The following is a 70,774-nucleotide window of genomic DNA, read 5'->3' as shown; positions in this document are numbered from 1 at the left end:
TTAGATAAAACAAAAATATAAAAGGGTTTTCAACAAAGATGTGCATTGTGCTACAATTTTAAATAGAAAAAATTAAAACATGGTTAATTTTCAATATGAGTTTAGTCCAGTTGCCTAAAACAGTTCCACTAAAACCAGAACTTGTTCCTCATGTTCAAAGAGGCATTATCATAACTAAAGTTTATTAGACTGCCAAAATATCTTGGCCCAAGAGATCAGACTGAGTCTTTATGTTTTTAGAATTTGGTTTTGTAAATATTTAGAACAATAACATCACCCTTCCCTTTTTTATTATTGACATTAACCATCTACTGCTGTGTATTCCTTCTGTTATGAAGCGCATGTCCAGATACATGGCTTTTGGTTGACTCATTCTGAGCATTACAACCTGGTGGAGTCCACAGAGCTGGGACACAAGTACACCTGGGGCAGTCACGCTCTGTCATCCTCTAGCTATTTTACCTTCGACGGGCTACTTGCTCTCACTGTGAAATGAGGCACTAAGAATTCTTATTTCAGAGAGATGTTGTGAAGAATTATTGAGACATGCCAATGATGCTCAGTAATTGTTCTTCTAACTTTCAATTATTACCAACTACTGCTCCTGTTTAGCTGTTTCATTTTACAGGTGAGAAAACTGAGATCTAGAAAAGTTAATAGGCTGATCCAAGGTCATAGGCTGTTGAGTTTAAAGCCTGGTTTACAACTGTTTATTCTAATTACAGTTACTTTGCTCTACAGCATGTTGACAGACTAGCTGAATTCACCATTCCATCAATTGTTTAATCAAACTAATGAATTAAGACATATAATTAACTCATGGATAATTTTCATTCAAATCAAAAACACTCAGCCCCATAATTTAGAACAATGCCTTAATGCTTCTCCACAGCCAGAAATACTCCACTGTTGAGTCTTGTGCAGAGAGATGTTCTTTACTCTATAGAAACATGAGAAGGTAAAAATCTCACTGACCCCCCACTCTACACTCAGAAACCCTTCTTGCCCTGCAGTGAGAAAAGGGTTTCCAGGTAATCATTTGGGAAAATTCACAAGACTCACCTTGCTGTTTTTTTAAAGCATCACAGATTTATACTGCATTTTGCCCAATGTCAGAGAACAATTATTTCATGTATTTCTTTTTGAAACACCTTTAGAGTTTGTTTTTGCATAAAGGAAAGAGGGGGTAATCCAGTTCATTACTTTGTTGTGGATAAAAAGGAAAGTGACTGTTTTATTTTTATTCTGATTATTTTTTAATTATTTTATTAGCATACCATTAGGTAATTTTAGTTGGAAACTTTCTACCGGGTATATTAAAATATTGGATGGTTTTTTCCAGTGCAAGCATTTCATACACTAGGGTTTTAACATTCGGTCATGATCAAGAGGGTGGTTCATACTTTCCCTTTGCGCACATGAGTTCCCTCTGAGCTTGAACCACCAACTCTAAATATACCTGACTCTAGAAAGCAACTAAGAGTAGTTTAGTTTTTTATCGACTTTAGAAGTGCAGTTTAAATAAATTTTTGATGTTCTAAGCTGATTCATCATATTCAGCAACAATTAATTACATTTTGTGTTTTCAAGTTTCCCTTTGTTAATATGTGCCAGGCTCTGTTATAATTAAATATATTTATAAAGTTTTACATCTGATCATTTTCTGTAGATGATTATACAAAGTGTTCCATGCCGGAGCCCGCCGGCAGAGTTGAACGGTCCTGAGGAAGGGGTGAGGATGGAGAAAAGACAGACACAAAAAAGATGGGATCGGGAGGGCTGCAGCTAGTGACGGCTGCAGCCCCGAGTTTAGTTTCCAAGCTCAATTTATACCGGCGCTGTTGATTTTGCTGAATAGCACCCCTCCCCGCATTCCTTCCCCTTGCCTGATACAAAGTAATTCCTTTAAGGCGGTAAGAATGTTCTGGAGTAAACATCCTGCCTCCTGCAGGAGCTCAGACCTTGGTAGCGATCTTAGTCTCGGCTTCTATGGGAACTTTTTGGGGAGAATTGAGTCCTTGGCTTGGTATGTGGCTTGACTGTCCCTTAACCCTTCAGGCCAGGGCCACCTTCCTAATAAGCCTTCCTAAAATTTATGGCCGCAAGCTAAATTAGTATCGCCTTGGTGCCTCAAGGTCTGGGTCAGGGAACAGGGGAGCACATCTGCAGCTCACCCAGGCAGCTCCTTCGGGCCTGGGGCCACAGCGCCTCCCCACATCTCCCCCCTATTTATTACTTTGAGACACCGGTTTCTATTGCCTGCAGGCGCAGCATGTGGAGATCACAGCGAATCTCTTTAATTCCTTTTATACCCAATTTTAGGAAGAGGGGTAAACATAACATTATTGTAAGCATTAAGAAAGCCAAGCAAGCCGGTCCTATAGCTAAATGTGTAGCGCTTCCCATGGCTGGCACTATGCTAAGGATTTTGTTAATGATGTTCTCTGCTGTTCTCCCTGAGTCTTCATCTCGCTGCGGAGCATTACGAATATCTACGATCTCCTTGCGTAAACTCTGGGTATCTAAGGACACATTGCTGTCATGCCAAACCCCTAGGAGATGGCGTTGGATTTTTTCCCAGGGGTGCTCAGTTTTGTTATATTCCTTCTGGGTGACACAGATCCGTTTATATCTAGCATGGCGGGTAAAGGAAGTTCTCATTTTTAATGCCTGCACCTCATCCCCTAGATAATTAACTACATCACATAAGGCGTTAATTCTGTCACTTACCTTGATAGCAGTGGCCTCCTGAGTTCCTAGGCCGTGCTCACGGGTTTAGACAGCTGACTGACCCACGGGCCGTCTGCGCCTCTGTCGTGAGGGCCGCGGCCGCGCTGGCAGCCGTGGCCATGAGGGAGGCGAGGGCGGCGATGCCCGCTGTCAGGAGACCGACCAACCGGCGCCTCCGTGGCGCTGAACATGCTCTGCCTCTCCCCACAGCTGGAGCCCCGCGTCATGACACCACGGCCTGACGCACTGACAGGCGACATCATCAAGGCGGGCTGCTGCACCACTAAGACCTGAGTCCCCGAGGCCACCCCCCTTACGCAGTTGGCAAGAGTACAGCTGTTGCAGGTCCCATTATAGCCCCAGTCACTTTTGGTAATGTTTACAGTGCCGACGACAAGCCCCCAAGGGTGTGGCGCGCAGGCCTGAGCCCATTGATTCCACTCAGCTGAGAGGCCGCCAACCTGGATGTGGCCTCGTTCGTCATGTGTGATGGAAATATTAGGTCCCATGGCTGCAGCCAACCTCCACAGCTGTGTTTGTGGCCTTCCCCAGGGACTGTCCAAAGGCCCTCAACAGTCCACCGATGAGTGGATCCAGGCTCAGTCAGGTTGGCCCTGTAGGGGCTCCAGTCCTGCAAGGTCTCACTGACCCCGGGTATGCTCCACGCCGTGGCCTTGACCTTCCTGCAGGCAGCCCATACAGGCCCCCGGTATGGTTCCTAGTGTCCGGCTCACACAGAGGGACATCGGGCTCCCCCACTGTCCTGTTTTGGAGCCCCGTTTTTTGTAGTCCCATGAGGGTTACTCTCTACCGGGTGTAATTTCCTGCTCTTATCCTGTAGGTGGAGTTATTAATAGTCACATCAAGGTACCACTGAGGCGTCCATGTCTGGTGGGTGGTTGTGTCAAGGGTGACACACCCTGTGGCCTCAGTGATGGCAGAGAGACAAATGGGCAGCTCTCCAGTAGTCCCTGCAAACCTGAAATTGGACTGACGGAAGGCAGCTATGTGGCCGCTGCTGAGCCCCCCAAGCCCCCATGTGTAGTTGGTATAAACAGGAACGGGCCGAGGGCCCCATTCCGCAGCGTGGAGCATCGGGGGATCAGGCACATAAGCCCAGTATAATATACTTTGGCCCGTGCCGCAGGAGCTTGGCTCATCAAGAGCGCTACCATGGCCAAGATGGTCGTGGCAGGGGGCGTCCCTCCTTGCCCAGGAACCATGTCCTCATAAGATGGTTTTTAACCCTATCCTACCCCCATTCAGAGTGATTATATTATTTCTTAGTAACACAAATCCATCGAAACTGAGCATGACATAGCAGTGACATTCTAACCTTCACACTTTGAATTTGATCTCCTATAAGTAACACAGCTTCTTCCAAGGCATTCAACTTATCCTCTAATTTCTTATCAATTCTTTCTGGAGTTCCCAAAGCATTAGATACATTTTTTGCTAACCCACTACTGAAACTCGCTGTATGTATTTCTTGAGGAAGAGCAATAACAGCAATAACAGCAGGAGCGATAATAGAAACTAAAGCAGCAATACCGGCTGTCAACAGTCCCAAGAACCTTTTAGGTCTCTCCAACAGTTCATTAACTCTTGCAACACTTCACGTCCTTCATTAGCATACCAGCGTCCTTGCATCTTAACCAGAAGCATTACAAACGGAGGTTGGTGCGATACCAACAAATCTAAGTCCGCGTCTCGCTGCACCCCCTCGGTCAGTCGCCTGGTTCCCCGCGAACCGCACCAGCCTCTCCGGGAGCCACCGTGCCGCCTCGGCATCCTGTGGGAAAACACAAACATGCCCTCGCCCCCAAGTGAGCACTGGATGGGGACCCGGCCACTGCCCCGGGAGCGGATCTTCCCACCACACCAGGGCGTAGGTAGACCGAGACTTGGCCTGCCAAAAGCGCTGTGCTGCAGAGGCCCTGGCGGTCCAGAGTTAAAAAATTAAGGATAAATAAAGTGTGGTTAAGGTAGTTCACTGGACTCAGGGGGTACAGCTCCCCCCTTTTTATTTTTTGCACCTGCACCTTGAGCGTCCCGTGGGCTCGTTCTACTATTCCCTGTCCCTGGGGACTGTAAGGTGTGCCCGTGATATGCTTGATCTGTAATTGCTGGCAGAATGTCTGGAACTTTTGGCTGCTGTGTCCTGTACCATTGTCAGTGTTGATGGACTCTGGAAGGCCCATGGTGGCAAAGCATCGGACGCAGTGGCAAGAACGTGTTTAGCAGCTTCTGCGGCCTGAGCAGTTGCAACCATAAACCCTGAATAAGTGTCTACTGTTACGTGGGCGTATTTAAGCCTTCCAAAGCATGGGATATGGGTGACGCGCATTTGCCAGAGGCGATTTGCCATCAGCCCACGCGGGTTAACCCCATGGTGGGGAACAAGTAAGGCGGTCGGGCACTGCTGACATTGTGTTAGTCTGTCGGGCCGCTTCCCTGGTGATCTTAAATTGCTGCCTGAGACCGTTGCTGCTTTGATGGTGTAGTTTATGGGATTGCTGAGCAAGCTGTTCCTGGGTAACCATGACTTGACGCGTGGCAGCCTCAGCTAGCTCACTGCCCAGAGGTAAGGGCCAGGTAAGTTAGTATGGGCCCGAACGTGGCCAAAGAAACAAGGGTGTTGGCGACCACGAGTAACCTGCTGTATAGTTCTGAATAAGGTTTGTACCTCACTATTTTGGGTCCCTATAAAGGGAACGGTCTCAATCTGCAGTGTGGCTCTATAAATGTACTGACTGTCTGTATATATATTGAGGGCTTGAGTTTGGCATTCCTGCAGCACGGCCTCCGGCTTTCAATTCCACTACTGGCGCTGATGTGGAGCCCGTTGCCCAACTGACTGTGGTTCCGTTGACATAATAAGCGGTGGTCCCATTGGAGGACCCATCAGTATAAACAGTCAGCGCATGCGGGATAGGGGCAGTAACTACCCGTTTCGGGAACACAAATTCATGTAGTGCCGCAAATTGAAGTAGCTTATCAGATGGCACATGATTGTCAACTTGTCCAGAATAGCCAGCTAACGCCTCCCCCCAGGCATCACTGTTCTGCAATAACCAATCTACTTGCTGCTTCGTAAAAGGGACAAAGATGGTTGGGGTTCCTTGCCTGTTACCTTCCTGGATTCCAACCTGATCATTTGCATTAAGGTAGCTACGGTGTCATGGTTGGGCATGAGAACCCGGGCTGGAGACACAGGCAGGTGCAGCCGCAACAAAGGAGCCTTCTGATAAACGACCGCATAGGGGTGTGCCGGGTGGGCAAGATGGAAGCCTCCCAGGTGGCATGATAGTCGAAATAAGGGGTCTTCCGTTGACCAAGAGCTTCCTCGACCTTGGCCAACGCAGCCCTCCCCTCAGGGGTCAAGTGCCGCTCAGATGTAGGGTCGGCATTCCCCTTGAGGATGTCAAATCAGGGCTTAAGCTCTCCTGTTGTAATTTTTAAATGCGGCCTGGTCCAGTTGATGTCCCCAAGCAGTTTCTGGAAGTCCTTGAGTGTTTTAAGGTTGTCCTTCCGTAACTCCAGCTTTTGGGGACTAAAGTAATGAGGCTCTAGATGGTAGCCCAAATATTCATAAGGTGCCTGCTTTTGCACTTTCTTGGGGGCGATTACAAGGCCCTTAGCAGTCAACTCCTGTTGCAACTCAGCATAAGCCGCATGCAAGACCCCTTCCTGGGTATGGGCAATAAGAATGTCATCCATGTGATGAACCATATAGACCTCAGGGTATTTCTCTCTGGTCTCAGCTAACACACTAGCAACACATTTCTGGCAAAGGGTAGGACTGTTAGCCATGCCCTGGGGAAGCACGAGCCAATGGTATCTTTTCATGGGCTCTTTGAAGTTGACTGAGGGCACACTGAATGCAAATCTTTTGCAGTCGGCTGGATCTAAAGGGATAGTATAAAAACAGTCTTTGAGATCTAAAGTGATCTTGCAGGTATTCTTTGGAATGGCCATGGGTGAGGGCAATCCAGGCTGTAGAGCCCCCATAAGCTCCATGGTCTCATTGACTAGCCTTAAATCTTGTAACAACCTCCATTTCCCTGATTTCTTCCTAATAACAAAAATGGGTGAGTCCAAGGGGAGGTTGAGGGGGCAATGTGCCCCCTCTCCAGCTGTTCCTGCACCAGCTGCTCTGCGGCCTTTATTTTTTTCTTCTGTTAGGGGCCATTGATCAACCCACACAGGCTCCTCAGACTTCCAAGTGATGGGATCTGTGTGGATTGCAGGACGACCAACGACCCCCGCTAAAAATACCCTAACCCTGCTCTGTCAGGCCTCTTAGAAGCCGCTATTGGACGTTTGATCCCTTGGTTACGTTTTCCCAGCCCCTGAGAGGGCAGGAGCCCCTGATCAAGCATCTGCTGAGTAACTATGGCGTCAGGGCTAAAAAGATAAACCCCCATTTGAGCCAGCACATCTCATCCCCATAGGTTAGTGGGAATGGTAGGGAGCACACAAGGTTGGAACGTTCCTGGTGCCCTTCATCATCCGTCCAAGTCAACAGGTCCGTGCTTTGCTCTGGGCTGCGGGCCTGTCCTATGCTTGCAGCTGAGTGATAGCTTCCTGAGTAGGCCATTCAGGAGGCCACTGTTCCCTAGAAATCACAGAAACATCAGCCCCTGTGTCTAGGAGCCCTTTGAATTTTTGGCCTTGTATACTTAATATCAACTCAGGCCGCTCTAGTCCAATTTCTTGAAGCCAGTGAATATCTGAGGATCCGAAGCCTCGGCTTCCTCTCTGCCTCCGGGACTTGGTTCGCCCCTGTACTACTCGGGGGAGTAATATCAGCTGGGCTAGCGGCTGCCCTGACTGTACTGCTGAAATGGTGGAGGGGGAGTGAGCCATGACCTTAATCTCTCCTGTATAATCCTCGTCAATGACTCCAGGGGCTACTAATAGCCCTTTCATGGTGCTACTGCTGCGACCCAGCAAGAGTCCCACCGTCCCTGGGGTGGCAGGGGCCCATACACCCCAGTGGGCAGGGCCTGCATCCCCATTTCAGTGTCAATACTGTGTAGGCGGTGGAACAGAGGTCCAATCCGGCGCTGCCTGGGGTGGCTCGGTAGAGCCGTTGAATGGATTGGTGTCCCGGAGGGTCCCTTTGGGGAGGAAATTCTGGAGTGCCCCATAACATTGTTGCAGGGCCTGGGGCTGGCCCCTCCTCCCGTTTCCCGGCAGGGGGCGTCCTTGGGCATCTTTCTTGGACCTACATTCATTAACCCAGTGACCCCCCCTCTTACACCGAGGGCATAGTCCTGGCTCCCATTTACTTCCTTTCCCCACCCCTTCCCGGAGTTCGCGGCGTGCTTTAAGGGCAGTCACGCATTAGATGTCCCAGCTGTCCCCAGCTAAAACAGCTGCGAGGGGGACTGGATGTTCTTTTCTTTCTGCCCTCCCGCTGCTGTTGGAACAGGATTTCTTTCAAGGGTTTTCCTTGCAGGGCAGCAGCCAGGGTGGCCCCTTGGATATAAGAAGGCCCTATATCTGAGCAAAGCCTGATGTAATCAGAAAGGTTCCCTTTCTTTCTCCAGGGTCTTAGCGCGGCCTGGCAAGCCGAGTTAGCATTCTCATAGGCCAGCTGCTTGACCACAATCATTGCAGCTTCACCGTCCCCAAACATTTTTCCTGCTGTCTGGAGCAACTTTGTGACAAAATCTTGGAACGGCTCATCTGGACCTTGCCGCACCTTAGAGAGATCCTCAGTCTTTCTGTCTGTAGCGGGGAGCTTTTTCCAGGCCTCAGTGGCTGCATCGTTAATCTGGGCAGACGCCCCTTGGTCGTAGTTTAACTGATTTTGAGTGTCCCAGTACTGGCCTTCCCCCACCAGCATCTCATATGTAATGGGAATCCCTTGAGCCCTGTTCATCTCTGCAATGGTCTGGCACTGCTCGTAAAACTCTGACTTCCACAATGCATAATCTTCTCCGCTAAGGCAAGTCTTACAGATGCTTTTCCAATCGTTGGGAGGCAGAGCGTCTGCCACCATCGCTTCAATCAGAGCCTCGGTGCATGAGGCGCTGGGGCCATATTGAGCACAAGCCTCTTTCAGTTCCTTCAGCTGCTGAAACAAGACGGGCTGGTGGACTCGCACCACCTGACCATTTTGCATTTGTTCAAAAATGGGGAATCCCTGGGGAAAGCCCTGTAAGTCCTCAGCCGCAGAGGCTGCTTGGCTTATGGTCAACTGGAGGGGGGAGAGACCTTGGCCCCCTGGCAGCCTACTGGCCGAGGGAGAGCAACCTGCAAAGGCCGAAGGCCCCCTCCCCCAAGAGCGCCACCAGAGGTGGGTCTCGCGGCTCAGGACAAAGACCTGCCACTGCGGCCGGGGCAGGACTGGCCTGCGGCACGGCGGGCCGCAAAGGCACGCTCTGCGCCTCTTGTAGACAGCTATGCAGTTTTTGCATCCATTCTTGTAGCCCTTGCATTAGCTGCTCTAGATGTCCCAGCCGCCCTCCAGACCCTTCCTCCTTGGGCTTTCCCTCCATTACCAGGAGCCATTCGTCCTCCTCGCGGCATCGAGCCGCGGCGTCCTCTGAGTCTGCCTTGTCCCGCGGACGGAGCTCGTCGCCGTCCTCACTGCCCCCATCAACCCGCGCTAAGGCCTCTAAGGCCGGGGACAAGGATTCTCCGGCAGAGGCTTCTCTCTGTCCTCCGGAGCCGCAGCCCCGGGACCGCCGTCCTCTGTGGCCGTCTCCCACCGCTTGCCCTCTGGGTCATGATCTAGACAGTCCCCAGTCAGGGCCCAGAGGGAAAGTGTTTCTACCGGCACCTCCGAGGGCCCATGGGGCGAACAGTGCGTCTGCAGCTGTTTTCCAACCCGCTGCCACGTTTCCCTGTTAACTGTGCCCTTTCGGGAACCAGGGGCAGCTCTCCTCTACAAAGCTCAGAAGCTTCAATATCTGTGCACTAGTGACCTTAGTTCCCCTGGCTTTAAGCATGCTTTTCAACACCTGAACCAACAGTTCTATACTATTTCCCTGTCCCATGATTTATTACTCCCGACAGTAAATCGTCGCGCACCAACCTCTTACTTTTGTTCTGGGACCCGTCCGTCCTCGACGTCCTTCACCGGTTCCTTACTCTCAGGTCCTGTTCGGGCGCCACTTGCCGGAGCCCGTCTGCAGAGTCGAGGGGTCCTGAGGAAGGGGTGAGGATGGAGAAGAGACAGACACAAAAAGATGGGATCGGGAGGACTGCAGCTCCTGACTGCCGCAGCCCCGAGTTTATTTTCCCAGCTCAATTTACACAGACACTGTTGATTTTGCTGAATAGCGCCCCGCCCCGCATTCCTTCCCCTGGCCCCATTCAGAGTAGTTCCTTCAAGGCCCTGTGAACGCTCTTTAAACACCCTGCCTCCTGCAGGAGCTCAGACCTTGGTAACTGTCTGTATCTCGGCTTCTAATGGGAACTTTGGGGAGGATTGAGTCCTTGGCTGGTTTGTGCCTTGACTGCCCTTTGATCCTTCAGGCCCAGACCAGCTTCCTGATAAGCCTTTCTGGAATTTCTGGCCGCAGGCTAAATTAGTATCGCCTTGGTGCCTCAAGGTCTGGGTCCGGGAGCAGGAGAGCAGCTCTGCAGCTCAGCCAGGCAGCTCCTCCGTGCCTGGGGCACAGCGGCTCCCCACAACTTAGATTCTCCCTTAAAGATTCGGAGCTGCCTTGACCTAATGCTGGACACGCTGAACACTGTGGGACAGATGAAAGGACCGCACTCATTTCAGCTTAAAATTATGGGCACAGAGGGGTGGGGCAAGTCCCAGCTGACAGATGCCAATGGGGGACATTTTAAGAGGAAGAAATTATGACAAGACAGGAGTGACCGCAAACTGGGGACCATGCAGAAAGGAGTACGGTATTCCAAACTGCTACTATTTTTTTAAAAACTTCCAGCTCTTCATTACATTACAGAATTCAACACACGTTTTGTAATTAGTGAACGGTTCAACAACAAATTAGGAAAAAATTTTAGGATAAATTCTATGCAGTTTTACAAAACATATTTGCATTTAAATATTCCATTCAAACCAATCCCTTGAGATTCCCTATAAATACAAAGGAACTAAAATCAGATGATAGTTCAGGCAGGGGAAGCTGGGAACGAATAACTAATATAAATTTGGGGTCAGGCTACACGGTGCAGTGAGTGTCCTGCTCCAGGAGCCGGCGGGGACCCCAGTGGACGGGTTGAGCGCGGGAATATCTGGGCCCCCCGGGCCCCCAACACTGATTCCACAGCCGGGGCTCCGTCCCTCCTTCCTCAGCTCCTGGGCCCTGGCAGGTCACCCTTTCAACCCGCGGGGCCGCTCTCCCCGCAAACATGACTCCCCTGCAGGCGGTGAAGCCGCCCTCACGCACTCACCTGCTCACCGTCCCCCTCGCAGGGAGCTGTCCCCAAGGTGGGGGAAGGTCGCCCCCAGGGAGCTCCGGGAGGTGGTCCTGCCCGAGGTCCCACAGGCGGGTGGGCCGCAGCCTCGCGGGAAGGGAAGTGGGCGGCCTCTGAGGGGGGGCTGAGGGCGGGTGCGAGCCCTGGGGGTGGGGGAGGGAGGCGGGCAGGCGGGGTTGTGCCCAGGTGACCGAGACTAAGTCCCATGGCACCAAATTGAGCGTTTGGAGATTTATTTACCCACCGTCGGCTCCGAGGCTCCTGCCCTAAACAAACCCGCAGCCCCAGCAGTGTTTGCGGGAGGATATACAGGCAGAAAAACAAACTCCTCTCTGTCTGGGAAGGGGAGCAGCTGGGTCGGGGCGGGCGGGGAGCTGGCGGGGCCGCGGCGGGAGCTGAGCCCCGGCTCATTGACTCTCCAGTCGGCGTCCTCGGGGGGCCGCTCCTCTGCGCAGGGAGGGGGGAGGGCAGCGCTTCTGCGGGAGGGTCCGCTGCTCCGGCTCAGCCTCAAGTGGCGGCTGCAGGGTGGAGGATGGGGCGCTGTGCTTCAGGCGGCTGGGCCCGGGTCCGAGCCCCCCCCCCCCTCCGCCCGGAGGAAGAGCCGCCCTCACCCGGAGAGGAGAAATCCCGCAACTTCTTGAGAAATGCCCCCCCCCCCCCACGCCGCCGGGAAAGAAAACCTTCGGGGATTTGCCCCCCGCCCGGAAATTCTGTTTGGGGGGCCTCCTGGGCTGGAGGCTGACTTGTGGGGAAGGGGGACTTCCGTTCCTCCAGCGGGTGCGGCCCGGGCCAGGCGGGGCTGGGGCGGGGGCGCTGCGTCCCCTCTAGCCCTGTCTCCGCGCAGCAGGGAGGGTGAAGGAGGGAAAGACACTCACCTTCCTGCAAACGGGAATTTAAAAAGCTGGGGCAGCAATACTCATATCTGACAAATAGACTTCAACATGAAGGCCACAGCAAGGGAAAATAAGGTCCCTACACACTAAAGGAACGGATCCAACAAGGGGCATAACCCTGTAAGCACGTGTGCGCCCCAGACAGGAGCACCTCAATATGAAAAGAGCTTCTGCAGACGTTAATGGAGACATCGGCAGCAATGCAGCCATGGGAGGGACTCAACATCCCGCCCACCTCACTAGGGAGATCTCCCGGACAAAAATCAGCAAGGGAACAGGGACTCTAAGTGACACACTAGGTTAGATGCATTTAATCAACATTTACAGAACATTCCACCCCAAAGCCGCAGAAGAAACACTCTTCTCAAGGGCACACAGGACATTCTCAAAGATGGACACATGTTAGGATACAAAACAAGTCTCCACAAGTCCAAGAAGATTTAAATCACCTCAAGCACCTTCTTGAATACAGTGCCAGTGGGAATGCAGACTGGTGCGGCCACGGTGGAAAACAGTGTGCAGTTTCCTCAGAAAATTAAACATGGAACTGCCAATTAACCCAGCGAGCCCACTTCTAGGAATATATCCTAAGAAACCCAAACACCCTGTATCCATAGCAGCACAATTTACAACAGGTAAGATCTGGAAACAGCCCAAGTGCCCATCAGTAGATGAATACATTAAAAAACTGTAGCACATTTTCACCATGGAATACTACACAGCTATAAAAAAGGATCTCTCACCTTTTGAGTCAGCCTGGAGTGACCTGGAGAGTATTATGCTAAGTGAAATAAGCCAGTCAGAGACAGACAAGTACCACATGATCTCACTCAGATATGAATCTAATGAACAAAACAAACCAATGAACAAAATAGATCCTGAGTAGCACAGAACAGACTGACAAACCTCAGAGGGAAGGTGGAGGTGAGGGGTGGGGAGCGATTAACCTAAGAGTTTATATGCATATAAGCATAACCTGTGGGCACAGACAATAGTGTGGTGAGGGTTTGGAAAGGGGGGATGGTGCTAGGTAGAGGGGGTCAATGGGGGCAAAGGGACATCTGTAATACTTTCAAAAATAAAGATAAATTTAAAAATAACAACAAAAAAACCACACCACAGAACCTAAAAGTATATCCCAAACACAAAAAGAACTACAAAGAAATCTTAAATTGAATCCAGTTACTTTAGTGTTAGTAAAACAATATTTGCATTGTTATTTTGAAAAGATTTGATATACATATATTGTATGTTAAAGCAAATAAGTAATTATGTTGATGTTATTAGGATCTCAGGTTTGCAGGGTAAAAATATACAAATATACAATTATTTTTCCCCCAAACATTTTTATAATTTATATATTTTTCAAGATGTTAAGCAAAGATTTTATAATCTTCCATTGATTTGAAAACATCAGTATGAATTCATGATATATTTTTCCCTTTCTATGAAAATGTTTCCTAGTCTGTCCACTAAAAAGACCTGAAAGAAATGATGCCTAGTGGCAATGGGCTTTCCTACTCACTATCACCTAGATGGTGGTCTCTAAACACTATTTCTCAATAAAAGTAGCTAGACTTCCTTGCCCAGGTCTAAAACAGGACACTTACAAAATACCCCTTAAGTATCTTGTCATGCCAGAAAGAAAGGACCTATCAGAATACTAGGGCCGAAAAAAAAGATCATTATCCACAGGGGTTCCCACTCCCTAAAGATGGGACAATTTAAACATGACTACAGTGGATTGAATCACATATAACCCATGTGTTATAAATCTATACAATTCCGTGAGTTCATAAAGATGCTTAACAAAAAGTAAAACTATAAACATTTGGACGTAGCTCTTCTGAAAACTGGTGATGAAAGGGAAAGTATCAGGCACTAATTCTGATTTCCTCATAAAATCTGTACTTCAGAGTAATAATTGGATGAGAAGGGAAAAGTCTTTATAGAAGAATTCCAGCTAATCAGAGCTAAAGCAATAATAAAAATGTAAAACTCATCATGTTTCAAGCCTTAATAAGATAATGCATCCAAGCAATGAATCAAGGGATGCCAAAACCCTTCCATGAAAGGTGGATCAGGTTCATTCTGTCAATCTTTTGATTTTTGTGTATGTTTAAATGTTTCCATAATAAGTGTTTCCATCTTTAGGCTCCTTGTCCCTAGTATAGCACCTGGCATGTAAGAGTCAACTATTTTTTTTTTTTTATTGTGACTCAGTTCAGTCAGACCTTATCTGTGTTCCTCAAACAGCTCCCCATTTTTAGGAAATCTTTTGTTTCTGTCTAAACCTGTGCTGCTCACACTTCAATGTGCCTGAGGGTCGTGGAGTGGGACTGGAGGTTCTGCGTTTCTAATAAGCTCCAGATGGTGATGCGTTTCCTTGGCTGTGGACCGTGCTTTGGGTCTCAAGGATCTGAACCAGTGATGTAGTTAGTGGACAGGATGTGATCTCATATCCAACTACAGGAATAAGAAATAGAAATACATTATAGCTGTTTACTCATTCCACCCATTTTAGGGCACAGCATTGAAAAAAAATCTACCACATTGAGCACGTTGACCCGGCCCCTCAACCGCCACTGTTGGACGGGGCTGTGGGAGCCCCTGGCTGCCATCGGGCTGCGTCTGGGATGATGCCGCAGCCGGTCATGGCCCGGGGACGGCCACATGCTGCGGGAAACAGTGCGCGGGAAAGGCGGCAGAGAGCTAGGGCCAGACAGTATGTATTTGTTGGCTTTGTTGGCCACAGGGTCTGTTGGAACATGAGAGTAGACAATATGTAAACAAAAGGAAGGGGTTGTGTTCCAATAGAGCTTTATTCACTGCAATTCAAATTTCATATAATTTTCACATATCACACAATATTATTCTTCCTTTGATCTTCTACCAACATCTTAAAAATACAAAAAATGTTCTTAGTTCACAGGCTGTACAGAAACAGCAGGTTAGATTTCAGCCATAGTTTGCCAACCACTGGCTTAAAAGATGGAAAGACAACTATTCTTATTTTTGGGTTGTTGCTTTCTTACTGCTACTATATATTTTTTCAACCCACTCAAAAAGTGCATATTCTTAAAAAGTAGACCCCCAGCTCATGCTTTCTCAGAGCGCAGGGATCTTCTCAGGGGTGTTTTTAATCTCTCTCTGAGGGTGAATTCCAATACAAATCGGTATCTTCACACCAACATCTTTCAGCAACATTACCAGGTCTTAGCTCCCACAGAGAAGGTCATTACAACCAGCTACTGCAGTTCATGCTAAGGTATTCATTGGAGTGTTACTTAGAATAAATTTAAAAAACCAAACAAACAGTTAAATAGAAATTATGGAATTATGTGATTCTATCAGGTCACCACTAAGTGGAAAAATACTGGTAGAAGGATAGAATTTACAATGTGATCACGTTTTACGCATTTATGAAACAAGTGTGATTTGTAATATTTAACATCAATCTAAATACACTCACAGAGTTACTGAAAGATTAGAAATATATTTAACCCCGAGGTACCAAAGGAGTTTTAGAATAGACTCTATTTTTATAAGGTATCCTAAATGTCAGGCTACAGTTTGAAGCTGTGTATCATGTTCTTCAATATTAGAGTTCTGCTCAATCTAAGTTTTGGGTACAGCAAAAAGTTGAATTGTGGCTCAGTTATGTTCCACTGAGTTGCAAGAGAGCTTTAGCATATCAAGGATAAAGGGCTTCCACTCTTAAGGACAATCAGATCACGAATGGAATGAACCTTCTGTTGATAAACATAAATCCCAGGTATATAATCTACATCCTAAAGTCAAATTCATTCACAGAAAACCACTTGTACATATAATGTAAGCTGCTGCTGTAATGAAAAGCAAGCACTTCTCAAAGTCCATAAACTTTAATTCACCACTTTCTAATACCTTTCCTATTATACACCAAACATTATATAATGTTTCTATCATATATCCTTCCCTATTAATAAGTGGGTCCTTCTGGGCTTTCTTGGACCTTTCTTTCTGCAGAAAGAATTAGACTTTGCTCTAGGCTCTGAAATGGGACAGAATGGTCTATCAATTGAATGATCTCAATGTCCATTCTGAACTCAGAGACACTCCCTATCCCAAAATTGTGTAGAACCATATTTCCCAATGTAGCCTCCCTGAGTTTCTGCAGTGAGATCAAATAACAATGTCAAGATATAAAAATTAAATATTCCAAATTAAATTTTATAAAATATTTTCCAAATTATGTAAATATGTAGTGATGTTCCAAAATTAAAATAACTTCTCTCATTAATTTCCTAGTGACATAATTAAAGGATTATAATCTTAAAAAATTAAAATCCAAAATCTTTCTGTTGAAGTCCAAAAGGGCGAAAGTGTAAAAAAGTCCTGATGTCCTTGCGCATTACTAATCCAAAGAAATTAAAGTCCCGAATCCCACCTTAAAGGCCGGGGTCATTCTTTGCAGCGCCCCCTCCTGCCCGACTTCAGGGAGAGGAGCCCCGGGTCTGCGTTCCTTCGGCAGCTGGGCCTTTCCGGGGAGGCGAGCGCAGGACAGCGAAACCCTGTGTGTCCACCGCGGAGCGGCTCGGGAGCCCCCCTCGCGGGGACTCAAAGCACAAAAAATTTACACAGCAATTGTTTCCCACGCCTACACATTTTAGAAAACAAAGCAGTCCCCAACTTCCATTCCAGTTATCACACATACAGTCCTGGTCCAAAACCCAGAACTTAGTATTGTCAAAGACCATGCTAGAAACTCAGAAGGACCTAAACAAGGAATAATGGCTCCAACTTCACCCACATGCTGACCAGCCCGGGATGCTTGCTGGGCCCATGGTCATGGGAGACAAGTGCTGTCCCTCCACCCAGCAGGACAGTGTCAGTCAGTCTAGTAAGAAATGAGGAACGCCACACGCGACAAAGTGGGGAACTTTGCCATCACGCTGAGTGAAAGGTGCCAACCACAAGAGGCTACACAATGACTGATCCCGTTTCTAGGCAATGTCAAGAACGGGCAAATCCATAGGGAAAAATAAAAGCGGATTTGTCGTGACCAGTAGACCGGGGAGGGGAGAGTTGGGACTCAGGGCTTATATGAGCAGGGTTTCTTTTTGGTGTGATGGAAATACTCTGGAATTAGGGAGTGGTGATGGTTTGACAACATGGCTGATGGACTAAGAATCACTGACTTGTACACTTTCAAACAGTGAATGTTACGTTACATCCCAGTTTTTAAAAAGCAATTGGGAGAAACCCCCCATAGCGGTTCAGTCTGACCCCGTGGGATTCACTGTGCAGCCAAGATGTAACAGGGGCTGTAATTCACTCGCACACCCGGTTGTCATTTAAGAAATTCCTGCCTTTGTCTTTAGAGTGCGCGGTGGCCGCAGGCCCGGGGGCCTCACTGAGAGTCTCCCCGCAGCCTTTCCAGTCTCAGCTTTGACTTCGCGCTGCGGGCCCGCGTCCCGGCGCCTTCACGCTGCAGGGCGCTGGGCTCACCTCGGGACGCGGTCTCCACGCTGTCCCCGAGCCGGTGCTGGCCCCGGGCCACAGCGCCGCTCCGTTTGCTGTGACTGCCTCAGCAGGGAGCCTCGTCCCCAGGGAAGGCTGTCCCGCCCGCGGGTCCCCACGGCCGTCCCAGCTGGAGAACTGCAGCCAGTTCTGGGAGGAAATGGCCCTGCGAAGTGGCCCCGGCGGCCTCCGTGTCATCCCCGCCGCAGGGGTGTCCCCGGGCCCAGGCCTGGTGCCCGCGCTGCCCCGTTTCCTCCGCCCGCGGCTCCAGCGGGACGTCCCAGGGGCCCGCTCAGGGGCCTCTGCCCTTCCCTCCAGCGGCGCCGCGCCCTCTGCCGGCCTGAGCACTTTCTTCTTCCTTCCCATTGATCTTTGCTTGAGGCGTTTTCCTAATATATTCCTTTGGATTTTATTTTATGCAGTTTTCCACAGTGAGATGTGTGGGAACAGCAAGCTCTGCGCCTACCAAAAGCACCTGCTATTGAAACAGATTTTATCCACAACTAAATTTCCCGGATTAGATACCCCCCAGGAGAGATCATCCCATCAGACCACCATCTGTAAGAAAATCAATAACCCAGTCAATACACTCTTTCCTTTCCCTCCCTCCCTTATAGTTCATCTTTTCTGTGTCTTCCCTCCAATCTTAACCATAGTTTCTTGAACCCGTTTTCCCAGGTTACAGCAGACAATGAACGGTCTCCTTAGAGTCACTCATTTGTTTAGGTTTAACACTCACCTAACCTGACTTCCCCTTTCAAACCTGTCCTGATATTCTGTAGCCCATTCATCCATGTTCCAGCATGTATCAGTACTTCACAATTTTTTCTTTTAATACTTATCTAATGCCTCTGGGGAGTTTGTGGATGATAACTCTTTCATTGGGTATAGAATTTTTTATTTTTTGTTAATTCTCACCTGAGGGTATTTTTCCCATTTACGTTTAGACAGAGTGGAAGGGAGGGAAGGAGGGAGCGTGAGAGAGAAACACTGATGTGAGAGAAACACACATCGATTGCTTGCCTCCCACGCTCGCCCTGACTGGGGCCAGGGATGGAACCTGCATCCAGATCTGTGCCTTGACCAAGAATCAAAGCCTTTGGTGCACAGGCCAATGCTCTAACCACTGACACACACCGGCCAGTGCTAAAACTATTCTTTTAGTAAAAGTATCTTTTCACTAAAAATTGAAACAGCACACATATAGAAATGCTGTACACAGAACAGTTTATCATTAATCTTATAACAGCAAAGAAAAATGATTGATATTTTTTATGGCCCAAATGATATATTTATTTTTTAAATGGAACAAATGTTAGGCCAGTGTACTTCGGTACAACTGCTAATAATAAATACGTGCGTGGACCACACACACAATGGACTAATGGGCTGTAAGTAGCCTGATGTTGACCTGGACCCAGCTCCGACACGGAAAGGAAACTCTGGACACTGGCTTTACTTTTAGCTCCACTGAAATCCCAGCTCCACTTCTCTGACTGGACTAAGGGAGATGGGGCTTTGGAAACCCAGGGGTGTAATTCGTGGAAATAAAGCTTCTTACCAAACCTCATCCTCCAGTGGGGGCCTCCAGAAATGCTTCTTCCAGCGGTACCCCAAGACCACACTTCCACCGATAACAATTTGTTACAGAGCCAGAGAAAACTAACACACTAATAAAGGACACCTACTTTTAAAAACCCACTATCTACATAATCATAGAGAGATATTCTGTTTTTCCTTTGCAATTTCAACAAGAAGCAGATACCAACTCTTCTCCCACCCTTTTTTGAAACCCTGCTTGCATAAGAAAAATAATATTCTAGGCATTGGAAAAGAAGAAACAAAACTATCACAATTTATAGATTACATGTCTGTTCACGTAGAAAATCCAAAAGAATCTGCAGATAAAATATTCAAGTAAGAAAAAATGAGAGTTTTGCAAAATACTGAATCCAAGCTCAAAATGCAACATAACAATTTTATTTCTAAAAGCTGGCAAGAAAAAGAAAATTGATTTTTTAAATGGCGTTTATACTAGGATCAAAAGTATTAAATAATTGCGAATAAATCTAAAAAATGTATGCAAGATCTCTATGGAAAATATTTTTAAACATTGAGAGTTAATCAGACAAACTATTAAATAGTTTGGAAAATTCAATATTATACATGTCTTTTCTCCACAGTTTATTTACAGATACAATGCAATTCCAATCAGAATCCTTGCGGTATATTTTTAGTGCTTGACAAGTTGTTTATAAAAGGTTTTTGGAGCCTTTCCTGCTTCCTTCTCTTCCAAACATTTTGGCTCAAAGGCATGGGGACAGAGGCAGGGAGGTGCGGTGGCCCAGAGCGAGGTGCTGGAGCCCGGATGGAACGAGGAAGGCGTGAGTCTGGGAGGGCCCCCTGCACAGTGTTGGCGCTGGAGCCAGAGCACCCCGAAAGGCGGGCGACAGGGCAGGAGGGGTCAGACAGCAAGGTCAGGGGGCACCCCGCAGGCAGGACCGCCCAGCCTGGCCTTCAGAGCCGACAGGGTAAGTCATCTGCAGAAGAGGTGGCCCGGCGCAGGGCGAGGAAGGATGGGGTGAAGCGGGCACATGCCTGGAAGGGACAGCAGTGGAGACAACCCAGTGTGGGGGTCACAATCCAGGCGGGAGGGAGGGGACACGTGCGCAGGGGCAGGGGCGACAGAGCTGGTTACCCACAGGGAGCCTGACCAGATAATCAGATACTGCGGGTGGGGCCCGCTTACTGCCAGGAAAGGGACTAAGAACGGAAAGGAAACAACTAGCATGAACCCCGCGGGATAGATTGGTGAGAACTCCTGCTTTTCAATATATTCCCAGAGAACTGCAGACGCGTGTGCGCGGATGTGCGTGTCCTCTGCACACACACGGTCCCTGCTGCTCTGAGGGGCCCGTGAGCAATGAGCCCGGGAGCGGCGCGCACCCCACAGCCAGCGCCGGGCCTTGGTCTCTAAACGTCCTCGCCCCTAAGAGGAGTCGGGGCTTTTATGGGAAAGGCTGATTCCAGGGCTGGGCAGGAAACCGCAGGGCGAGCCTGGAACATCCTGTGCCCAGAGAGCAAGGAAGAGCTCAAGGGAAAATGGGGACAGGTCAGAAAGACAGGAGGGCACCCCGAAAGGCCACCACGGGCCCAATGGGGGGAATTAAGCACCAAAACAGTCAGCTTTCCCTTCTCCCTCGTGCCCACTTGTCTTTAACTGTCTCGGTGCAGAAGGGATGGCGGGATGAGGGCCCCAGCACCTGGCAGACAACATGGTACCGGCTGATTCCAGCAGGAATCATCGCGGGCGCTGTGCCAGCTGCGAGAAATTCAGAGGAGGGGCCAGGTATTGGCACCGCTCAGAGGACCCCGCACAAGGGATCTGTGACATACAGAACATAAATAGGAACTTCACTGTGGGCAGGCCTGGCAGACGCTTCTTAACCGCACGCTCCAGGTCAACAGCGCCAGGCCTGGAGCCGAGCGTGTGCCCCAGGTCGGCTGTGCTGGAAGATCCGCGTCGCTGCGGGACGCGCCCGCCCGGGCGGCATAACCTGCGCTGCGTGAGGGAGCTCCACGCGGCCCCGAACGGGAGTCCACAGAATAGCTGCCTGCACTCTTCAAACTGGAAGTCAGGAAAAGCAAAGGAAGCCTGAAGACTGTCCCAGATGAAGGAGACTAAAGAAACGGGACAATGGGCACAACACAGCGTCATGGATTTTCTTTGACTATAAAGGATATTACCGAGACAATAGGAAAATCTAAATGATATCCAAGATTACATATTAATACTGAACCAATTTTAATTCCCCCATTTTGATAATTATACCGCAGTTAGGTAAGATAATTCCATTTTCATAGGAAATGCACACTAAAGTACTGAGGAGTAAAGAGGCATGTTTGTAACTTTCAGATTTTATATATATGTGTGTGTGTGTGTATGTGTCATACCTACATTTATATGTGTGTGTGTGTGTGTATGTGTCATACCTACATTTATATTTATCTAGGAAGAGAGGAGGGAGGAAGGGTAAAGCAAATGTAGTAAAATGTTAGCATTTGGGGGATGGTACCCAGGAATTCTTTTTACTATTCTTGCAACTTTTTTGTAAGTCTGAAACTGCCAATACAGAGTTTTCTAAAAGAAAAATAAATTGAGAAAAATAATTTTAACAAATTGTAACCCATTGAATAAAATAAACCATGAGCCTATATTGATAAATGAGTCAATCAGAAGTGTGGGGAAGAGATAGCTCCATAGTCCCAAAGTACTTCCCTATAAAACACTAATTGCTTGTAAAGTGAGGAGGGAACATTACAGAGGAGAAACCAAGCAGGTACCACCCTCCCTGACCCACATTAACATCACCAAGAATGGCAGAGCAACAGCGTAGGCCCCACCACAGGACACAGTTAGAGGAGTGTAGGACGACTTCTGTGATGCTGGGGCTAAAAATGCATAACCGAAATCTCATCATAAGGAAACATCAGAAAATCCACCTGAAGGACAGTCTACGTTACGGAGCTTACTCTTCAAAAGACTCAAGGTCACGAAAGTCAAGGAAAGACTAAGGGCCTGCTCCAGACTGAAGGAGACGAACACACACTACAGCTAAATGCAACCCAGGGATCTGAACAGGATCCTTTTGCTATAACAGACACTACAGACAAGTGGCAAAAATGGAAAAGAATATGAGGATGAAATAATAGAATGTATTCGTGTTAATTCCTGATTGTGAGGGTGGTCTGGTAGCAAGTGGAAGGTACTGACTGGTAGGAAATAAACACTAAAGGAATCGGGTGTTGGCATAATGTCAGCAATTTACTCTCAAAAGGTTCAGGGGAAAAGAGTTCTTTGTACTAAAACTTGGAGCTTTCTCTAACTTTAACACTATTTCTAAAAAATAAATCAATAGAAAAGGGAAGAAGCCTTAGGCAAACTTTATTTCCCCACATGGAAAGATGTATGAATCAGGGTCTAACGTGACATGCGATGAGTCTAATGGCAATATAACTAACAATTGTAATACATGCCAACATTGATGGCAGCCACAGCAGCAGATATAAAAGTGATGTCTGTCTAAATCTTTAGGATCAAATATAGTGATAAAATTGGAATAGATAAAAAAGCTATCAATTAACACCACTAAAGTGTGAAGGACATTTTGGTGGTTTGGGTGTGGTTTAAACAGCTGGTATTTGGGCAGTTCCAGTATATAAACCTCCATAGTGCTGGCTTTCAGTTAGAAAACATGCTTGAAACTTAGATGCCAAGAAACATAGTTTAAAATACTATAAATTTTCATCACACACATGATCCAATAATATTTTTCTTTAATAAAGATCTCACATGTTATGCGTTTAATGGAAAACAATTATTGAAATGTTATGTAAACAGTCCAGTAAATAAATTTTTACTATTTGTTTCAGATCATATAATTTTTCTTCAAAATCTGTGCATATTCTCGTGACATTTTCACAAGTAGATCTTGATGTGAAGTTCACTGAGTAACGGATCCGACAGGATAAGCTCTAAAGGATTCAGATTCAAATGCAGCAGCACCTGGAAAGAAAAGGAAAATTATATTCTTTATCTACACTACCACTAAGTATAAGTGTTAAGAAGAATGAAAACATCTGTATATGACGACAGTGCACAGCACAAGGTTACTGTGGCCTGTGGTCTGCCCGAGGATGCACACGGGATGAAGTGCTACTGTGGACACGAACAGCAGTGTGCTGGTTGCCAGAGGGAAGGGGGTGGGGGGCGAAGGGGGGTCTTAATATACGGTGATGGGAGAAGATATGACTCTGAGTGGGGGCACACAGAGGAATATACAGATCTTGTAACAGAAACCCACCCCTGAAACCTATATGTTCATATTAACCATTGTCCCCCCAATAAGTTTAATAAAGTGTTATATATAAAACCAAACCAAAACAAAAATAAACAAAACAGAATTGCTACCATGGCTAAGTAGCAGGCATCTGGCTGCCTTGAGGTTCATTCATTCACTCAACAGCCACACAGTAAGGAGCACGGCGGGCGCTGGAGTTAGAGGGGAAGCTGCTCAGGCCAGCCCTGGACAGTCACCCGCTGTAAACTGAACAGACGGAGGAGCAGGCAGTTTCCACTCAGAGCCGCATGCACCGTGGCGAATATAAAACAGGGCCCCCCTGGGGCACACAGAAGGGACATTCCAGTTGTGTGTCAGCATGGCTGGCCTCTGGGGAGCGGGGATGTGTAAGTTGATACCCGAAGGACACGGGAAACCTATGCCAGAAAGAGAAGGGCAGCAGGTGCCAAGACTAGGGGCGAGGGGGGCTCCTGTGGAGCCGAATCGCCTCGTTTGCCAGACGCTGGAGCAAAGGGGCGGAGGAGGGGAAGTAGCGCCTAGAGACAAGTCTGAGTTATTTGGCCAAAACAATGGACTTGGTGTTTTTACTCCATGCAAAGGAATCTGGAGATTTTCCTGAGGGCAGAGGTAAGTGACTGACAAAGTCAGTGACTGGAGATCTAAATGTCGCCCCCGGGTGATAGCTATGAGAACTGTAGCTGCTTCACTAAGTCCTGGTCCCTGGTGAAAACCTGAGAAGTGGGTGACGCCCAGGTTTCTGGCAACAGTTTCAGCTGACATTCCATCAGCATCACAGAGGAGAGGAAGGGGGTGGCCAGAAAGGAGAGATGCACGGCCCGGCTGGGTGGCCCAGCTGTAGGACTGTCCCTTGCAACTGAAGGTTGCAGGTTCGATTCCCATCAGGGCACATACCTAGGTTTCTGGTTTGCTCTCGGGTGGGGGCAGGAACGGGAGGTAATCAATCGATGTTTATCTTTCACATCAATGCTTCTCTCTCTCTCTAGCTCTCTCCCTCCCTCCCTCTCTCTCTAAAATCAGTAAAAACATCTCCTCGGGGGAGGATTTAAGAGAGAGAGAGATACACGGAGTTTTGAGGCTTCTAAAAGCTACGGGACGCGATGAGAAGATGCAGAATAATCGGATCTTCCTCACGCTGCGCTTTCGCTGTTCACTCGCTTTGGACAAGAAAACACGTGGTGCAGTCAGTGCCTGTCACCCGGACATGGAAAATGCCCTTCCCCACTTACAGTGTGTTTCAGAAATCAATGATGTTTCAATTTAATTAGCAAATTTTGGTAACATACCTTCTTTTAGTTTTCTACTTAGAGTTTTTTTCAAGCTCCTGCTGCATCTGCAGGAAGTCAAATATATTTATACTCTTTCAGTTTAATAAGAGACATTATTAGAGAAAGAGCTTATGAAATGCGTCCTTTAAATAATGCTTTTAGAGACTAGACCTAACTTGGGATTGTGTAAACAGAAAAATAATCACATAAATAAAATAATTTTAGATAACAGAAAGCATGTATATGTAATGCTATTGAGATTAACCTGATAAAAAGCATAATTAATCTTGGTCTATTGAATAAACATAACTTCAGAAAAGTGATGTTTCATCCCATTGGTTCAAAGAAGTTCAATCGAGTCAAGTCATATTTCACACTGAGTGCATTACTTTGCAAGTCTTAGAAAAACTGCCCTTTTTAAAAGTTTTGGGGCTTGTTTTCCATTTTAATGAAGTTTTCCTTAAAGTGACTTTTCTATTCTTATAGTTTTAGAAAATTAAAATCTCAAAGTATGTTCTATGCCATTAATTTTTCAACCTAAAATGACAAAAGCGGTACTGTCATAGGTCGTGTGAAAATTCTACCAGCAAAAATAAATAAATAAATAAAGCTACTTTGCTGTCTGTTCTATGACTGAAACATTTCTTTCTAGGAATTAGGGATAAATTTGGAAACATTCAACTAATTATAATTATAGTCTTCTTCACTATAAAATGTGTGGGGATATTGCAAATGGTATTACATATCCCAATCTAGAGTATTCTTAACTTAAGCCTTTCCTGTAAAAGGTATCTTCTCCCTAAATGCCTGAAACAGGGTTTAAAATACTCTGCTAAACATAAACACTGTGGCAATCATGATAATGTGATACCCAATGCCTTTCCAAATTTTAGGTGTGAAGACAAATTTGTTGCCTGAGATGTTCCCCAGTATTTTCGGAGGCTGTTCTCCGTCACACTTTACAAGAGCATGAGCGACAGGCCTTATTACACGGAGAGGGTGGCAGCGACCTTGCTCGACAGGCCTTGTGGTGCTAACTCAGCACCTCACAGAGAGAGGCCTTTACTGAATCAATTTTATGTTACCATTAATAAACAATATGTGCAATGTAAAGCACATTTTTACACAAGTTGAATTAAGAAACCACTAATGTAACTACCTTTTCCCCAAAAAGCACTTTTCCTAAATATTTTACTTCTGTGACATTTATGCTTATTTCTAAGTGAGGATTCTGTTCAGATGGTGGAAGGAGCTTGAAGTCCAACATTCATAAGGAGAACACATCTGCAATTTTATTTATATTTTTCCATTTACCAAAAATATAGAAAGGCGAGGAACTTATGCACATAAAAACAATGCATCGGCAACTTTAAATTCAAAGGACTTATAATTAGAAGGATTTTTCTCACTACTGGTAGTTCTCAAACTATATCCCATAGGAACCTGAGTTTCCACCGGGGACAAGTTAGGACTGCAGAGCCTGAGTCTCCATCCCTCCTTTAGCTAGACAGCTCTGAGTCTCTGTTTTATATAATACAGTTTCATGAAGAAAAAATTTTTTTAAAGTTCTAGTCCTTGAAAGAAAATTGTTTAAGGTATGAAAATCACTGATTTAGTCCAAGTCCCCAATTCTACATCAGAGTCAACAAAGGCTCAGAGAGATTGTAGGTCGATGGCCCGAGGTCACGAAGCCAACCGGCTGCAGGCAGAAGCGGGTCTGCGTCTCCCTCCTGAGCCTCGGGCTCCGTGGCAGCGGCTTCCTCACACTCAGGAGAGACACACGGGCTTTAAGCAGAACTCAGAGGAAACCAGCGCGGGAACTTTGCCGTGAGCTCAACAACGTTTCGGCAGGGGACGCGAAATAGCAGCTTTCTAACTAAACTGCACGTTTCAATGTCATGAATAAAAATCAAGGGACGGAAATTAGCATCACGTCTCCTCTTAGGAGCGGCCGGGACACTCGGTTTATAAAGCGCAGGACAAGAAACGAAGGAGAAAGTCTTCAGTTAAACCGAACAAGCTGAAATGGAGGAAATTCTTCCTTAAAAGAACGACTCCTTCCCCCAAAAAACCTGGTTTACCAAACCCATCAAGACGTGAGTGATCCATGTTGTGGGTCCCCTGTAGCAGAATTTAAAACCCGCAGCAGGTCTCTGTAGCACCTAGCAGGCTGCTGTCCCACTTTCTCCTCCTCAGTCGGTGTGAACGACAGACACGCGCTAATTCCCACGGTGATTTCAGCATCAGAAAGGGCAGGGCCCGCCTCCCTGCCTTCCTCTCACAGGAGGACCTGGGCTCTCTCCACCCGCCCCTAGAGCAGGGGTTTGCCTGGTGGGCGAGTCCGAGAGAAGGAACTGAGGTCACTTGCCTGCTCGGGGCTCTTCCTGGAGAAGCTGTGTCGCCCAAGGGCCAGCAGTGGGTCCCCCACACCTCCCGCTGAGCAGCCTCAGGCGATGCGCTGGGAACCCAGCGGGAGGGCGGCTGTCTGCCCGCAGCCCCTGCTCTCATCTCAGAGGGGAAGGGGGGGGTCACTTGCCACCTTCCTGCCACAGCTCCAAGAAAGGTGACTCCACAACCCTCACAGAAAGGTTTTCTTCTTCCCCGACTTCTACTTAATGTGCATTGTCCAGAACCCAACAAAGGCTCCCCTGCTCGACACACTAAATGGTCCACACACCAGGCCCTCAGGTGGGCTTACTGGAACGCGCAGGAGAGGCAGGGTGGGGGAGAACAGGGACAGGCCCACAGCTGCAGCAGGCTGAGCCCACAGCCCCAGCAAACCCAGTGGTTGCGGATGGGTTAGGGTGCAGCCCCCACACTGCAGACCAGCAGAGGGCAACAGTCCAGCAGCATCCCTAGCCCCACCCCAAAATCCAGGTCCCTGCCCAGTTGCAGCAGACCAGTAGCAGCAGCAGAGACAAGTCTCCAGCCCCCTGGCCGCAGCACTGTGCTGCCAGTGGCCACGGGGAATGAGGCCGCAGCTCAGTGGGCTCACAAACTAGCTCCCCTCAACTGGCCACATCCCCCTGCCCGCCACGCTGGTGGCGCCCTGAGACCCAGGCAACCCGGATCCAGCACCAGCACCCACCACCCTGGTCAGCCTGCTGCCACCACTCCCATGTCCAAGGCTAAGCCTCCCACACCTTGAATCACTGCACCCCCTCCCCAAGCTTCAGTAGCACAGTAAGAGAAAACAAATCCTGTGCTACGGCACCACCTACTGGAACACTAAAGAAAGACCCCAAGTTATCAACCTGCTGAATTGTGGGAACCAAATGTCCCTAAGTAAGAAAAGGGTTCACTACTTCAAATGCACCAGCAGAGAAACAACCCATTAAGCAGCATGGACCACCAAGGTAACGCTAACAAAGAAAGAAAATGACAGTTCTCCAGAAAGAAACTCAAAATAACGGCTGGTTGTGATACAAATGAGAGAGAAATCAAAATAGCAGTCATGAAGAAACTCAACAAGACAAAAGAAAACTCAAAAGGCAGTTCAATGAGCTCAGAAATAAAATTAATGAACAGAAGGAGTACTTTACCAAACAGGAGAAAACTATAGAATGAACCAAACAAATTCTGGAGCTTAAAGAACTCCATAAAGGAGATGAAGAATGGATATATTAATAACCATGATACACAATGAAGCCTACTTGCTATTTCAAGACTCCCTACCATTGCCATCTTAGTCACCAGTCATTCAAGTGCTGGCAAGATATACAGACATAAGTGACCCTCATTTTAAAAATTCAAATATATCGGCAAACATACTGCTGCGAGAGATGTCTGAGATTTTGATGCCTACGTTTTCTTCAAGGATTTTCATGGTTTCACAACTTAAGTCTTTTATCCATTTTGAGTTTATTCTTGTGTATGGTGTGAGTTGGTGGTCTAGCTTCTTTCTTTGCATGTCCCTGCCCAATTTTCCCAGCACCATTTATTAAAGAGACTGCCCATTGTATGCTTTTGCCTCCTTTGTCAAATATTAATTGAGCATAGAGGCTTGGGTCCATTTCTGGATTCTCTGTTCTGTTCCACTGATCTATATGCCCGTTTTTGTGCCAGAACCAGGCTGTTTTGATTACAGTGGCTTTGTAATATAACTTGGTATCTAGTATTGTGATCCCTCCAACTTTGTTCCTCTTTCTCAAGTTTGCCGTGGCTATTTAGGGTCCTTTTGGGTTCCATATAAATTTTTGGAGAGTTTGTTCTAGATCTGTGAAATATGCCTTTGGTATTTTAATAGGGCTTGCACTGAATTTATGGATTGCTTTGGGTAGCATGGACATTTTAATGATGTTAATTCTGCCAACCCATGAACACAGTATATTCTTCCAGTTGTTTATATCTTTCTCTATCTCTTTCTCTCTTTTTAACATATCTTTATTGATTTCACAGAGAGGAAGGGAAAGGAAGAGGGAGAGATAGAAACATCAATGATGAGACAGTTATCATTGATCGACTGCCTCCCTCACACCCCCTACTGGGGATTGAGCCCACAACCCAGGCATGTGCCCTGACTGGGAATTGAACTGAGATCTCCTGGATCATAGTCAATGTTCAAGTGCTGAGCCATGTCCAGCCAGGCCTCTATTTTTTTTTCGTCCTATAGTTTTCTGAGTACAGGTCTTTTACCTCCTAGGTTGTTTATTCCGAAGTATCTTAAATTTTTTGTTGCAATGGTAAATGGAATTGCTTTTTTAATTTCCCTTTCTGAGAGTTCACTATTGGTGTATAAAAATGCCTCACACTGAGCCAGCGGAGCTCAGAGGTTGAGCATCGAACTATGATCCAGGAGATCGCAGTTCGATTCCCAGTCAGGGCACATGCCCAGGTTGTGGGCTTGATTGCCAGTGGGGGGCATGCAGGAGGCAGCTGATCAGTGACTCTCTCATCATTGATGTTTCTATCTCTCTCTCTCCTTCTACTCTTCCTCTCCCTGAAATCAATAAATACATATATATGTTAAAAGTGCCTCACACTGATCAGAATGGCTATCATCAACAAATCATTAAGTGACAAGTGTTGGTGAAGATGTGGAGAAAAGGGAATCTTAGTACACCGTTGCTAGAATGTAGACTGGAGCAGCCACTATAGAAAACAGTATGGAATTTCCTCAAAAAATTAAATATGGAACTGCCACTTGACCCAGTGATTCCACTTATAGAAATATATCCTAAGAAACCCAAAACACCAATCAGAAAGAATTGATGCACCCTATGTGCATAACAGCTCAATTTACAATAGCTAAGATCTGGAAACTGCCCAAGTGCCCATCAGGAGATGAGTGGATAAAAAAGCTGTGGGACATTCACACCATGGAATACTATGCAGCTGTCATAAAGGAAGGATCTCTTACCCTTTGAGACAGCATGGAGGGACCTAGAGAGTATTATACTAAGTGAAATAAGCCAGTAAAAGAAAGACAAGTATCACATGATCTCACTCATATGTGGAATCTAATGAACAAAATAAACTGATAAACAAAATAGATCCAGAGACATAGAAGTATAGAACAGACTGATGAATTTCAGAGGGAGGTTGGGGGTTGGGTAGTGGGGAGAAGGGAGACATTAATCGAAGAACTTATATGCATATATGCATAATCCATGGACACACTCAACAGTGTAGAGAAGGCCTGGGGTGGGTGGGCCAGAGGGGGCCGATGCTGGGTGGAGGGGACCAGTGGGGGAGGGGGGAAAAGGACATCTGCAATACTTTCAATGATAAAGATAAATTTAAAAAGTAAATTAATTAAAAATTCATATATCTCCTTAATTTAACTATTTAGAAAATGTACAACTGCTCTGCAAGACATTTTATAAAAATTGAAATAAAAATGCTATAAGTAAAGTAGCAATTAAGAACATTCTCTCACATAAGAAGATGACAAAAAATGTTCACTTAAAAACAGAAATTAATCCTTTTAGTATTACAAGATTATTTAATTCATAAAAAGGGTTCTTGAGGCAGGAGTCCCCAAGTTCTATTTTGTAGTAGAATTTCTAGAGGGTACAAAATTATTATCAGCATTTTCAACAAAAAGTGTCTCCTGGACTGGCATCGTGCCAGGAGTGCTGTGTAAAGATCTCTCCTGTTGGTTCTGCTTGAGAAGTTCATTTTTGACCTCTGCCATCCTCTCCTTAGTCCTGTGAAGATTGTAAACAACAAATGCTTAGTATTTTATTTTTCCCTAAGTGACCTGCATTTTTTTAAGTAGCCACAATAGTAAACGGAATTTCCCTTTTTAACAATGAAAATGTGTTGGAGCAGGCCTTCTATATTCAAGTATAGGTTCTAAATTGTCCTAGAGAAGCACTATGTTTCTAGGGAGGGGGGAGGGGGTTCCTCACTAACAAGTAATCCAAAGCAGGGAGGGGAGAGAAATGGCTGTGATGTGGGCGCTTCTCAGGTGACACTTGCTGCCTCCTGGAAGGACTGTACCTACAAGATTCTGGAGGATGCCCTTGGGCATATCTAGTGAACCACTTGAGAGGTTTTTTTAAATAATCCCTCAAAGACACTGTCAAGCATTTGCTTTCACCACCCCTGTACAATACACTCATTACCTTGGAGATTTTAAACATTTCCCATGGACGCATAATTTAGAGCAACAACCTCTATGGGAACAAGACAGCCTCGCTGGGGATCAAAATGAACGAAAACAGCTCCAGAGGCCATCAGCTTGTAACCCTGTTCCCAAGGCACCGGAGCTGGGAGCCCCCCTTTCTGTCTCCCCGCCCCCCCTCAGGGCTCCACCACATTCTCTTCAACAACTGTGTCAATCATACCGCCCTTCACCCCTGTTCATCTTTCCCCATTTACCCTGCAGGCCTTTGAGCAGAAAAACTATAAAGGATAGTTTGTCTCAAGGCGCCCTCCAGTGATAATAACAAAGGTCACAGTGAAGAAAGTAAATTTACCAAGCGCCAGAATGTGCCCAGCACTTAACCCTTTCAGTTTAAGTTATTTTCCAAAAGTAGTTAAACTCATTAATATTTCTATTTAGAGTAATTACAATATGCAACTTTATAAAAATATCGCTGTCTAAATTATAAAGCTTCAAAAACAGCTTAAAGACTAGTACATCATGTAGGTTAACTTAGGAAAATATTATGGGGGGAAAAAGTAAAATGGGGAAGAGATGCAAACTGTCCTGGACAAACATTTGATAGACAAGTTCATTTACTAAGATAATTTTCCAAAATTATACTACTTAATTAGCTTCCATTTCTACTAATCTCACGAACCTGGCTTGATAAAAATTATGCTTTAGAAACTAATTAATGAGGTAAATTTATTTTCTCTGATTTTGTGTTTTGACTTACTCGAGTAGTAGACTTGGCAGTGACTTTGTCCATTGGTTTTCTCTCTGGTGGAGTTGGTTATATTTTTCCAATTTGGGAAGTTCAGATTCCAGATCTTCAATTATGGGTTCCAACTCCCTTCTTAATGAAGCTTTACTATGTGGCTTTTGTTGAGGTAATGGATCCATCTGAAGCAAATAAGAAGGATACACTTTTTAAAAAAGTATAATTTGAATAATTATATTTGTTTCCTTTAATTTTGAGTCAATAATTCACAGAGCAGCTTTAAACATGAAACTAAGCTAGTTTAAAATATTATGTCAACTAAATTAAATCTAAATTATAAAAATAAAGTTAAATCTTCCTTTTTTATTTAAATTTTATATTGTTAACACTATTGTACATGTCCCCCGTTTTCTGCCCCTTGGCCGCCTCTAACCAGCCCCCACCCCCCTCCCACCTTGGCCATCACCACAGTGTTGTCTGTGTCCATGGTCTATGCATAGATGTTCTTTAGCTAATCCCTTAACCTTCCTTTCTCCAGGCCCTCCGAACCCCCTCCCCTCTGACATCTGTCAGTCTTGTCCATTTATCCGTGCCTCTGGTTCTATTTTGTTCATCAGTTTATTTTGTTCATTAGATTCCATATATTAGTGATGTCATATGGCATTTGTCTTTCTGACTTGCTCATTTCACTTAGCATAAAATCTTTCTTTTACTAGTACTCATGCATTCTGATAACTCAAAAAATAATAGAATCAATTTATTTTTAAAAATTGAACAACAGGACTTAATAATAGTATAATTTTTAAATCAAAATTTTTACTTTTCTTCCTTATAGTCCTGTTTTACATCAACTGGTCTTAAAAATAAAATGATCCTCTAGTAAGAATCATTCTGAATGGTCAATTTAGTGATAATAATGATGGAAATTAAAATACTGAAATGAGAAACATGCCACCTTCCTTCCTGAAATCTACAGAACAAATTGATATTAAGGGAAGTGGGGGAAACACATACAATGTCTATGTCCAAAGTGAAATTTGCAGTGAAATGAAATAAAGCACATTAAAGATCAAGAAATTAACCTGTAACAACAGATAGGCTTGTTTTAATTTTTTGTTTAAATGCTTTATTTCTCCCTCGCCAATCGTGTGTTCATACTGTTCTATTTTTTTTCTGAGCATTTTTGCTTTTTGTTTCCACTTCTGTTTTTTATCCTCTAGTTTTTCACATCTCTTTTGAATTGCTTTCACTGATGATAATGTCTGTTGAAGTGTATTTTCTTCATCCAGATGTGCACATGCTGAAGATGCAGGTTCCAGTATTGCTATGAAATCATCAGTCTGCGTGAATGAAATAATATAGTTTGGTTATGAAGCTGTGGACTGAGAATAGTCTTAATGCAACACCAGTTAATTCTCATAGTTTGAAATGAATTCAGTTGCAGTAAAATGTTATCCGTACTGTAGTACAGTCTTAGAATGTGGAACCTTGGATTACTCAGAATCAAGACCAAAGTTAAAACAACCAGGAGTCACAAACATATATTTGCTGTCATCATATTTGCCACACAGAGTCTGCAGTTGATTTTATACTCTTTTTTTCTGTGACTATTTCATGTCTTTCCTCCACAAAATGACTATATGTCACCTCTTAGCAGAAAGTCTCTTACCTCTTCCCCCATCTTAACTCTTCATAATTTTTAAAGAAGTGCAGGGATATCATTTTGAGGTATTTAGGACTGAGTCAACAAATGCATCCCAAAATAAGACTTTCAAAATGAGACTCTAATTAATGAATCTTCTAAATATGGATTCTCACGCCATAAGTCTTGTATTGAACTACAAACGGTTGATGCTCACTTGAATTGCATTCCAAGAAAAAATGATCCCATGGATTGCAGAGAAATCACATCTCCCACTGTAAAAGTTTAAGCGAGATGAGCCCTAAAAAAGTGGGGCTTAAATCAATAGTGAAATATTGAAATTCTTTGTTACTTCCCACAAAATAAGGGACCATACTAAACAAAAAGAACAGCACCATCAACAACAAACCTGCTGGAATGTCAGTGATAAGGGCGTGGGAAGAACAACCTCCTTAGAGATGATGATTGTTTGCTAAGACAAGGCGAGTGAGGCAGTTACTGAAACATGTCTACAACTCCTTTGCACTTCTCCATGAAGCAGTGCTGGCCTTAGTTACTGGTTTCTAGTGAATAGAATGTGGTGGACCTGCTGTGTGACTTCTGTGTCTGGTGACACAGCTCCCATCTCACTCTCTCGGGAAGTTCACCCTGAGACCTGGCCACCCTCTTGTGAAGGATGAAGCAGCCCAGGCCGCATAGTCAGTCCTCGTCTTGGTGGCAGCTGAGTCTGCCCCAGCTAACGTCCCAGCCAAAAGCCTGCTGCCACTGACAAACAGGTGAATGAATAGCCTTTACATGAGTCTAGTTCCCAGTTTCAAGTCACCCCAGCTGATGGCAAGTGGAAAAGAATTGAGCTGGCCTCACTGCAGATTTGCAAGCAAAGTAAATGCTGTTTTAAGACACAGGCTTTAGGGGTGGCTTATTAAGCATCAATAAATAACTGGCACAGATACTGATATTAAAAATGGGGTGCTGACACCCACATGAGGGGGAGTGCCTTTGAACAGGAGGTAGGTGGATCCAGAGATAATGTATAGAGGTGTGACAATGAAAACCAAAAGGGCCTCCAAGAAACAGTGAGTGGAGGCCTCATAGCCCTGAGGCGGCTGACAGCAAGCGCTTCTGGACAAGTGAGCAAAATGACACTGAAACAAGGATGACGGGATTCTCCCTAGGAAGCCCTGAAAGTGAAATGCACTAGAAAGATGAGCTAAAGGAAGACTATTAAATGGCAGAGAACCAGAACTTACCGGGTTCCAATATTCATTTCCCATTTAGAGCTTCTCCCACATGTCCAATGGTCAAATAATGCTAAAATACACACATGGCTTCTGGGTAACATCAAATCCAGGGTGTTCCAGGAAAGCATGGTCTAAGGATGAAGCCAAGACTTATAAAACCCTTAAGACCTCAGAAAGACTTATGTGGTGCCTCAGATGCCTTTAAGGATTTCCAGAATGTGAGAGTTTTCAAGGCACTGTCCTACAACACCTCCAGGAAGCCCAAGGTGAAGAGCTTACCTTAAAACAACGTGTGAGGGCGGCTTTTCTAATGGTATGAACACCAATAAAATTCACAGGAAACTCAAAGCTTCTAAGAGAACTGTAGTAGCAAAACCCCTGCTTGCTCACTTGGACTAAAGGAGAACAAGACAGTGCACAATAAAAAGAGGCCTGTGGGCCTTAGACCTTCTACAGGGAGGAGGCGGGCTGAGAAAAGAGCTGTAAGCACAGGTCAGCTCTTATGAAAAGGGCTCAGGGAGAAGAGCCAAGGGCCCTGGAGAAGCAGTGCATGGTTAGGACAAGTCTTCCTCTCCTCAGTGAGGAAATAGAGAACATTATGAAATCGCTTTAAATCTCAGTAGTAAAACCAATGCAGTGTCCTTCAGCACCATTTACATACAATGTCCTTCTACCTTCCCTCAAGCTTGTTCGTAAGGGAAGGTAAGACCGACTCATCTTCATGTCACACCACAATGTTTCTCCATGAAAACAAATAGGCTTTACATTTTTGAGATTTCAAATTGAGACATTTCCAAAGAGGAGAGGGGACAAGCCAGCTGTGACCCTTCTCCTCCCTGGGCAGTGAAACCTGCCAGCGAGTCTCTGAATTATGAGTTAACCACATGAAGTAGATGCCAAGGCAGCAGGTCTGTTACAGGGTTTAATGGAAATGAAGCGAAGCGGGAGGCGCTGGGTTAGAGACTAAAGGTTGGAGTGGAGAGTAAAAGGAATGGGCATTATCTTTGTGAGCCTACTTTCCCCTCCTGTCAGAGTCAGCAAACACAAGCTGGCCACGGGCTTTATCAGGAAGCAAAATATCTCCACAAAAGGAGCGTTAAAAGCATCCCACTACACTGACTTTTTATTATTACATAAAACAGCTGGTAATATGCAAGATGACTGGGAAAGAGCACTCATAAAATTTGATTTGGGCCTAGCAGAAGGACAGACTTATCAATCAATGAATTAGAAGGGGGAATCCAAAAATTAACCCTCACATTATGGCCAAGTGCTTTTTGACAAGGGAGCCAAACAGTTAAATCAGACATGAATGGTCTTTTTTAACAAATTGTGCTGGGACAACTGGATATCCACATGCAAAAGGGTAAAATTAGATCTGTACCTCCTACCATACATAAAAATTAACTCAAAATGTAAAAGCTAAAACTATAAAACTCTTAGAAGAAAACATAGTTGTATGTCTTCGTGACAGGATTTGGGTATTTTTCTTAGATGTGAAACCAAAGACAAAAATAGGCTAACTGGACTTGGTCAAAATCAAAAACTTCTGTGCTTTAAAAGACACCATCAAGAAAGTGAAAAGGGGAGCTATTGAATGGAAGAAATATTTGAAAATCCTTTATCTAATAAGGGATTTGTATCTAGGATATATACAGAACTCTTACAGTTCAATAATAAAAAGACAATCCAATTAAAACTGGGTGAAGGGATCGAAAACACAGGCTTTCCAAGAAGATACACAGATGGATACTCAGCATGTGAAAAGACGGTGGACATCACTAGTCACTAGAAAATCACAAATCAAAACCACAATAAGATGCCACTTCACACCCACCAGGATGGCTACAGTCAAAAGACAGCCAATGGCAAATGTTGGCAAGAATACAGAGAAACAGGAACCCTCATACATTGTGAATGAAAATGCCAAATGGTGCAGCTACTTTGGAGAAAAGTCTGGCAGTTTCTCAAAAGTTAAATATATGATCTAGCAGATCCATTTATAAATATATTCCCAAAAGAATGAAAACTTGGATATGAATGCTCATAGCAGCATTATTAACAAAACCAAAAGTGTCATCAAATGATGAACAGATAAAAAAATGTAGTTGCTCCATGCAATGAAATGTTATTCAGCAATAAACAGAAACGCAGTACTGGTGATACATGTCGCAAAATAGATGTTCATTGAAAACATCATGCTAAATATAAAGGGCAGTCACAGAGGACCACATATTGTGTGATTCCACTGATATGAAATGTGCAGAATAGACAAATCTGGAGAGGCTGAGCGGACAGTAGTGGTTCCTAGGGCTAGGAAGGGTGGGGAAGTGGAAACGGGCACAGGGTGTTTGCTAAAGGGCACAGGGTTACTTTTTAGGGTGATGCAAATGTTCTAAAATGGATTGTGATGATGGCTGTAACTCTTGGAATATAGAAAAAAACCACTGAATTGTACACTTTAAATGAGTGAACTGCATGGTATGTTCATTATATCTCAATAAAGTCGTTGCCAAAAAAGATTTTAATTTGGTGCTGGTGCCTGGGGTCCAGTAATGGTATGCTTCTTGCCAGGGCTCAAGGCACAGAAGAATTAACAGTATGCCCTTTTTATAGAAAAGTGATAAAGAAAAAAGGCTGTCTTGTTCACTGATACCAAGTTCATACAATTAATAGAAAAATCTGTATTTCACTGCTCAAAGAATTGAATGATATGTATTTCCCCAAGGTAGGTGATTTTGGGGTCCCAAATCTGATTTACAATTACCTTCTGTTTTAACATATTAGTCCGAATTTCCATTTCAGTTAGATTTGGTTTTAAATATTCAGGAAAACTAAGCTCTTCATTTTCATGTTCATTTAACTTCCTTTGTGTAATGTTTAAGAGTTCCTTCAATCTGCAGAAACGTACAAAATGAGTAAGTCCAATTCTTTAAGAGTAAATATTTGATAATTATTTGAACAGATACTATGTTCTATCATATAAAATAAATAAATCCATAAATTATGATCCTCTCATTTGTTCCAATCTAATATTGCTTGAAAGCATACTATCTAAATTATAAATGTAAGGTGAAAAATATTCATGGCATATGTGATACAGAGTTAATATTGAAACTATGCAGAGTTCTTATAATTAAGTTATTATTAATATTCATGTTAGTATGTCAATATAAAACATGAACCTATTATTAAATATCAACTATAAACCAGAGATCAGTTTCCAAAGTGAAGTAGAAAAGCATAATTACAAGTGAATGTTTTGAAGAGACACAAAAATACCTTTTGGTACCTCCTGACGACAATCTACAAGAAGAAAGGTCCCAACAAAACATCAAGGAGCTCATTCAAAATAGAAAGAGAAGCAGGAGAGAAACATCTTTGAAGTCTGACTTGAAGGCAGAATTAGAAAGGGGCAGGGCTTTAGAAGAAGGGAAGTCAGAGAGAGCATGTGTAGCAGTCTCTTCAAGGCAGTTTTAAGAAGATATCTTTGCTCGCACAACATTAACAAAATGAAAGGGATACAAAGCAATGTAGAGAAAGACAGTGAAATGAGGGGAAAACACTGGTGAGGATCAGAGAACAAACTTAAGTGCTTGGTAAATAAACAGAAAGGAAGCCATGCGGGGATTCCCAGACACTGGGGAAAATCCCATTATTTTTCACTAGTGGTAAAAACATGATTATACAACTTCTTTAAGTCATACAGACATTTTTGTATGTGTGATATATTTTATAACGAAAAAAGGAGAAAGAAACATAAGCCAATTCAAGAGAATTTTTGATGTTGTTAAACAATGACACAGGGAGGCTTTTAGATATTAAACTATTTGAATGCTGAAGGGAAAGCACACTCACGACTGAAAGTAGGAAAGGTCACCAGAGAGCAAAGACATCTTGCAGAAGTAAAAATTCAAGGTAGACATGAAAAGTGCAGTCGACAGGATATGCAAAATGCATCCTCATTATTGTTTTAGGAACCACTAAAGAGTAAGTAGAGCCCAGCCGGGTGTGGCTCAGCGGTTCAGCATCGACCTAGAATCCAGGAGATCGGGGTTCAATTCCCAGTCAGGGCACATGCCCAGGTTGTGGGCTCCATCCCCAGTCAGGGGCGTGCAGGAGGCAGCGGACCAATGACTCTCTCATCATTGACGTTTCTGTCTCTCTCTCTCCCCCTCCCTTCCTCTCTCTGAAATCAATAAAGATGTATTTCAAGAAAAAAAAAGTATAGTATTTTGGCCCTCAAAGCAGTTTCAGATTGTGGTGTGAGTTTCTCAAGTAAATTTTTAAATAGGATAATTTGTTTAATTATGAAAATTACACATAGGAAATAAATTTGGATTTTGGTTTTAATAAAGTAAGTGGCAGTTAAATCTTAATTGAAGGTGGAAATGGTCTGAAATATTAAAACCTTACCTAGTGAACTCTTTCTCCAGTTCACCCATCTTCTTTAATCCTTCACGCAGGCAAGACTGCAGGAAGAATTTTAACTCAGTCCATTCCCTTATCTGTTTCTTTTCATGCTGAATCTGTGAAAAACATTTTTAAAGTGAATTATTTTTAAAAATCTAAACACTCACTCTTCTTTCTTAAAAATATGATTTCTCATGAGTTCATGAATAATATGTATAGACAGGTTTATAAAACATAGTAGACAGGTTTATAAAATCTAGTTTATAAACCTGGTGCTTATAATGACAGATTTGAAAAATAATGACCTCTTACAGCAGCTTAAATTGACTTTACGGTTTCACCATTTTTTGGTCTGGAATTCAAATTGCCAAAATTTGCTAAAACAGAGGTTTTGACATATAAAATACTAAGTCTTAAAAAAACCCAAAACTTTAAGAGAATAGCTATATTGACATTTTAGTTTCTAAAGCTGTCCTAGAAACATTTTCATTAATAATTGAACATATTCCAGGTTTTATTAAATTGAATCTTACTAAGATAATCTTTGAAAAATTCCCATGCAAATCTGACTTTAGGATGAGATGCTCTCGTTCTCTTTAAGCTTCTGCTTTAAGTTTCAATCTCTCCTTCTCTGTTAAACACTTTCTCTTTAAACAAAGTTTGTCTTCTCTATATTGAATAAAATCATAGCTTTTACTTCATCCTTGTAGCTTTTCCCATCATCCTGCTCCCCACTTCCACTCAACGCTAGCATCTTGAACGCGGGCTCACCCCCAGGCTCCTGCTCTCCCCACTCCTCTCCTTTTACAGGAGAATCCACTCCAGCCCTGTAACTGCCCCAAGCACTTCCTGAGGCTCCTTTAGGCCCTGTGCTGCTTTACTTCCCACAGCTACTGGGAACAAGGGCCACACCCCACCCTCTGGGCCTCCAACCCCAATTCCTTTCTACGTGATGGACAGTCCTCGACTCTTTCTATTCCTTTTTAATTTATTTTTACTCTTTATTTATTTTTTGTTTGTTTGGAACAAAGTGGTAGCATGTTTATTTGTCTTCACCCTGTTGAATGCCATGAGCTAGAGCTACACTGAAGTTGAGGGAGATGTAACAAGTTTAAGAAACTCAATACCTGGTTTTATAATTCAATGGTCTTTGTTTATAGCAACACATTAAACTAAAGATATGGGCTAGAGACTGTATACTTAGCACATGAAAATAAGTATATAATCAATACAACAGAAATTATGAGGAATTCCTAAGAGACAGAAAGCTGACAGGCTCAAAGCTGATAGGCTCGAATCGCAGACACATGCCCAAGAGGAGGGCTCTGAAGGAGGAACTGGGGGAGCTCAGTCAAGCAGCGGATAGACAGTGCTCACCTAAGACAATCTGTTTTTATTTAACCTTTTTTTATAGAAAATTTCTAACACAAACAAAAGAAGATAGAATATTATATTTACCCTCCAGAGGTTCATCACCCAGCTTCACACTTTTCTTTTTTATTACTTTTTGTTTTTTCTACCTCACTTCTTTTTTTTTCTTTCCATCACCACGTATCCCCTCTATGCCCCCTTCCACCTCCCCCAATCCCCTCACAGCCTTGCAGTCACCACCCTGTTGTCCGTGTCCATGAGTTCTCTCTAGCTGTTTTCTTTTTTGCTCCATCCCTACACCCCCCTCCAACACCACCAACACCATCAGCAGACAAGTACCATATGATTTCACTCATAGCTGGAATTTAATGAACTGAACTACTAAGCAAAACAGAGACAGACTTATAGATAGAGAGCAGTCTATTCCTTTCCTAAAATTCAGAGTTCCTTAAATGTCAACACTTCAGACCAGATTCCCTCAACATTTCCAGCCCTGACCCCTTTGCTGAGCTCATCTGTACTTCTCTTCCTCCCTTCTAGCTCCTCATAGACAATACCCTCAACCACACACTCATGAGCCATGATGTGATAGGTCACCTATGTAGATAGCTAATCTTGTACGTTTTATGTTGATTCTTATTGGTGTTACTTTGAGTGTGCTAGTGTTCTGTTCTGATCTTGGGGGCACCTTTGTTAACCAGCATTCTCTGTCTTGATTTTTCTCTTAAAATGCAAATGTTTTTCATGAGCATCAGATTATCAATTATTTGCCTTTAAAAAATAATAATTTCCTATTCCATAGAGACCTGACCTAGGGAAGTCTTCTGACATTCCTTTCACATGCATACTCAACTATATTGTATGAAGACTTGAGAAAGCTAGAGCTATCTTCTTGCCAATTCAGACTCTTCACCTCAACACTGTGTTGATCAAATATCTGGGTTTGAATCCCAAGTCTATCGGTGATATAAAGTATTTAATTTTATTCTAACAATAGTTAAGCTCAAATATTTCCAACTTATATGACTATATCATATAATATCATATACCCATATCATATAATATACATCACGGACAAATTTATACTTAGAAACACAAGGCTATCTCTCATGAGAAAAATTAAAACAATGTAAAATTAAGGGCTAAATTCTGTACAGAAGAGATGACAAGTGCTTAAAAGAATGAGGTCAATGAGAGTTCGAACAGTCAGAGGTCACTTCATGGAAAAGGAGAGATTGGGAGCCAGGTCCAGATAGATGTAGGAATAAGCAAGAGGAATAGAAACTGAAAACACAGAATGGACAGCATGAGTAACAGCAGAAAGATGCTGACATCAGCCCAATTATCTCAGAGGATAAAGTCCAATGGCAAGGAAACAAAAACATATGTTCACACAATGACTTGTACACTAATCTTCACAGTAGAATTATTAACAGCCAAAAAGTGAAAACAACACAAAGTGCCTTCAACTGATGAATGGATAAATGGTTGAGCCACACAATGAAGTATTGTTCAGCAATAAAAAGAAATAAAATATTGATATGTGCTATAATGAGGGTGAACCTTTAAAATATTACATTAAGTGAAAGAAGCCCATCACAAAGGACTGCAACTTGTGTGCTTACATATACATGAAATATCCAGAATAGACAAATCAACAGAGAAAAAGTAGCCTGGTGGTAGCCTGGTGCAGGGTGAGATGAGAAGCTGGTAGTGACAGCTAAGAGATGTGGAGTTTGTTTTTGGAGTGATAAAAATATTCCATAATTGATGGAGATGATAGATGCACAACTCTCTGGATATGTTTAAAAGTATTGATTTGTACCATTTAAATGGGCAAATTATATATGTAAATTATATCAATACAGCTTTTGTCAAAAAAATCCAATGGTTGATCTAGATTTAATTTTCTTAATTGTCTGACGATTTCCATGCTTTCATAATATTCTGAGAGGAAATGAAGGATATGCCTACTTCAACCAGTTTGTATAATGACCTTCCCGTACAAGTTATTTCAAAATCTGTAAAATAAATACAGATTCTCTATCTATTCACCAAAATGAAGGTAAGAACTAAAACAATTTTCTGGAACATTCCATTAAGCATTATCCTTTGATTTTATCTGGCTGCCTCATCATGATAATGGAGATATCACTAAAAATATTGTTTAGTAGAAAGAAAAAAAAGCCCCTTGACTTCTATGAAAAACACTGCATAATTCTCAACTTTCCTAAGGGTAAATATTATAAGAAAAAACACAAAACACAAATGGCAGGATAAAAGCCAGGGTTTAAGAAATAAGTGCACTATAAAGATAATAAAATTATAATAAATTAATTACAATAAAAATAGAAAAGAAAGCTGACCATGAAAAGTAGTACCCTAAAACACTCTATATTGTTTAACCAGCTGTAGATGAACTGATGACATGTTAAATTTCATACATACTTGACTTCTGCTTTCATCTAATTCTTGCTTTAACTTCTTTTTCTCATCTTCTAAATTCATACGAGAGGGTGATTCAACCTTCTGTGAAGCCTCTAACGTAGATAGTTTATTTTTGGTATCAGCCAGGTCTTGTTGAAGTTGTCTCACAATTGCCTAGTAAGATATTTCCATTACTGGTTTTAGAAATCACATTTTAATTAAATTATGTTAATAATTATAACTTCACATACAGGATAGGGCTAAAGGTTACAGCTGTGAGTACATGAAACACAGTTTACTTTTGTATTGTTATTTACTAATTATTGCATTACTCTCCATACGAACAACTGTAAACCTACTTTTGCCCATGCTGGATGTACTTGATTATTAACATAATATGTAACTGGGAAATATCACCATATACATCAATTCGCCTTCTTTTCCTCATAATGGACAGATTCCTGTTTGCTTAATCAGGTTAAAGACACAGAAATGTAATCCTCCTGCCTAATCAGTATTAGGTTACTTAGACAGCTGATTCAGCCCCTCTCTCAAGCCCCGACCCTCTTCATGAATCTCAAAACTTTACAATCTACTGACGTCCCAAAGAGAAATGGGTATGTAGGTGGATCAAGTGGTAGTAAGTTCAACATTGTGGAACATTTTTCTCTTTTTATTTATTTATTTTTTAACCAGAGGCTTCAATTAACTTCAGAGCTCCTCACACATTCAATCCCTTGCTCAAATTCTTCCAATAGATTCCCATCATAATAGAAAGTGAAGTCATTCCAATGGCCTTCGAGGCCCTAGGTAACCCGCCCTTGCCCTCTCTCCCTGCTACACATAAATCCTGCCACCGTCACTAGTCTGAAACGGAGATCCAATGTCAAATTAAGAAATCACAGAGAGTTACAACTCTCTCTGTATTGGACAAACTTATTTCCAAATGATAGTAATTAGGCCTTGCCATGAGAAACATGATCCAATCACTTGTAAAAATATTCAAAGAAAATTGTAAATAGTAGTGGAAAGTATAAATTTGCTAAAACTCATCACATTTGTCCCAAATTATGATTTAATGAAAAGTAGATGCCTTTAAATGAGCTGAAGGGTCTCATGAATATATTACTTGAGACTGAAATATTCCAAATTTAATTCAAATTCAAAATAACATTATACCAACTAAAATGCATATAAGAAGCCACTGAAGGTACTATGAGATACAGCATCTGCACTTCAGTTCATCTGGGAAATCTGAAATAGTGTCAAGATAATCCACTTAATTGAATCTTAATTTCAAAATACTCATTTTAGGTATGAACATTTCCATTTATCTGCTTGCTAAAGGTATTAAGATGTGGTGACAGAAAGATTAAAATTATTATTGTATCAGTATAAGACTAAATTTTAATATCAATCTATATCTATTAACAATCTATGGCTTAACCTCTTAAAATTTCATAGGCAACACAAAGTCTTTACTCAAAACAAAGCACCTCTCAGACCTAATGTTCAGTTGCTGGATACAATGTCTTTTAAGCTGATGGAGCAAACACATTTATAATCTATATATTTTTAATATTCAACTAGATTCACATTTAACCATCATCAAATATTACTCTGAATTTTCTTTTAGGAAATTGGAAAACTATTTATCTGTCTGGATACTTACATGTCTTTCTGCTTTATCATTTTCATACTTATATATTCTTTTTTTAAAATGATGCCATTCATTGCTTAACTCCTTCCTTCGGTCCTGTTCAGCATGAAGTGTTTTTCTGATCTCCTGAAGCTGATCTAGGATATTAACAACTGTCTTTTCTTTACTGTCAGCTTTGCTGTGAGCATCATCCAGCTGCTGTCGAAGCAACATATTTTCACTTTGTAGTTGACATAACTTCTCCCTTAAGGATTCCTGCTCTGCAGTGTATTTATTCACTTTACATTGTTCACTTTGATACTCGTGTTCAGTTTCTGTCTTTTGGCCCTTTGTTTTGCTTAGGTCTCCTTCTGCGCCTTCTAAAATCAAGGTCCTTTCTCTGGGAGCATCTCTTGTGTGATGAAGCTCAATTTCTAGGCTACTGAACTTACTTTCAGGTTTAGAAAGTTGTTGAGAAAGAATCTCATTGCTTTTCTTAAGGTCAGACATGTCAAAATTCATTTTGTCCTGGAAACAAAACCATTCATCTCTTATTCTCTGGAAAGCAAGCTGTAGGTCTTTCTTTGATGTCTGACATTGTTCACGATCCTGTAGAGCAGTAGTCAGTCTAGGTCGGTATGATTCAACTTCTGCTTCCAGTCTTTCTCTGTTTTGTTTTTCATTCTCCAGTTCAGAGTTGAGCATTGCATTCTGAGCTGTCAGAGCCTCAAGCTGTCCATGATATTGAAATATTGTTTTTGTTAATGTTTCTTCATTCAGTTTTATTGTCTTCTGAAGATGGTCATTCTTTTCTTTGGCAATTGCAATGTCCTTCAAACATTTCTTTTCCATTTCCCGGTTCTGATTTTTTACTGCAGCTATTTCCATTCTTAGAGCAGCAATTTCATCCTGCAACTTGTGAATTTCAGGCAACAGGCTTTCTTCTTTTTCATACCTATCAGAAACCTAAGTAAAACAAAGGAGACTTGTAGCTAACACTCATTGAAATGACATATCATGATAGCTTCTGAAATTAAAGAATAACCTATATGTTTATATAAAATAAGGCTGCAATAAGTGGATATCCCTCTGAAAAAAAAATAGAGTTGGATCCAACCTCTAACTTGAGACAAGCATAAATACTCCAAAGTTCAAAAATTTAATAAGATGATGAATTTTTTAAAGTGAAAAGGAAATCACAAGAGAATTTTTAAGACTCTCAGTACTGGAAAGGGCTTTCTCGGAGTCACCTCAGAACAAGAATGTATTATATAAAAGATTAATAACTCTACACTTAAAATTTGAGTTTACAGTCTGAACATATGGCTACCCCACAGTAAGAGTGTTCATCCTGCACATATTAAGATAGACTAAATTTCCTAAAATTCTTTTTCCCCCCAAGAATATCTCTTAGGTATTCTACTTTTCCAGTACTTTCAAAGTCAGCTATAAAAACTACCTCCACTAATAACTGATAACCTAGGCTTTGTCCTAAGCACTTCTGCATCTATCAGTGAACCCATTCAGTTATCACAATCTAGAATGGAGAGGTGAAAAAGATAAGCAAGTTCAGGTTCTTCCCCAGGTGCGCAGACTCCACAGTTTGTGCTCTGGCACCACCCACAGTTCTTCTCTAGTGTGAATACAGAAACACTAAAGAAGCCTCATCTATCAAAGTACAAATGGTGAATAGGATAAAATTTATAGAACTCTTCTTAGAAAAGTCTGAAATTTTTTGTTGCTACAATAACTTTTATTTCTTGTTCATGATGTTTAAAGTAGTAATAAATGTAAAATGGGGGGAAGTACACTAAACTACTTTACCAGGAATAAAATACTTACCGATAAATTATCAGGTGAACTTTTACCTCTGTTTCTCAAGGCCAGGATCTCTGCTTTCGACGTGTCCATGTTAAGCCTTTGTACATCTTGCTGTAATGCTTCATTTACACATCCTGTAGATGTTCCAACACTGTAGGGGTCAGAGGAACTCCATTCTTCTATTTCAGGTTCCACGCTTTTATAGTTACTAGCACTGCAATGATCTGCATATAATGGCTTCTGCAAGAAGTCTTGATTTTGCTTTGATTCCTTATAAGTATTTGTAACAGCATAAGTATCATGCCTTTTCATTTGAATCATGTGGTTTTTTTCACTGTGGCTGGCAATCTGCAAATCAAGATGACTTTTTAGACCACTAGACTGAGGAGTATGACTGACTCCTAATTTCCTATTAGTGGTATTTGGGTTCATATTTTTTGTCATCTGCATATCAAACTCTTGGTCTTCTTTCACTTTGGATGTAACTACTGGGTTCTTTACTTTGATATTTTCTGTATCAGTACAAAAACGCTCTTCATTTTTGTTTAAAACATGTTCAGTGTCAGGTTTGTGATCATTTTCAGAGTGTAATTCCTTTTCGCTTAAACAAAGCTCAGAAGATGACCAGGGAGAGTCTTCCGGGGGCCCAGAGCATGAATGAGATGGAAACACATTTTTGAGGGTGGGTTCTTCTCCTCCAGGAAATGTCTGGAATACTTCAGAGAGAGGCATTCCAACTGCATCTTTTCCCCCACAGTCAAGTACTTTATTTGTCAGAAAAGAAGGCATTTGTTTTACACTTGCTCCTTTTTTAGAGTTATGGAGGGGCCCTTCCTCAGGACACTCACTAGTGTCTTTTTCACAAAATTCATGACGCTTCTGCTTTAACTCATCACTGGTAAGTTGTAAATTCTTCCTCTGTTTGAATTTCCCATGTTTAACCCACATTTCCTCATCCTTTTGCACAGAAGGATGTCCTGAATATGCAAAAGTATACTCCCTGTCACATGCCCTATTTATTTCTGAGTCTTGAGACATTTTTTCCAGGTGCAAAGTTGTAAGGTGAATTTGCTTGCTTTGGTTTTCTGCTGTCTTTGCTGTAGGGATATACATTTTTGAAATAACTTCACCCTTAAGTAATCAAGTATGGACAAAGGAAAATTAGAATATAATTAAAATTTAACTTTTAGAATTCTTAATCTATAGTTAGCTACTCCCAAATCACTGGATTTTAACTGAGAAGTAAATATTTACTGGCCTTGATCTAAATTAAAAGACAAACATGAACCCTCAAAGTTAATTTTGTCACAATTCATTAGATGTTAAATCTATCAAAAATAAATTAGTAGCTGTATTTTTATGCTAAAAGGCTTCCTCACTTAAAATATTTCACCTCCCCATAACCTCAACAGTGAGCCCCTGCACCACATTTCACCTAACCATATCCTCAATAGTGAGCCCCTGCACCGCATTTCAGAATTTTATTAGAGCTGATCTAAGATGGAGCCAAAGGAGCTGAGAGTTACATTCACCTCCTCCCTGGACCGAACTGGAATTACTACTAAGGTACATAACTACCAAACTGAATAAGCAACTGAAGACTAGCTGAACATTGCTCTTGTAACCAAGAACTACAGAAGAACCCTCAGCTAGACTGGTAGAAAGGGCAGAGATTCAAAAAGGGCTGGCCTTGCACCCACTTGTGGTGGTTGAGAATGCTGAGGGGTATCTCAGCTGCAAAGTTCCCCCCTGAGGATCATGGGGTCTCAACCTACACTGGGGTCCCCAACCTTGGGCACCAGAGGTGGGAAGAAGAGCCCACATAATATCTGGCTCTGAAAAGCAGCAAGGATTCTGTCCTCCAGGAAGAAATGGGAGTCTGCTGGAAAGACAGGGACCCTCTTAGAGGGCCAGCACACAAGTCTTATTCCAAACACTCACTCTGGGACTATGAAGAAAGGGTGTCTCAGAGTGGAATGGAGTCATGCGAGGAGAAACTGCTTTGAATGGCTCTGGGAAGAGAGCTGAAGTTATGACCTCTGGGTCCCTTCCCTGTGCTGAGCTTCTCTCCCAGAGTGCCCAAAGATGCCATCATTCCTGGGTCAAGCACTCCCTTCATTACAGCATGAACCTGGGGAATCTACTAGCCCCACTGTCCTCACTCCTTGTTCTCTACCCTATGGAGCAACACACTACAAAGGAGTCAGCTGCCTGGGCCTATTATGTAGACTTCATGGAGGTCTCTTGAGGTGGTCTGGTGGACTTAAGGGGTGTCAGAGACGGAGTTGTGTAACTTTGGGGTGGGGGCCATTTTTAAGAATCCCTTGCAGGTCTAACTAAGGCCACCATTCTGATGAAGAGCGCTCCCTTCACACAGCCAAATCTTGGCCTTCTGGGGCCTGATGAATTCTGCTGGCTTTTACTCTAATGATTCCCTGAGGCCTCACCCAACCCAGCCACAAAGGTCCACAGATACCCCATGGGTGGTAGCTGGCATTGGTGTATCCTGGAACTATTGCTGAGTAGCCTAACACCCAGTAATGAAGCTGACTTTGAATCTGTATCAATCTGGTGAACACCACTCTCACCTACCTGATGACTCACTTACCTCATGCAACTCACATACCAACAGGAGCTCTTTCAGTGACTGACCACAACAGAAAGCTGGCAGGCAGAGGTGGATCTCAGAGTGACTTGGGCTTTTTGCTCACCTGGCCCACGGGCTTGGTGCTGGTGGCAGGAGGCCTTGGTGTGCAGCTTGGCCCCCCCTAGGCACACCCAGGCACAGCAGAGGCAGTTACAAACCCTGATTGCTTTGTAACTCCACATAGGTAGCCCAAGGGAAATCACTGGCAGAACCTGACTTGCACCAGAGTCCCTCCCAAGAGGGCCAAGTACCAGTACATGTGGTAGGGGGCTTCAGAGCATAATCCAATTAACTCCATGAGAGTGACACCCAAAGATTTCTGCAGGCACCAGACCATGCTGGCGTGAATTACTCAATATGGCATCAGCTTTCACATTGCAACACAGTGCATACTGTGGTCAGCCAACCTGAGGATCAACCCCATCCATGAACAGGCCATTAACAATCAAGACTCTACAAAAGGAGGGCTCACATAACACACACAAGTGACTTTCCTGGAGCACCTAGCTCAGGTGATCAGAAAGATTGTGCCACTGAGCTGCACAAGACACCTAATACATAAGGTTATTATACTAAGACTGGGGGGCATAGCAGATCCACCCAGTACACAGAAACAAATATGGAGAGGCAGCCAAAATGGGGAAACAAAGAAACATGCCCCAAATGAAAGAAAAAGAAAAATCCACCAAAAAAGAACTAAATGAAATGGAGGCAAGATATGCACCAGATACAGAGTTCAAGAACATGGTTACAAAGATACTCAAGGAATATAGTGAGAACTTCAATAAAGAAATAGCAAGTATAGCCTGGCCAGTGTGGTTCAGAGGTTGAGCATCGACCTATGGTCCAGGAGATTGTGGTTCAATTCCCAGTCAGGGCACATTCCCAGCTTGTGAGCTCAATCCTCAGTGGGGGGTCATGCAGGAGGCAGCAGATCAATGATTCTCTCATCATTGATGTTTCTCTCTCTCTCTCTTACTCTCTCTGAAACAGAGACATGTTTAAAAAAAGAGAGAGATAGCAAGTATAAAAAAGGACAAAGACATCATATAAAAGAAGCAGTCAGAAATGAAGAACACACTAGAAGAAATCAACAGCAAATTAGATGAAAAAGGAAATAGAATCATTGATTTAGAAAACAAGGTAGCAGGAAACACCCAATTAGAGCAGCAAAACAAATAAATAAATAAATAAATAAATAAATAAATAAATAAATAAATAAATAAATAAATAATAAATAAACAAAAATTATTTTAGAGGCTAGTTTAAGAGACTTCTGGGACAACACAAAGCATAGCAATATTCACATTATAGGGATTCCAGAAGGAGAAGAGAGAGAGCAAACAATTGAGACCCTATATGAATAAATAATGACTGAAAACTTTTCTGACCTGGTGAGGAAGAAAGACACACAAGTGCAGGATGCAAAGAGAGTCCCAAGCAAGATGAACACAAAAAGGCTCACACTAAGACACTTCAAAATTAAAATGGCTAAGTTTAAAGACAAAGAGAGAATCTTAAAAGCAGCAAGAGGAAAACAGATAGCTACCTACAAGGGAGCCCACATAGGACTGTCTGATGCTTTCTCCACAGAAACATTTCAGGTTGGTAGGTATTGGCACAAAATATTCAAAGTAATGAACAACAAGAACCTACAACTAAGACTACTCTACCCAGCAAGGCTATCATTTAAAATTGAAGGAGAAAAAAAGAGCTTCCCAGGTAAGCTAAAGGAGTTCATCACCAACAAACCAGTATTAGAGGAAATATTAAAGGGACTTTTATACAAAGAATATGAAAAACGGAGGGGACATAATTATAAAGAATAAAATAGGAATAAGGGTGTACCTATCAATAATCACTTTAAATGTAAATGGCTTCAATGCTCCAATCAAAAGACATGGAGTAGATGAATGGATAAGAAAACAAGATCCCACCCAGCTGGGCTTGGCTCAGCGCTTGTGCATTGACCTAGGATCCAGGAGATCACTGTTCAATTCCTGGTCAGGACACATGCCCAGGTTGTGAGCTCTATCCCCAGTCGGGGGTGAGCAGGAGGCAGCCATCCAATGACTCTCTAATTATTGATGTTTCTATCTCTCTCTCTCCCTCTCCCTTCCTCTCTGAAATCAATAAAGATATATTTTAAAAATAGAAAAAAGATCCCTACCTTTGCTGTCTATAATACACCCACCTCAGTGAAAGATACACACACACTGAAAATAAAGGGATGAAAACAGATATTTCCTGAAAATGCAAACAAAAAGGGCCCTGGCCAAGTAGCTCAGTTAGCCATCCCGATACGCCAAGTGTGTGGGTTCAATCTCGCATCAGGGCACATACAAGAAGCAACCAATGAATGCATAAATGAGTGGAACAACAAATCAATGTTTCTCTTTCTCTCTCTCTCAAGTCAATAAATTAAAACATTAATTTAAAAAATTTTCAAATGCAAACAAAAAAAGCTGGGATAGCAATACTTATATCAGACAAAATAGAATTTAAAACTAAGGCTACAACAAGAGACAAAGAAGGTCATTACATAATGATAATGGGATCAATCCAATAAGAAGAAATAACCCTTGTAAACATATATGCACCCACCATAGGAGCACCTAAATATATAAAGCAAATATTGATAGAATCATAGTTGGGGAGTTTAATACCCCATTGACATCAACACTGAGATCTTCCAATATACATATATATATATATATATATATATATATATATATATATATATATATAACAATCAAAACCACAGGGTATACATTTTTTTCAAGTGCACATAAAACATTTTCCAGGATAGACCACATGTTAGAGCATAAAACAAGCCTCAATAAATTTAATAAGATTGAAATCATTTTACACATCTTCTCCAACCACAATGGTATGAAACTAGAAATCAATGGCAAACAAAACACCACACAAACACATAAAGGCTAAATAACATGTTACTAAACAGTGAATGGGTTAACAATGAGATCAAGGACGAAATCAAAAGATACTTTGAGACAAATTAAATGGTAACAGACCACCCAAAATCTATGGGACACACTGAAAGCAGTCCTAAGAGGGAAGTTCATAGCAATACAGGTTTACCTCTAGAAACAAGAAACCTCAAATTAACAATGTAAACTTTCACCGGAAGACATGTTTTAAATGAGCCCATCAGATTGTTTTAAAATGTGTGACGTGGCCTTAATTTGTTCGACTGATTGATTGCTGTTATGACAGTATTCTATTTTTAGTGAGTCAAGTTCACCAAACATAAAATTAACAATTTTAAAGTGAAAAATATAGTAGCACTTGGTACATTTACAATGTTGTACAATGATCACCTCTGTCTAGTTTCAAAACTTTTCATCAGTCCAGAAGGAAACCCCATTCCCATGAAACAATAGCTCCCCATTCCCCCTATTGCAGTCTCTGGCAACCACTTGTCTGATTTCTGTCTCCATAGCATCACTTATTGTAGAAATTGCATGTAAAAGAAATCACACAATAAAACAGAAAAATTTTCTGCTTTGGCTGGTGTGGCTCGGTTAATTGGACCATCATCCCATGCACCGAAGGGTCATGGGTTCAATTCGCAGTCAGGGCACATACCCAGGTTGCCAGTTCAATCCCAGTTGAGGTACAGTAGGGTGAGAGTCTCTTGATTTTTCTTTCTAACCCTTCCTCTCCCTCTAAAATCAATTAAAAATATATATATACCCTTGGTTGAGGATTTAAAAATAAAAAGCCTAATTTTCTGTTACAAACCTAAAGGTAGTCCACTATAAAATTTTAAGAGTAAGTGCCATACAAAATTAAATTGAGGGCAGGAAAATTCATTTCACAAGAGAGCACATTACCTTGAAATCTTCATGGTGGGATATAGGCCATGAATCATTAATGCCAGGTTTGCTGGAAAGTCTTTACAGTAAAATATACAAACAAATAAAAAGAGTGAGTTCATTTCTTTAAAAAAAAGCAACAAAAATTTTAAGCGAAAAATCAGCTATCTATGTATCAAATGAAGATTCTTGATATAATTAACATGGGGCCCTGGTTTTAAAAAAGCTTTTAGTTATCTATTTCTGCTGCCACCTCTCCCAACCTATGAACTATTTAATGAAGACACACTCTGCTTGAGATTAATTTGTTTTTACCACTTAATGGCTAACATAAATTTGTTACCTGAGCTGGAACAAATCTGATGACTTAAACCAAGGTAGAAAGATACACTGTCCCTTCCCCATCATCTGTCCCTGGTTCAAAGACTAATCTACATCAGTAAAAAATGGCACTCTTGATTCTTGAGCATGGAAACCACTTATTAAGGAGAACCCATTCCTTCCTTTTACCCTAAAACTGTACAGGAAGTTCCCTGAAATGGTTAAAAGTTAAATGTCCAAATGTCAATGAACAAATTTATGTGTTCTTAGCCTTCCCACTCCCAGATCACCCTTCTGCAGGCTCAATGACAGTCTTCAACCTTTAAATCTTCAACCTATGAAGGCACAGACTCCTGATACAAGGCTGGGTTCCAATTACCAAGAATAGGAGCTCTCTATTTCCCTGCTCCTGGAAAACAAACTAAATGGAGTCTCAGGGATTCACTCATAACATAGGCATGTTATCAACTATCCAACCCCATTACTGATTTGACAGCTAGTTCTGCCCCTGCCAAACCCTACATGTACATGAGAAGCACATCAGCTCATTGGGAAAAGTGGTAGAGGTGAGAAGACACCTGCCTTGGGCCATAGATCTATGTTGTTCAGCAATCTCCAGTCCCCTAAGACTCAATGGGACCTAAGCCCCACTCTGTAAGTCAGAGTTCAGGTAGATAATACCACAGTCCTGTTTGTGATCAAAAGAATCTTTCCAGTGGCTCAAAGTATTTTAATATCTTTCTGTAATTGTCCTAGTTCCTCCAATTAAACAAACAAAAGAGCAGCAACCTCATCAGGATTCTCCTGAGCCCCTTCTTTTAATGTGCCTTTCTAGACAACTCCCAACATCCTGGGGCTTCCTTCTTATAATTTATCATTAACTTGTCATAAACCCCCATATTCTCATCTCTTTTCTAAAACTGTCCCAACCCAGTGTTGTTCATCTTGAAACTTGGGATTCCCCTGCTAATTCCACTCTTAACCTCTATCCACTGTGTCCACTAGACCCATTCCCCATATTTCTATTATTAAAACACTCACCTACAGGATGATAAAGAAGGAAGATTATAACACTTAGAAACCTGAATTTACATTTCATTTCCACCACTTACTATGTTCCAAATAGTCACTTTAATCTCTTTGAGTTTCAAATTCTCCATGTGAACAACCACTTGACCAGGTTATGAAACACAGGTTGAAGTGCTAGAAGGTGTTCTCATTAATTAATTGCTAAAATTCCTTAAACTCCTGAAATTCTATGTGCCTTTGATTCTGTCTATAGAAAAATGGAGAACACCACTGCTGGCAGAAGTGGAAAAAAACAGCACAATGAAAGAAACACCAAAAATAGAGAAGTAAAAAAAATCAAAAGAAGTCATGGAAGAGGAAAAAAGGACTCTAGGAATAAATGAAAAAACTTAATACAACTAGGCAAAGGTGCTATCCTGAGGGGAAAACCAGACTCAGAAGTCAGTAAATAGAGCAGTCAATTAGAAACATCTTCTAAATAGATGTTGAATTTAATTAACATAACATGGTCTACACATAGATATTTGTTACTTACAGATAAGGAATTCATTTCAAGAAGAAGAGATATCATTATACCTAGAAACACTTGCCTGATTAGGCCTTGCTTGGATAAAACCTTTGGTTCTGTGGCCATAGCTAACTGTGAAGTGCCCTAAAGCCTTTAATGGGAAAACGAGGTACTAGTTACCACTGCAATTGCCAAGTATAGTAAGACAAATGCTTGGACTAACTGGGCCTTTTAGAAAAACACTAAATCAGAGTTAACACACAATTAGATTGGACTTTCTGAGTTGATATAATTTGCATCCCTATCTCGATGCCAGTGCTATACAGGGACTTATCAGTGTATGTTGAAGGACCACAGAATAGATTTTGGAGCCAAGTAGGTTGACAGTCAAGTCATGGGTCAGTAGTTGGAGTCATGGGTCAATTAATCAACCTCCCTGAATCACAGTTGCCTAATTAATAAAAAGTAAGCTATAATAGCATAGCTACTTTGCAAAGCTATTGTGATGACTATGTAACACATGTTAATTACATAATATTGGGCCTACCCCACAGTAGAACACTCTAGAAATGCATTTCTTAGTTAACATAATTTTTTAAAATCCTACCTCCTTAAAGAGTCTTCTTCAGAGCTCTCATCCCCTATTAAAGAAATAGTAAAATACACTTTAAAGCAACAACAGAAAAATACAGGACTTTAAAAGTACTGGACTAATGCTTTGTTAGGAAGGATTCCTTTGGGACCACACCTGAAGACTATAATAGAGTGAGTATTAATGATATAATGGATAGGCCATTAATACTTTAAGAACATTTACTTTCCCTTTTTAAATATATCAAATGCAAAGAGTGGGCTCCATCAAAATGTGATACCTACATATGAACTGCTATTTACAATGAACATAACCCTACCCAAACCCCATCAGACTGACAGAAAACGGTATCGTTAGGAGAAGCAGTATCATAAACGAACAATATCAAACTTAAATAGCGTGAGTTTTCTGGACTCCTGCCTAGAAGAGCAGTTAGAAGAGGGTGTACTTATTTTGCTGTAACACAATTCCCACTTCTCCAGCTCTTCAGTGAAGACTAGCTGGTTTAGGATGAAACAAACGCTCTATCACAAGGAAATCTGGTCACTAGGCACTGCACTTGGCAGCACAGCAAAACAAAGGGAACAGACCCTTTCTCTTCCTATACCCAATTGCGAGATAAGTAAGAAAGACTTCGATTCCAGTAGTATAAAGTATAACCCTTGAGACTGTCTCCTTCCATTGCTAGAGTCTATCTGGACCCACCACATAGAGCAGCGTGGTTCAAACAGTTAGTGCCCTGCAGTAGTGCATGAGGTCATTTTTCTCAACCCTCCCCATTAGGTGGCAAATGCCTACAGAAATCATGCTTTTTTGGCTTGTGTGGCATATGTCATCAGATCCTACACTGATGAACAAGAACAAACCACAAAGGACAAAGAACATCTTGGGTAACTACATTCAAGTACCTTAGGATTTTAATTTTTTAAACATTCAAAAAGATACCCACTATATGACTCCAACTATTCAACATTCAGGAAAAGGCAAAATTATGGAGACAGTAAAGAGACCAGTGGGTTCCAGAGCTTATGTAGCAGAGAGGGATGAAGAAGCAGAGCACAGAGGACTTTTAAGGCAGTGGAACGATTCTCTATGATGCCTAATGGTCCACACATATCATCATACATTTGTCAAAACCCACTGAATGTACAACACCAAGAGTGAACCTTAATGTAAACTATGGACTTTGGTTGATAATGATGAGTCAGTGCAGGTACATCCGTTGTAATAAATGTACCTCTCTGGTTCATGATGTCAAAACTGAGGGAAGTTGGTGTATGGGGATGTGGGGTTTATGGGAACTCTTGTATTTCCCACTCAATTTTGCTGTGAATCTAAAAATGTTTTAAAAAATAATGCTTACTAATTATTTTTTTAAAAATATCTGCTGAACCTGCTATTAACACAGAGCAACATATTAAAGCTATTTTCAAGACACAGGCAGCTTCAAAATTAAGATAAAGATCCAGTGAGGAAACAAGATGGAATCATAGGTAACAGCTGTACCCGCCGCCTCCCGCAACCACATCAAAATTACAACTAAAATACAGAACCACCATCACTCAGAACCTCCTGAAATCTGGCTGAATAGAAGCCCTACAAGGAGGGAACTGAAGGAGCACCAAGACCAGCAGGAAGGGCAAAGAGGTGAGCAGATTGGGGCTGAATCACCGAGAGGTGATTACCTGGTGCCGCAGGATAAACCTGGGAGGGACATCTTGGTGGTGGAGGTTTCCCAGAGGTGCGAGGGGTCCCAGCCTCATATCAGGCCCCCAGCCCAGGTTCCAGGAATGGGAAGAGAAGTCCCTGCAACTTTGGGCTGTGAAACCAGCAGGGACTGTGGCCGAGGGATGCTGAGGCTGTGGGAGTCCCAGGCACCTCTTCTTAAAGGGCCTGCACATGAACTCACTCAGACACGCTCCCTCTGAGCCCCAGCTCTGGGCAGCAACTTGAAAGGATCTGGGACATTTGGGGAGGAACTAACTTGTCTGAAATCAGGGCGAGAAGTAGAGGGGCAGCTTTCTCCCAGGCAGAAGAGCTAGCAGAGGCCATTGCTCTTTTGTTAAGCCCTCCCTCCACAGAGCCGGCAGGAAGACACCATATTTGAATATCCACCAACTGACTCCCACCTTTGGCCTCGCCCTGGTGATTGCAGGAGACCCGCCCCTCCCAACTTGCCAGCTCATCTGAGCCATTTCCAGTGGCTTTTCTATGCAAGTGGCCTCTTGAATCATTTGTTTAGGACTTTCCTAAAATCTCTCAAACAAGCAGCAGCATGCCCCATATGTCTTGTAAGTGGCCATAGGCCTGGCACTAGTGGCAGACTGCATAGCTTGGCCTCTCCTGGACACCTCCAAGCCCAGCACAAGTAGCGGCCAACTACGGTTTACTGTGTAGCTCATGCTGGGTGACCCTGGGCATGGCACTGGCAGAGGCTGACTTTGCACCTCTCAGGAGGCCCCAGAGACAGTGCACCTGGTGGTCAGACTTGACCACACTGAATTACAACCCTACTACATCCACAAGTGACACACTCAAGGGGCACAATTGGTGCACACCAAAGCTCCACTGAAGTAAATCCTGCTCCATAGGGGTGTCTCCAGCACACTAGCTCTTTGGCTGTAGTTGCAGCTGGTCCTCCTAGCCAATAGGCCTGGGGGTCAATTCCTCCCAGTGATGCCAACAGCAACCAAGGCTCAACTACAACAAATCAGAGCACACAGCCCACACAGGGGAGCACCTAGAAGGCCCAGCTCAGGTGACTGGAAAGGCTGAGCCACTGGACCCTACAGGACACCTACTACACAAAGCCACTCTACAAAATCCAGGAGACACAGCAGCTCTACCTAATACATAGTAACAAACACTTGGAAACAGCCAAAATGTGGAGGCAAAGAAACATGTCACAAAGGAAAGAACAAAAGAAATCTCCAGAAAAGGAACTAAATGAAAGAGAACCAAGCAAGTTAACAGATACAGAGTTCAGAATCTTGTTTTTAAGGATGCTCATGCATATTAGTAAAAGTATTACGAAAACAAGTGAGACCATCAATGACATAACAATTTGAAATGAAGGTTACACAAACTGAAATGAAGAATAATTTACAGGGAATTAACAGTAGAGTAGAGGACACTGAGAATCAGATCAGCAATTTAGAACATGAGGAAACAAAGAGCACCCAACCAGATGAGAAAAAAGAAAAAAGAACCCAGAAATATGAAGTTAGTGTAAGGAGACTCTGGGACAACTTCAAGAGGCCCAACATTCGTATTATTGAGGTGCCAGAAGGGGAAGAAAGAGACTAAGAAATTGAAAACCTATTTGAAAAAATAATTACAGAAAACTTCCAGTACCTGGGGAAAGAAATAGACTTACAAGTCCAGTAAGCACAGATGATCCCAAACAAGAGGAACCCAAAGAGGCCCACAGCAAGACACATCATAATTAAACTGCCAAAGGTTAAAGACAAAGAGAGAATCTTAAAAGCAGCAAGAGAAAAGCAGTTAGTTACCTACAAAGGAGCACCCATACAACTGTCAGTTGATTTCTCAACAGAAACTTTGCAGGCCAGAAGGGAGTGGCAAGAAATATTCAAAGTGATGAAAAACAAGGAACTACAACCAAGATTGCTCTCTCTAGCAAAGCTATCATTTAGAATTGAAGGTCAGCCTTCTGAATAGACACTTCTCCAAAGAGGACTTACAGATGGCCAAGAGACATATGAAAAAATGCTCAAAGTCACTAATCATCAGAGAGGTGCAAATTAAAACCACAATGAGATATCACTTCACACCTGTCAGAATAGATACCATCAATAAGTCAACAAATGACAAGTGCTGGCAAAGTGGAGAAAGGGAACCCAAGTGCACTGCTGGTAGGAATGCAGACTGGTGCAGCCACTTGGAAAACAGTATAGAGTTTCCTCAAAAGATTAAATATGGGATTGCCTTTTGACCCAGCAATCCTACTTCTGGGTATATATCCTAGAAATACCAATCAGGAAGAATATATGTATTTCTAAGATTTCAACTGTTACAACTCCTGAAAACCTCTCCAATCTATTCCTTCTTCCCCATTCATCTCTCCTACCATAGTGCTACATTTGCCTCCCCTGCCTTGGGTCTCTGCCCTTCTCAAGTTCTCCTGCCCACTAATCTGTAGAATCTCTGATTTAAGAGCTCTCCTACTTTCTCAACACAGTTAGTTGCCTTCTCAGCCTTCTCTTCAGTTCATAGAAAGTCCCTATCTTTCCTCCTATTGCAGATGGCTGACAAAAAAAAAAAAGAAAAAAAAAGAATTGAAGGTCAGATAAAGAGCTTCACAGATAAGAAAAAACTAAAGAAGTTCATCACCACCAGACCAGAACTACAGGAAATGTTGAAGGGTCTTCTTTAAGAAAAAGCTAATGAACAAAAGAATCTGACAAACTAAATAGATCCAGATACATTGATGCATGCAAAAGATGATCATATTTCAGAGGAAAGAGGGAAGGGGGATGGAGCGTGGGAAGAGATTAACCAAAGAAGTTATATGTATATATGCATAACCCATGGACACAGTCAATAACGGGGTAAAGTCCTGGGGAGGGGGTGGGAGCGAGGTGGAGGGGATCAATTTGGGTGGGAAATGGGACACCTGTAATACTTTCAACAATAAAGACAAATTAAAATAAATAAATATATAAAAGAAAGATCCAAGTATCAGAATATGGATATTATCTCCTCAATTGAATGAAGCAGATGAAAAGATATGAACAAGCAAATGACTTGAATTGTATACTAGGTAAGGTAAGATAAACACTGATAAATATGACTGACTATCTTCTTTATAATTATAAACAGGGAATAAGTGCAATATAAATCAAAACTAAAACATCCTTATAATTACAAGACAATTTTTATTCTAATTTTGAATCAGAAATCATCATGCTGATTTTATCTAAAAATGATCTTGAAACATTATTCGAATAAAAAGAAAAGATTATAAATGTCTAATATTGCCCAAGTCATTTACATACAAATAACTGTTAAATACTCACCAAGAGTAACAAAAGTGACTGGCATTGCTAATAATTATGCATGATGCAACTGAAACCACTACAATGTTATATAATCATATTACATGCTTTTAAAATGAAATTTTAAGTCAATCCCAAAAATACAGTCAGGGCTATAACGGCTGTGCAGAAAAATATTACACAGCAAGCCTAAAACAGCAATCCATAGTAAGTCTTACTCAAATGGCTAACCCCCGGTTGGTGCCAGATAAGATGAATCAGGGGAGGGTTTACACAATTTCTTAACAGGTTAGGAGGGGTTCACTGTGACTAAACACTTTGTACAACCAATGGGATTCATTCTGAACACTTGCTTTCCAACAGGCAATCTAGTATTTTGGCACACACTATGGGCAAGATACTGCTGTGACTAGGGTGACAAAAAACCCTTGGCACTGAGTTTAAAGAGACTCTGGAATTGGTAACTAACATTTCACAAGTTTTGTGAGAATTTAACAGTGCAATATTTGAGCACATCCTGGGAACTCCACAGGGAGAGAGCTCTTCCAAGCTTGTGCCTGGTGTCCTCCACACTTTGTCACACACACATTTTCTCCTTCCTGATTGTCCTATGATCCTTCCACTCTAGTAAATTATAGGTAGGAGTAAAACTACATGTTGAGTCCTATGAATTTTTCTAGTGAGTAAGCCCACTTAGGTGTGGGTTCAGGAATCCCTAATAGAATGGCATTATGTGGGGTTTTTATGCTGCGGGATGGTATGTTCCATATGATTAGAGGCAGAGGGTGATTTCAAGCATACCTCTCTTGGAACGGGGTCTTCTTACTGCTTCTTCTGTAGATTGCAGTAGATCTATTTAAATAAGGGAACAAAAAGATAAATGAAAGGATGATATCAGAAATAATTTAAACAAAGAAACCGAAATTTACTCAAAATAGAAAATGCTGAATCCTGATGATAGAGAGCCTGCTCTACTGTATGCAGGTGCCTATAAATAAAATGAAACATCACACTGGAAATATTCTCTAAGGACACTTTAATTCCTTTTTACAATAGTTCTGAATGAATCAAGCAACTAGGGTAGCCAAAGAAAAACAATAATTCTCTAAAGATAGTACAATAGTGTTCTAGTAATTACAGAGTTCTATTTCTTTGTTTCTAAACTTTTTCTTAATATCTTATGACACAAAAAAAACATGGCTCTCCTATGAAAGGCAGTTCTTGAAAGGAGAAGGTAAAAAGTCAAAGAAACTATTAAAAATGTAGGGTGAATTACCCATGGATATCCCAACAAACTCAACATGTATGTGGAAAAACTGGTCTTTCCTGTTGAGTTGGTGCTCTTCCCTGTTCATCTAATAAAGTCCTATTCTCCACCTCCAGTTCACACGCCATTGTGCACACTGGAGACCTATGAATGAACCATCTTAGATTTCATTCTCCATGATAACATTTACATTTAATTATCATGAAATCATATGAACTAGGCCTCTTTCCTTTCTCTTCTTTATTTTGCTACAGTCAATGGCCTTAGTCTACCAAGGGCTTTTAAAGATGGCTTTTACAGTGAGGAAAATAACAGCAAATATTATTTTCCTTCATAAATTAAGATTCTTTAAGAAGAACAAAAGCAATCTCATTGGGATCCTTGCCCGCTGTTTAAGTGGTGTCATTTTTATCCTTAACCATTGGTTTCTGATTGCAGGAAAGTATTGTTCAGTTCCTAGTTTTAGTGACTTTTTACTGAGACAAATCAATATGCAATAACAAGTATTCATGTATTTAGTGTAAACCATTTGCTATAAAAACTAAACAAAAGATCCTTTCTTAACAAGTTAATTTTGTTATAATGTGATTATAGAGGAAGCGTGCAACCTCTTAACTTAAAATCCTTTTAATTTTTTACGTAAACATATCATACTGGACATTACACGTCCTGACTAAATAAGTGAACTTCTTCTCCAACAACATTGTTCCAGATTTTAAATCACATACAGTTAACTGTTTAAATAATAATGAATACTAGTCTATTAAGGAAGATAATAAGAAACACTATAGGAGCCCATCCAGCGTGATCCAGGAGTTTGTACAACCAATGGGATTCCCTCTGAAAACTTTCTGTCCATCTGTCCTTCTAGAATTTTGGCATGCACTATGGGGAACATGCCAATGTGATTAGGGAGCCATAAAGCCCTTGGCACTGAGTCTAAAGGGGCTCCGGGATGGTAGATGGCATTTCACATGTCTTCTAAGAATTTGACAGTGGAATACTTGAGCACATCTTGGGAACTCCACAGGGAGCGAGCTCTTCCAAGTTTGTGCCTGGTGTCCTCCACACGTTGTCCCACACACATTTTCTCCTTCCTGATTGTCCTATGATCCTTCCACTCTAGTTAATCATAGGTAGGAGTAAAACTACATGTTGAGGCCTATTAATTTGTATAGTGAGTAAGCCCAGCTAGGTGTGGGTTCAGGAACCACTAACAGAATGGCATTATGTGGGGTTTTATGCTGCGGGATGGTATGTTCCACATGCTTAGAGGCAGAGGGTGATTTCAAGCATACCTCTCTTGGAACGGGGTCTTCTTACTGCTTCTTCTGTAGATTGCAGTAGATCTATTTGAAAAAGGAAAAAGAGATAAATGAAAGGATGATGTCGGAAAACAATGTGAAACAAAGAAAGGGCAATTTACTCAAAATAGAAAATGCAGAATCCTAATGATAGAGAGCCTGCTCTACTGTATGCAGGTGCCTATAAATGAAATGAAACATCACACTGGTAATTTTCTCTAAGGACACTTTAATTCCTTTTTAACATAGTTTTGAATGAATCAAGCAACTAAGGTAGCGAAAGAAAAACAATAATTCTCTAAAAATAGTATAATAGTGTTCTGGTGATTACACAGTTCTATTTCTTTGTTTCTAAACTTTTTCTTAATATCTTATGACACCAAAAAAAACACAGCTGTCCTATGAAAGGCAGTTGTTGAAAGGACAAGGTACAAACTCAAAGAAACTGTATCCAAAATATAGGGTGAGTTACCCATGGATATCCCAACAAACTCAACATGTATGTGGAAAAACTGGTCGTTCCTGTTGAGTTGTCGCTCTTCCCTGCTCATCTAATAAAGTCCTATTCTCCACCTCCAGTTCACACGCCATTGTGCACACTGGAGACCTATGAATGAACCATCCTAGATATCTCTCTCCATGATAACATTTACATTTAATTATCATGAAATCATATGAACCAGACCTCTTTCCTTTCTCTTCTTTATTTTGCTACAGTCAATGGCCTTAGTCTACCAAGGGCTTTTAAAGATGGCTTTTACAGTGAGGAAAATAACAGCAAATATTATTTTCCTTCATAAATTAAGATTCTTTAAGAAGAACAAAAGCAATCTCATTGGGATTCTTGCCCACTGTTTAAGTGGTGTCATTTTTATCCTTAACCACTGGTTTCTGATTGCAGGAAAGTATTGTTCAGTTCCTAGTTTTAGTGACTTTTTACTGAGACAAATCAATATGCAATAACAAGTATTCATGTACTCAGTGTAAACCATTTGTTATAAAAACTAAACAAAAGATCCTTTCTTAACAAGTTAATTTTGTCATAATGTGATTATAGAGAAAACATTCAACCTCTTAAAATTCATTTACTTTTTTACATAAACATAGCATGTGGGACATTAGAAGTCATGACTAAATAAGTGAACTTCTTCCCCAACAACATTGCTCCTGATTTTAAATCACCTACAATGAACTGTTTAAAAATAATGAATTCTAATCTATTAAGGAAGAAAATAAGAAACACTATAGGAGCCTGTACAACATGATCCTGGGGTTTGTACAACCACTGGGATTCATTCTGAACACTTCCTTTCTATTTGGCAGTCTAGAATTTTGGCACACACTATGGGGAAGATGTCAATGTGACTAGGGTGCCATAAAGCCCTTGGCACTGAGTCTAAAGGGGCTCCGGGATGGTAGATGGCATTTCACATTTCTTCTAAGAATTTGACTGTGGAATACTTGAGCACATCTTGGGAACTCCACAGGGAGAGAGCTCTTCCAAGCTTGTGCCTGGTGTCCTCCACACTTTGTCACACACACATTTTCTCTTTCCTGATGGTCTATGATCCTTCCACTCTAGTAAATTACAGGTAGGAGTAAAACTACATGTTGAGTCCTATGAATTTTTCTAGTGAGTAAGCCCACCTAGGTGTGGGTTCAGGAACCTCTAACAGAATGGCATTATGTGGGGGTTTTATGCTGCGAGATGGTATGTTCCACATGATTAGAGGCAGAGGGTGATTTCAAGCATACCTCTCTTGGAACAGGGTCTTCTTACTGCTTCTTCTGTAGATTGCAGTAGATATATTTGAATAAAGGAACAAAAAGATAAATGAAATGATGATGTCATAACACATTGTGAAACAAAAAACTAGGCAATTTACTCAAAATAGAAAATGCAGAATCCTAATGATAGAGAGCCTGCTCTAGTATATGCAAGTGCCTATATGGAACTGACACATGACACTGGCAATTTTCTCGAACTCAGCAGGGTTTCTTTCCTTTTACAATAGATATGAATCAGCCAAGTAACATGGGTAATAAGATGAAAACAATAATTCTGAAACATAATGAAATAGGTTTCTAGTGATTACAGAGTTCTATTTGTTTGTTTCTAATCTCTTTCTTAATATCTTATGACACTATAAACATGGCTCTCCTACGAAAGGCACTTGTTCACAGGAAAAGGTAAAAAGTGCAAGAAACTTTATTCAAAATGTAGGCTGAGTTACTCATGGATATTCCAACAAACTTAACATGTATGGGAAAAAACTGGTCCTTCCTGTTGAACTGTTGCTCTTCCCTACTCATGTGATAAAGTCCTATTCTCCATGTCCAATTCACAGTCCAATTCACAAGCTGGAAACTTATGAATGAACCATCTTAGATTTCTCTCTCTCTACTAACAGTCAACTGCCCAATTCAAACAATTGGCTTTCAAAAGGGCAAAAATGCACCATTGTTAATCCTTCATAAATTAATATTTTTTAAGCAGAACAAACGAGAAAGACATAGGCTTAGAAAAACACAGTCACTTAAATGGAATAGATTGACCTTCCTGACTTGATTTTAGCATGGATGAGTCAAAGCTTCATCATGGCCTGATGCTAGTCCAAGGAGACAAAGCTCCCTTTGTCTTCAAATCCCTTTATTTGGTTTCCTTCAATCTGTCCTCTACATGAGTGCTCTGCAAACTAGGGCCCATGGGGTCTAATACAACCTATCATCTGGTTTTGTGCATAAAGTCTCACTGGAATACAGTCCTGTCTTTTCCTTGACATATTGTCTATGACTGCTCTCAAACTACAATGGCAGACTTGAAGAGATATGACAGACCACAAGACCTAAAATCAGCTCCTTTAGACAAAAAGCATTCTGATCCCCTGTTCATATACAATCCAGAGTGCCCCCAACAAATGTATTCTTATGACACATATGCTCAGTTCTCTCTAATGAATCCCTTCAGTAGATATTGCTGACTACCTACCTTAGTCTTCCTTCTTGCTGGAGACCCCCAGCTGTATTTGCACATTTACTGTCCTGATACACAAATGAGGTGATATCTATCCAGCTCCAAAAAGAGAAATGATTATACTAAGCTAATCACAGTACCTAGGTAACCACTAAGTGGTTTAGGAGTGAGCATGTGATGTAGCCCAAGCCAATAAGTTGTTAGTGAAAGTCAATGGCAAGCCACTCAGTTTTCCTCGTATTTAAAAGAAACATATAGCTCAGCATCACCAATCAGGGAAATTCAAAGGAAAGCCATAATACAGTACCACCTCATGCCTCTCAGAATAGCTGTCCTCAAGATATACATAAATAAATTAACTAGTGTTGGCCACAATGTGGAGAAAAGGGAAAGCCTACCGCTCTGGTTTTGGGAGTGTAAATTGGTACAGTCACTGTGAAAAACAGCATGGAGATGCCTCAGAAAATTAGAAATAAAACTGCCATTCCACTTCTGGGCATTTCTTCAACAAAAGCATGAACACAGATTTGAACAGATATCTCCACCCCTATGTTCAGTGCAACATTATTTAGAATACCTAAGATATGGAAGCCATGTAGGTGTCCTTCCATAGGTATACAAAGAAGATGTAGCAAGTATAACATATATAATGAAGTATCACTCAGACATAAAAAAAAGGAAATCTTGCCTTTTACGACAATATCAAAGGACCAAGAGGCTGTTGTGCTAAGTGAAATAAGACAAAGACAAAATAGTATGTCTCACTTACATACGGAATCTAAAACAAGAAAACAAATCAGAAACATATCCCATAGCTACAGGGAACAAACTCATGGTTGCCAGAAGTTAGTGAGGTGAGGACACACATGATATAGAACATGATTAACAAGTGAACCTTCCACTTATAACATATGTGAGCCACCCGGATGTACTGTACAGCACAGGAAATATGTCAGTATCATGATAACTTTGCACAGACATAGAGGGTGACTAGACTTAGCGTGGTGATCACATCCTAAAGTATGGAAATGTCTAACCACCATGTTCTACACCTGAAAGTCATATATTGTGTGCCAACTATGCTTTTAACAAGATATTTCAAAGGACAGGAGAAAGGCATAAGGAAAAGCAATCTTTCCAGTGTATAAAGATACACTGTCTTTTGAGAATATGATTCCACGGAGCCATCGCTAAGCAGCTGCCTAGGAAAGGACACATTAACACTGACAGCCATGCAGCTGAAAGAGGACAACTAGGATCCCGATGACATCATGGAAAACCAAAACAATCCTCCTTACTATTGTTTTAGCCACAGTTAATTAGGCCACCTATCCTCTGAAGCTAAGACCATTCTATGTGACTGACAGCCCAAAGCCTACAGGGTAAGATCTCTTCCTTTCCGGTGTAGGAGACTTTCAAAAGCTTGCCTTCGCTAGGTAGTCACCTGATTCCCAGCCATTCCCACAGGACACACTGTACACCATCAATAATGAACTGGGCATTCATGCGGCAAAGTTCTCTTGTACATCTGAGCCCTTGCACTGCTGTGCACGCTGCCAAATGGGTCATCTCCATAGATGTTCCTCCTGCTAAACGTCACCCTTCTGCCCCTTTACCTGGCAAATTTCTTCATGTTCTGCATGCTTACTTTACATCCCACCTACACTTTTTATGTTTTAACCCTTTGTGGTCATATGTCTGTTCTCAGCCACCACAGCAAGGAACCGTACGCATATTAACTGCATTCATGTATCAGTTCATAATTTCTCTTGTTTATCCTTCATAATCTTGCATGTTATGTATCACTGCTCTTTCAATGGAAATTAATTCCGACCAGTACGACACCCATGTCCAAATTTAATACAACCACAAGGGTTAATAATAAATCTTTTGAATTGATTTGACAGATACAGGAAGGGAGAAACAGAGAGAGAGAAACAGTGATTTCTTGTTCCACTTCCTTATGCATTCCTTGGTTGATTCTGGTATGTGCCTTGACCAGGGACAAAACCCACCACTTTGGCATTTGGGGAAAGCTCTTTAGACAGCTGACGTACCTGGCCAAGGCCTCACCCACATTTTTCAAACTCTAATTCTTGTCTTGGATTTAAAGTGTCTGGCACATACTACACACCAATGAAAAGAATAAATAATAACAGGGGTAAGCGCCTAGTGTGCTCTGGCACCTAGTAAGCACTGAATAAAGTATAGGAAATAATAAAAATGACAATGATAATAACAAGCTCTTGGAGGGCAGGGACCGAGTTTTTTAAATGTTTGAATTCTGCAACATCAGCATAACACCTAGTACCTAAAAGACACCTCACACTTAAATAGCAAACCATTAAGAGGACCAACGAATAGCTCACTTTTGAGATTTTCTTTGAAAATTCTGTTTCAAAAAAACACACAGAAATAAACCAGGCACAGCTCTCTCATAATATTAGCACCTTCAAGGTCAAACTTCTACTTCCTCTTTGTGTTTTCCATAATCTGCCAAAGCAACCTACACAAGTTCTTGTTGAAGGTCTACTAACTCCAAGGTGTCCTCATGCCTTTCACGTGGCAGGCACAATGAACTCAGTGCCACAGCTGGGTAGCACACTGGCATTCTTCTTCTTTTTTTTAAATCTTTTTTAAAAAATATATCTTTATTGATTTCAGAGAGAGGAAAAAAGAGGGGGAGAGAGAGATAGAAACATCAATGATGAGAGAGTGATCAGCTGCAGCCCACAACCTGGGCATGTGCCCTGACCGGGAACCGAACCCCGATCAACTGGATCCTAGTTAGATGCTCAACTGCTGAGCCACGCCTGGCTGGGCCACTGGCATTCTTCTTATTGTGAAACATTTCTCTGCTTTCATTAGAATTTGTTAAGTCCCAGTTGAGCTATTTGAATATTTATTACGATTTTCTTTTGAACAATGGCATTAGATCCTCTGGTTCTCAGAATATTAGTGTCATGACAATGATTCAACAAGCAGAAGGATCGTCTTGTTCTAATGAAGTCAACATGCCCCTTTCTGTTTTGACTTCTGAGGAATGAAGTTGATCATAGTGAGACCTTGTTGGTATAATATGTAAAACTCTCTCTGCTTCTCAACTGGCATTGCCTCTCTGACTTCTGTACTCTGGTAGATATTTTTAAAAACCAATCTCATTGGGATCCTTGCCCTCTGGCTAACTGTTGTAGTTTTTATCGTTAACCATTGGCTTTTAGTTCCAGGGAAGTATTGTTCAGTTCCTAGTTTAGTGACTTTTTAGTGAGACAAAGCAGTATGTAATAACAAGTATTCATTTACTTAGTGTAATCTATTTGCTATAAAAACTAAACAACATGTCCGTTGTTAACACGTTCAGTTTGTTACACTGTGATTATACAAGAGAGGACCTACATCTTAACTCAAAAATCCTTTTACTTTTTTAAATAAACCTATCATATGGGATATTAGAAGTTGTGACTAAACAAGTCAACTTCTTCTCCAACAATATTGCTCCGGATTTTAAATCACCTACAATTAACAGTTTAAATAATACTGAATACTGGTCTATTAAGGAAGAAATTAAGAAAAACTATAAGAACCCAACCAGCTTGATCCAGGACTTTAAATAACGGATGGGATTCATTCTGGACACTTGCTTTCCTTCTGGGAATCTAGAATTTTGTCACACACTATGGGGAAGTAGCCTATGTGATTAGGGTGCCATAACACCCTTGGCACTGAGTCTAACGAGACCCTGGGACTGGTAGATGGCATGTCACATGTGTTGTAAGAATTTGACAGTGGAATACTTGAGCACGTTCTGGTAACTCCACAGGGAGACAACTGTTGCAAGCTTGTGCCTGGTGTCGTCCACACTTTGTCACACGCACCTTTTCTCCTTGCTGATTGTCCTACGATACTTCCACCCTAGTAAATCACAGGTAGGAGTAAAATTATATGTTGAGTCCTATGAATTTTTCTAGTGAATAAGCCCACGTAGGGGTGGGTTCGGGAACCCCTAACAGGATGGCATTATGTGGCATTTTTATGATGCGGAATTGTATGTTCTACATGACTAGAGGCAGAGTGTCATTTCAAGCATACCTCTCTTAGAACTGCTTCTTCTTGATGCTTCTTCTGAAGATTCCTGGAGATCTGTTTGAATAAAGGTACGAACAGGTAAATGAAACGATGATGTCAGAAAACAATGTGAAACAAAAAAACAAGGCAATTTACTCAAAAAAGAAAATGCAGAATCCTAATGATAGATAATATGCTCTACTGTATGAAAGTGCCTATAAAGGAAATGAAACATCACTCTGGCAATTTTCTCCAACTAAGCAGGGTTTCATTGCTCTGTACAACAGATATGAATCCATCAAGTAACTGGGGTAGCGAGAGGAAAACAATAATTATCAAAGATAGTACAACAGTCTTCTATTGATTACAGACTTCTATTGGTTTGTTTCCAAGATATTTTTTTAATATCTCTGGACACTAAAAACATGCAAAACCAGAGTGCCCCCATCAAATGTAATCTTATGGCATTTCTGCTCGATACTCTGCTATGAATCCCTGCAGTAAATATTGCTGACTCCCTACCTTACACTTCCTTCTTGCTGGAGACCCCCAGGTGTATGTGGACATTTACTGTCTTGATACACAAATAAGGTGGTATCTGCCCAGCTCCAAAAAGAGAAATGATTATACTAAGCTAATCACAGTACCTAGGTTACCACTAAGTA

The 70,774-nt window shown here is 42.2% G+C and overlaps 2 protein-coding genes and 1 long non-coding RNA gene across 3 annotated transcripts; all 3 read right to left on the bottom strand.

The window, feature by feature from the left end:
• Positions 1-8,044: 8,044 nt before the first annotated feature.
• Positions 8,045-8,881, bottom strand: LOC148094367 (endogenous retrovirus group K member 6 Gag polyprotein-like). The gene has a single exon (XM_087815821.1). The coding sequence runs from the start codon at positions 8,861-8,863 to the stop codon at positions 8,063-8,065; it is 801 nt and encodes a 266-aa protein (XP_087671947.1). The 5' UTR covers positions 8,864-8,881; the 3' UTR covers positions 8,045-8,062.
• Positions 8,882-22,857: 13,976 nt separating this feature from the next.
• Positions 22,858-33,137, bottom strand: LOC148094366 (uncharacterized). Its single transcript, XR_015715758.1, has 3 exons — positions 33,074-33,137; positions 32,007-32,173; positions 22,858-23,097 (listed from the first exon to the last, which is right to left on the bottom strand). It is a non-coding gene; the product is annotated as an uncharacterized LOC148094366 (long non-coding RNA).
• Positions 33,138-44,990: 11,853 nt separating this feature from the next.
• Positions 44,991-47,493, bottom strand: LOC148094365 (putative coiled-coil domain-containing protein 144C). The gene is made up of 3 exons (XM_087822258.1): positions 46,567-47,493; positions 45,047-45,690; positions 44,991-45,000 (listed from the first exon to the last, which is right to left on the bottom strand). Exons 1-3 carry the CDS (start codon positions 47,491-47,493, stop codon positions 44,991-44,993), a joined length of 1,581 nt encoding a protein of 526 aa, XP_087678384.1.
• Positions 47,494-70,774: the final 23,281 nt, after the last annotated feature.

Source organism: Miniopterus natalensis, chromosome 1, assembly GCF_054644295.1.
Source record: "Miniopterus natalensis isolate mMinNat1 chromosome 1, mMinNat1.hap1, whole genome shotgun sequence".
NCBI classification, from domain to species: Eukaryota; Metazoa; Chordata; class Mammalia; order Chiroptera; family Miniopteridae; genus Miniopterus; species Miniopterus natalensis.
The sequence above is the reverse complement of the archived record's forward strand: the minus strand, read 5'-3'. Positions and strand labels throughout refer to the sequence as shown.

Excerpts from the sequence above, each read along its gene's own strand:
- LOC148094365 (XM_087822258.1), bottom strand. The coding sequence starts at position 47,493 with ATGTGGGTTAAACATGGGAAATTCAAACAGAGGAAGAATTTACAACTT. Across the intron at positions 45,691-46,566 it reads GTTCACCTGATAATTTATCG|GTTTCTGATAGGTATGAAAA; the intron begins GTAAGTATTTTA and ends TGTTTTACTTAG.
- LOC148094367 (XM_087815821.1), bottom strand. The coding sequence starts at position 8,863 with ATGCAAAATGGTCAGGTGGTGCGAGTCCACCAGCCCGTCTTGTTTCAG.